General features: G+C 50.2%; 1 protein-coding gene and 1 long non-coding RNA gene across 4 annotated transcripts; one reads left to right on the plus strand and one right to left on the minus strand.

The window, feature by feature from the left end:
* Window positions 1-16647: 16647 nt before the first annotated feature.
* On the minus strand, window positions 16648-53810 carry ZBED4 (zinc finger BED-type containing 4). Of its 3 annotated transcripts, none has more exons than XM_045363404.3 (2): window positions 53699-53810; window positions 16648-21757 (listed from the first exon to the last, which is right to left on the minus strand). In XM_045363404.3, the coding sequence occupies exon 2, from the start codon at window positions 21426-21428 to the stop codon at window positions 17913-17915; it is 3516 nt and encodes a 1171-aa protein (XP_045219339.1). In that variant the 5' UTR covers window positions 21429-21757; window positions 53699-53810; the 3' UTR covers window positions 16648-17912. The 3 variants fall into 3 exon arrangements, with proteins under 3 accessions (XP_045219339.1, XP_045219338.1, XP_045219340.1); XM_045363403.3 differs by lacking the exon at window positions 53699-53810 and adding an exon at window positions 53127-53268; XM_045363405.3 differs by lacking the exon at window positions 53699-53810 and adding an exon at window positions 52634-52836.
* LOC123567175 (uncharacterized) lies at window positions 53512-54212 on the plus strand. Its single transcript, XR_006689984.3, has 2 exons — window positions 53512-53722; window positions 53988-54212. It is a non-coding gene; the product is annotated as an uncharacterized lncRNA (long non-coding RNA).
* Window positions 54213-71232: the final 17020 nt, after the last annotated feature.

Here is a 71232-nt window from a genome sequence, read left to right on the forward strand (position 1 = left end):
ACATGCACACACAATGCACATGTGCACACACCATGTGTACACACTACACACGCACACATACAGTGCACAGGTGCATGCCATGTGTACACACTACACTCACATGCACACATACAGTGCACATGCACACACCATGCGTACACACCACACATGCACACACAATGCACATGTGCACACACCATGTGTACACACTACACACACGCACACATACAGTGCACAGGTGCACACCATGCATACACACCACACATGCACACACAATGCACACGTGCACACACCATGCATACACCACACACGCACACGTACCATGCATACACACATGCACACACCATGCATATACACCACACACATGCACACCCCATACATACACACCACACATGCATGCACACACCACACATGTGTGTACACACACGTGCATAAAGACATTTCTTCCTGAGCTCTGAGAACTTGCGGCTGTTGGCCCAGGTACCCTGGGGCTGCCTGTCCACCTGATGCCTCCTGGTTTTCCCATTGCATCTGGCGAACATCTATGCAGACACTTCCTGACTCCCACAGAGGCCAGATGGTGAGGACTGGAGAGCAGGCTTCCCGGCCCCAGCATCCCACAGACATGGGCTCCCTCCCCCATCCATTCATCTCTGTGTCTCAGGTATTCAGTGGTTATCCATGCTCGTTCTCTTTTATCACTGGCCACATGGGGATTGCCTCCCGACTTCAGTGGTCTGTGAGTTGCTCCTGTCTTTAATTATCCTGGTGTTCAAAGTGTACGAGATTTGCTGGTGGGAACCCTACCACGCTCTGCCTGTGCGCCGCGCCTCTCCTTCAAGCACCTCCTCATGACCAGGCATGGCAGGGCATTGCTCTTTGGGGCTTGGCTCCCTTTGGTGGGGAACAGCATTAGAGACCAGGATCTAGACACGAGGTGTGCTTGATGCCACAGGGTGCCTGAACTTTAGGCCCTTTCTGTGGACAGCTAGGGAGAACAGACGTGCCGACATGCAGATATACACGTACATATGTAATATGCGTGTACAGATCTGAAACAGCTCAGAGCCGTGCGCGGATTCTGTCCCACCTTGCACGGTTCTCCCCCGCCCCCATCTCCACCCTGAGGACCCTGGCTCCCAGCAGCAGCAGCATGCTCAGGCATCTGCTGGGGGGTCCGGCGTCCTCAGGCATCTGCTGGGGGGTCCGGTGTCCTCAGGTATCTGCTGGGGTGTCCGGCGTCCTCAGGCCTCTTCTGGGGGGTCCAGCGCACGCCTGCTCGAGAGCTCCAGCGCAGCTTTGCCACAGGATTGCAAAAACAAACCCACCATGAAGAGGTCGGGATTGTGTGGAGTTCACTCCCTGCCCACAACTGCAGGTGCCGTAAGTGCTGTGCTCATGAGTTCCTTGGATAGGCTTCTCCACCATCAGTGTTGTGGTGCCTTCATTGGAAATACAGCTGGGTTCATTCTTCCCGTTTGCTTTCAGTCTTGTGCCTCCCACCACACCCCACGCCCTGTCCTGTTAGGTTTGTAGAGTGTGACCATCCTTCTAGATGTCAAAACTGCCCCTAAAGACAGATGCAGGGAGCCCTCCCGTACCTCCTCCTCACTGTTTGGTATTGAGCATAGTTGTCTCCTGGTTTTCTCGTGTGTTTTATTTTGTAAAGATGAACGTATACACATGTATTCCTCTTTCTTAGATGGAGCATTCTTTTTTTTTTTTTTTTTTTTGAGATGGAGTCTCGCTCTGTCGCCAAGGCTGGAGTGCAGTGACCGGATCTCAGCTCACTGCAAGCTCCGCCCCCCGGGTTCACGCCATTCTCCTGCCTCAGCCTCCCGAGTAGCTGGGACTACAGGCGCCCGCCACCTCGCCCAGCTAGTTTTTTTGTATTTTTTTAGTAGAGACGGGTGTTTCACTGTGTTAGCCAGGATGGTCTCGATCTCCTGACCTTGTGATCTGCCTGTCTCGGCCTCCCAAAGTGCTGGGATTACAGGCTTGAGCCACCGCGCCCGGCCCAGACGGAGCATTCTTTATATGCTCTTCTGCACTCTGGCTTTTTGGTTTGGTTTCAGAGACAGGGTCTTGCTCTGTTACCCAGGCTAGAGTGCAGTGGTGCAATCGTAGCTCACTGTGGCCTCCATCTCCTGGGCTCAAGCCATCCTCCCACCTCAGCCTCCCGAGTAGCTGGGACTACAGGTGTGTGCCACCAAGCCCAGCTAATTTTTTAAAAGTTTTTGTTGTAGAGATGGGGTCTCGCTATGTTGCCCAGGATGGTCTTGAACTCCAAGCTTCCAGCAATCCCCCTGCCTTGGCTTCCTAAAGTGCTGGGCTGACAGGCGTGAGCTTCCAGCCACACATTGTTTTTTTCACATAACACTCTTTCCTGGAAACCATGGTGTCGACTCAAGGATTTCCCTCACTGTCTTTTAGAACCACGTGGCTGGCGCTCTGCCATGTGACGGGCTGCAGTTCCCTCAGCTGCTGTCCTCTCTATAGTCGGTCAGGTTATTCCCGATATTTTGTAAATTCAGATAATGCTGCCATGAATAACCGAGTGCCTTTGTACTTTCAGATTGTTCGAGGTGTGTCTTTAGGGTGAATTCCCGCGTGTGGCAGCGCTGGGCCGCGGGGTGACTGTGCGTTGGTTGCATTGGGTATTGCCACGTTCCCTCCACAGGGTGGTCCCATTTTGCAACCCCACAGGGCCAAGTTTTTTTAATTGGCCAGTCTGAGGGGTGAGTGGTGGTTCAGTGTCGTTTCAATCATTTTTCTTTTTTTCTTTTTGTTTGAGACGGAGTCTTGCTTTGTCACCCAGGCTGGAGTGCAGTAGTGCGATCCTGGCTCACTGCAACCTCCGCCTCCCAGGCTCAAGTGATTCCTCTGCCTTAACCTCCCAAGTAGCTGGGACTACAGGGGCGCACCACCACGTCCAGCTCATTTTTTTGTATTTTTAGTAGAGACAGGATTTCACCATATTGGTCAGGCGGTCTCAAACTCCTGACCATGTGATCCACCCACCTCGGCCTCCCAAAGTGCTGGGATTACAGGTGTGAGCCACCACGCCCAGCCTTGATCATTTTTCTTATGAGTGAAGTTGAATGTCTTTTCATAGACTAATTTTTTGGTGTTTTTTTTTTTTAGAGATGGGGTCTCACTGTGTTGCCCAGGCTAGTCTCCAACTCCTGGGCTCAAGTAATCCACCTGCCTTGGCCTTCCAAAGTGCTGGGATTACAGGTGTGAGCCACCGTGCCTGGCTGGGGTTAATTTTTTAATATGATGTGAGGTATGGATCAATTTTTTTTTTTTTTTTTTGTCTATGGATATCCAGTTGTTCTAGCCCCATTTGTTGAAAACGTTATCCTCAGTGGTGCACGCCTGTAGTTCCAGCTACTAGAGAGGCTGAGGCAGGAGGATCCCTTGAGCCCAGGAGGTTGAGACTGCAGTGAGCTGTGATTGCACCACTGTGCTCCAGCCTGGGTTACAGAGAGAGACCCCTATCTCTTAAGAAAAGAAAGAAAATACTATCTTTTCACCACTGAATTGCCTTTGCACTTTTCTCAAAAATCAATTCACTCGGCCAGGCGCGGTGGTTCACGCCTGTAATCCCAGCACTTTGGGAGGCTGAGCTGGGCGGATCACGAGGTCAGGAGTTCAAGACCAGCCTGGCCAATATGGTGAAACCTCATCTCTACTAAAAATACAAAAATTAGCTGGGCGTGGTGGCAGGCCTCTGTAATCCCAGGTGCTTGGGAGTCTGAGGCAAGAGAATCGCTTAAACCTGGGAGGCGGAGGTTGCAGCGAGCCGAGATCGTGTCATTGCACTTCAGCCTAGGTGACAAGAGCAAAACTCCATCTCAAAAAAAAAAAAAAAAAAAAAAAAATCAATTGACTCAAGAGAATAAGAAGACAAACCACAAACTGGGAGGAAATGTTTGATATTTGTGAAAGACATATCTGATAAAGAACTGGGTCGGGTGCGGTGGTTCACGCCTGCAATCCCAGCACTTTGGGAGGCTGAGGAAGGAAGATCGCTTGAGCCTAGGAGTTCTAAAATCAGCCTGGGCAATATAGTGATACTCCGTCTCTACAAAGAACAACAACAAAAAATTTATTCAGGTGGGATGGTGCATGCCTGTAGTCCCGGCTACTTGGGAGGCAGAGGCAGGAGGGATTGCTTGAGCCCAGGAGGTGAAGGCTGGGCAACAGAGTGAGACCCTGTCACACAAAAGAAAGAAAGAAAGAACTGGTATCCAATATATACAAAGGACTCTTAAAACTCAAAAAATAAGAAAACAATGTGATTGAGGCTGGGCGCAGTGGCTCACATCTGTAATCCCAGCACTTTGGGAGGCCAAGGCAGGCAGATCACGAGGTCAAGAGATTGAGACCATCCTGGCTAACATGGTGAAACCATGTCTGCACTAAAAAAATTACAAAGAATTATCCGGGCATGGTGGCATGCACCTGTCGTCTCAGCTAGTTGGGAGGCTGAGGCAAGAGAATAGTGTGAACCCGGGAGGCAGAGCTTGCAGTGAGCTGAGATCGCGCCATGGCACTCCAGCCTTGGCGACAGAGCAAGACTCCGTCTCAAAAAAAAGAGAAAAAAAAAGAAAACATGGGCAAAAGATCTGAACAGACCCCTCACTAAAGATACGCAGATGGCAACTGAGCATATACAAAAATGCTCCTCATTATATGGTCATTAGGGAATTGCAAATTAAAACAAAAATGAGACACCACTATGCACTTGTTAGGACAGACAAAATCCAAAATGGATAATGCCAAGTGCTGGTGGGGATGTGGAGCAACAGGAACTCATTCATTGCTGGTGTGAATGCTAACCGGTGTGGCTGCTTTGGAAGACAGTTCAGCAACTTCGTACAGAACTAAGCATAGTCTTACCCTGTGATCCAGCAATCAAGCTCCTCAGTATCTATGCAAAGGAGTTGAAAACTATGTCCACACAAAAGCTTGTACAGGGATGTTTATAGCAGCTGTATTCATAATTGCCAAACCTTGACAGCAGCCAAGATGCCCTTCAGTAGGTGAATGGGTAAACCGTGGCATATCTGTTATTCAGTACTGAAAAGAAGTGAATGACTAGCCCATGGAAAGACATGAGGGAATCTTAAATGCATATTACTGAGTGAAGCCAGTCTGAAAAGGCTACATACTATATGATTCCAACTATTTGACATCCTGGAAAAGGAAAAATTACGGAGACATAAAAGACTGGGGTTGGCAGGGAGGATAGGATGAGTAGGTGGAGCATTGAGGAATTTGTGTGTGTGTGTGTGTGACGGAGTCTCACTCTGTCACCCACAGTCGAGTGCCGTGGTGCGATCTCGGCTCACTGCAAGTTCCACCTCCCAGGTTCACGCCATTCTCCTGCCTCAGCCTCCCGAGTAGCTGGGACTACAGGCGCCCGCCACCACGCCTGGCTAATTTTTTGTATTTTTGGTAGAGACGGGGTTTCACCGTGTTAGCCAGGATGGTCTCCATCTCCTGACCTCGTGATCTGCCCGCCTTAGCCTCCCAAAGTGCTGGGATTACAGGTGTGAGCCACCGCGCCTGGCAGAGGATTTTAAGAGCAGAGAAACTCCTCTGCAAGATACCGTTAATGGGCTAGGTGCGGTGGTTCACACCTGTAATCTCAGCACTTCAGGAGGCTGAAGCAGGCAGATCACCTGAGGTTAAGAGTTTGAGACTATCCTGGCCAACATGACAAGACCTTGTCTCTACTAAAAATACAAAAATTAGCCAGGCATGGTGGCATGTCTGTAATCCCAGCTACTCGGGAGGCTGAGGCAAAAGAATTGCTTGAACCCAGGAAGCGGAGATTGCAGTGAGCCGAGATCAAGCCACTGCACTCCAGCCTGGGCAACAAGAGCCAAACTCCATCTCAAAAAATAATAATAATAATAATAAATAATAATATTACTATAATGGTGGATACATGTCATTGAACATTTGTTAAAAACCATAGGCCGGGCGTGGTAGCTCATGCCTATAATCCCAGCACTTTGGGAGGCCAAGGTGGGCAGATCACCTGCAGTTGGGAGTTTGAGTCCAGCCTGACCAACATGGAGAAACCTCGTCTCTACTAAAAATACAAAACCAGCTGGGCGTGGTGGTGGATGCCTGTAATCCCAGCTACTCAGGAGGCTGAGGCAGGAGAATCGCTTGAACCCAGGAGGCAGAGGTTGTGGTGAGCCGAGATTGCAGCACGGCACTCCAGCCTAGGCAACAAGAGCGAGACTCCCTCTCAAAAAAAAAAAAAAGAAAAAGAAAAAAAAAAAAAGAAATACGGAGACACGTGTGTGTGTACCAAGAGTCCTGAGGGGCAGCAACAGTTATACCAGCACCCAGAGCTCGGCCTCTGGACACCATGCTTCAGGGAAGGGAAGGAGGGCTCCTTGGAGAAAGGAAGATTCTGCAATTCCAGGGCAAGGGCAGAGAAGACGGAGGATGAGCGTGGGGGATCTTTTCCCCCAGAAAAGAAGGAAATGTTACGAATGATGACGACCTATCGAAATGACACGGAAGGCAGACGGAGGCCTCCCCCGCCCAAATCTGGAGGACCAGGCAAAACGACAGAACTGTTCATTCATAAGTAATACAGGAAGCCCTGAGACCATACCGATAGGAATCAGTAAATACGAAGTCTCTGGAGGGATGATGTGTACACTGCCTCAGAGCCTCCACACACAGTTTTTAGTGGAAAATAACTTCCCAGTGAGAAGCCTGGCAGACGCGGCCTTCACCAAGGGAACACGGTGGTTACAGCAGACGGCAACCCTGGCATAACACAGAGGAGAATGCAGCCCCTTTGGTGACGTTCTGCCAACACGCATGCCCCAGTCTAACTGTGAGGTGACTCCCCTCTTCTCAGCATGAGCGCCAAGCTCACGGAAACCAGGGGGGCGCTGGAAACCAAGGACACATGTCCACTAATGAGACACAAGCTTCAGAACTGAGGCTGTGCTAGAAGCCTGTGGCCAGGGCAGCCCATGCCATAGGCTCTGTGGACCAGGGCCTGGGACGGTCGGGATGTGCCGGCCTGGCCCTCTGCTGGGGGAGGTAGAAGTGCCCACATCCCGCAGCGGCGCCCCCTGGGTCCAGGGCCTGGGTGTTTCTGCCCCTTGGGCGTCTGAGGCTCCCCCACCCCTCCTCCTTCCTCTCCAAACTCCTCTCGCCCTCCTAACTCTGCCCCGGCGTCCGCTGGCATAACGCAGGTGCGGAGGACTCGGGCCGTGGGCATCAGGTTGGCTACTTTCCAATGGCTCCAGGGAAAAAGGTGATTTGTATTGTGCTTTCAACGTTCCTACAAGATAGAGATAAATATAAAATTATTTTTAAAAGCTAGTTTGAATATATATTTTATTAAAACTAGCTGCAGATGGGCATTTCCATTAAAATAGCCTGAACACAATGGCTCTTTTAAAATGAAAAGATGGCGATCAGGGGTCCTGGCGGCAGCGCTCACCCTCCTGGTGCGCTCACCCTCCTGGCGCTGCACCGTTCTTAACTCCTTGCTGTCTGGTCGGTTTCTGATGCTTTTGAGCTGCCTCCTCCTGGGGACAGGTCCTAATGACTTGCTCCCGCGAGTGCCACTTTGTGGAGCTTGGTATTAAAACTGGACAGTGCATTACTGAAGCATCCATATGCTCATAAAACTGCCCCAAACTGAGCTATAAATTCAGTGCCGTTTCCATCAAAATACTGTCAGGGTTTCTCATGGATCCTGATTTTAGAAATTTAAGAGAACAGGTGGGACACGGTGGCTCACGCCTGTAATCCCAGCACTTTGGGAGGCCAAGGAGGGAGGATCACCTGAGGTCAACAGTTCAAGACCAGTCTGGCAAACATGGCGAAACCCCGCCTCTACTAAAAATACAAAAATTAGACAGGCGTGGTGGCAGGTACCTGTAATCCCAGCTACTGGGGAGGCTGAGGCAGGAGAATTGCTTGAACCCGGGAGGCGGATGTTGCAGTGAGCTGAGATCATGCCATTGTACTCCAGCCTGGTCAACAAAGCGAGACTTCGTCTCAAAATAAATAAATAATAAAAATTAAGAGGACAAAGTACCAGGTAAATGTTGACAGGAAAAGAGGAAAGATATTAAGACTTCACTGATGCTGTGAGACCGAGGGCACTGTGGTGGAGACACAATGGGCTGGACCATGCCAGAGAGGAGCAGGGGACCAGGACAGGCCTGCACGAGGGCTCATGTGGCCTTGGGACCATGGACCTGGCAGAGGTTGGGGGTAGGTGGCCATGTGGCCCCTCCTCCCTCGCCAACCTCCTTAGGAGGATACTGGAGAGGTCCCCCAGGACCCGCTCTAGCCAAACGAGGTCTGCTGGGATGTTTCTGGAAAAATCTTTATTTCCTGAAGAAAAAGAGCCTCTCACGGGGAGAGCTTTAGCCACAGACGTTCCTGAGCATGAGGATGACGCCTGGGTGACAACTGAGGCCCAGGGCCCTGTCATCAGCGCCCCAGAACTCTCATGCAAGAGACAAGTGCATATTTAAGAATTGTTGAGCCACACCAGTGGGTTTCCTCTGGTCTGTTAACAGACTGTGCAGGAAGGTGCAGCAAGTCACTGAAAGGCTGACATGGACATCAGGACCAGCTCACTGGGAAGAGACGGCGGGTGGAGACCCAGCAGGGACACGGGCCCTTCCCTGGGGCACAATGCCGAGCAGAGGAGCTGCTCACAGGAGACCCCAGGAGACCCAGTGTTTGCCCTTCCCAGAACTCAACCAAGACTGCCAAGTGGACTGATGGCAGTTAAATGATGGCCCATTTAACTGCAGCTGATCAAATATTAATCAAGACTCCTTTAGAGTGTTTGGTCCTATTCAATTAAAATCCACTACATTTATAAATAGAGGACATTTCTTTAAATGCTTAAAGAAAACCTGGTATTTTAATTAGTAGCCTCAATAAACTAAATGTTAATTGTAAAGCCCTAAGTAACCATAAATGGTTTTCCCTCAAGGATACAAACTCTCCTCACACCACTTTATTTATTTATTTATTTGTTTGTTTATTTTTGAGATGGAGTCTTGCTCTGTTGTCCAGGCTGGAGTGTAGTGGTGTGATCTCAGCTCACTGCAACCTCTGCCTCCCAGGTTCAAGCGATTCTCCCGCCTCAGCCTCCTGAGTAGCTGGGACTACAGGTGCCCACTACCACGCCCGGCTAATTTTTGTATTTTTAGTAGAACTGGGGTTTCGCCGTGGGCCAGGCTAGTCTCAAACTCCTGACTTCAGATGATCCGCCCACCTTGGCCTCCCAAAGTGCTGGGATTACAGGCGTGAGCCACCACACCTGGCCCACTTTTAAAATGAAGCAGAGGCCGGGCGCGGTGGCTCAAGCCTGTAATCCCAGCACTTTGGGAGGCCGAGGCGGGCGGATCACAAGGTCAGGAGATCGAGACCACAGTGAAACCCCGTCTCTACTAAAAATACAAAAAAAAAAAATTAGCCGGGCGCGGTGGCGGGCGCCTGTAGTCCTAGCTACTCAGGAGGCTGAGGCAGGAGAATGGCGTGAACCCAGGAGGCGGAGCTTGCAGTGAGCCGAGATCGCGCCACTGCACTCCAGCCTGGGCAACAGCGTGAGACTCCGTCTCAAAAAAAAAAAAAAAAAAAAAAAAAAAAAGAAGCAGAATAAAACTCCCAGTCACAAATTCAACCAAAATTACAAAATCCCTACAAAGGACCCTAACGAGAAACGAGGACCAGAATGAAGCGAATGGATGTCAGAGCAGGAGGATGGGAAGACTCACCCCTGCAAATGCCTCTGCCTCTTAAAAGCTCCAATGAGAATTTTTATGGTGATAAAATACTGAATACAGCCACAGAGCCCTATACAATAATGAAGTGGTTTTACTAACATAGAAAGATGGGCTGTAAAACAATGTATACAGCACGGTGTCACCTGGGGCTCAGTCTCCCCTCTCCCTCCATCAGCCTGTCTTGTCTGTGTCTGCCCCCAGCAGCAATGCTCCTGCCCCTCCTCCTCCTCCTGCGTTTCACTCCCACACGTGACTCCCTCCAACTCTCTCCTCCCTGCCTCAAGGGTGTCTCCCTCTCTCAGCTGTCCCCCAGGGCAGTGCCTTTGGGGCGGGTGGACATGAGAGGCCTCTGGCCTCCACACTCTGCCCACTGCTACCCTTGCTCAAGACTGCTCCACCAGGGAGGAGACGGCCGTCTGGCAGGATGGTCACTGGGGCCAGAGGGAGTGGTCAGTCAGGACACATTCTGGAACAACACTCGCTTTATTTGCTGCCGAGGCAAGTGTTCAGATTTCTCACTGTGACTGTCTATTTCTCCTCTTAGTTCTTTCTGTTCCAGCAGCATTTTGGAGCTGTGTTCTTTGGTGCTTTTATGTATAGCATTGTTGTGTCATCCTGTTAACCTCACCATTTGGTCACTGAGCTGTCCCTCCATCTCTAATGAATCCTTCTGCCTGAGGCTGTGCTGTCTGATGTGAACAGCTGTAGCACACATGTGGATGGTGCCCTGGCTTGTGGCCTCTCCATTCACTCCGCATCCTTGGACTTGATGTGTGAATCCTGTGAATGAACACAGCTGGGTTTTGTCACTGTATCCCATCTCACACACTTAATCAGAGTTCGCAATCCACTTACGTTTAACATGCTTGCTGACACATTTGGTTTAAGGCTACCATTTGCCTCTCGGTTGCCTATGTGTCCCATCTGGTTATTTTTCCTTTCTTATCTTCTTTGGGATTAGTGAAAGTAGTTATTAATCCAATTTCCTCAACATGTTTATTGCTTTTAGTGGTTACCCTAAAGATCATGTCTGATGTCAGAATCTACTTTATTTTTTTGAGATGAAGTCTTGCTCTGTCACCCAGGCTGGAATGCAGTGGTGCCATCTCAGCTCACTGCAACCTCTGCCTCCAGGGTTCAAGCAATTCTCATGCCTCAACCTCCCGAGTAGCTGGGATTACAGGCATCACCAGGCCCAGTTAATTTTTTTTTTTTTTTTTTTTTTTTTAGTAAAGACGGGGTTTCATCATGTTGACCAGGGTGGTCTCAAATTCCTGGCCTCAGGTGATCCACCTGCCTTGGCCTCCCAAGGTGCTGGGATTACAGGCACGAGCCACTGTGCCCGGCCCAGAATCTACTTTAAATCCATACTTTCACCCCTTGCAGGATGGTGCAAGCCCTTATTTCCCTCCCACCTTTTGCACTTACTGTCCATGTATCTTAAGTCTACCTGTATTTTAAACTCAGAGTTTTAGGCAGAGTCTATTATTTAACTTTCCCATTTCCGCTCCTTTCAGGAGCATTCCTCATTCCTTCCCACATCAAGTGTCCACCTGGAGAATTCCCTCCAGGATATGTTTTAGGGCTGGTTGGCTGGTGACAAATTTCTGCAATTTTCTGTTTTGTCCAAAAAATTAAGATCACCCTCACTTTTGAGAAATCTTCTCACAGAATATATAAATCTAGATTGGTAATTATTTCCTCTCAGCATTTAAAAAAAGCCACTCCAGCCGGGCGCGGTGGCTCAACCCTGTAATCTCAGCACTTTGGGAGGCCGAGGCAGGCGGATCACGAGGTCAGGAGATCGAGACCATCCTGGCTAATACGGTGAAACCCCGTCTCTACTAAAAAAAAAAATACAAAAAACTAGCCGGGCGAGGTGGCGGGCGCCTGTAGTCCCAGCTACTCGGGAGGCTGAGGCAGGAGAATGGCGTGAACTCGGGAGGCGGAGTTTGCAGTGAGCCGAGATCTGGCCACTGCACTCTGGCCTGGGCGGCAGAGCGAGACTCCGTCTCAAAAAAAAAAAAAAAAAAAAAAAAAAAAAAGCCACTCCACCATTCCAGCTATTTGTTTTAGAGAGTCAGCTGCCAGCTTTATTGCTCCTCTGAAGATAAAAGTGTCTCTTCTCCCTCCCTCTGCTTAAGATTCTCTTTCTCCCCAGGTTTCAGTACTTTGCCATGATGTGCCTAGGTGCAGGTTATTACTTTCAATGTATCCACATTGGGGTTCAAAGATATTGACATCTATGGCTGATATCCCAACAGTTCTGGAAAGTCCTTAGCTGTGATCTCATCCAAATGGCGCTCCACCCTTTCTCTCTCCTCTTGTGGGACTCCCATCAGCTGTGTGCTAGTCCTTTCCCTTGCACTGTCTCTCTCAGGCACTTTTCATCTCTCTGTAATCTGTTTTCTACCAGCTTGTCTTCCAATTCAGTAATCCCTTCATCTATATGTCTAATTTGGTATTAACTACATCTAGGGAACTCTTCATTCATTGTTGTGTTTTTCAGCATTAGCATGTTTATAGATTCTCTCTGGTGCCATTCTCCACCTTCTCATCCATATTACTGAATGGATAAATCATAAAGCCCATGTCTGAAAACCCAGTATTTGGATCACGTGTGAGACTATTTTCTTATGATTCTCTTACTTTTCAGTCACTTGGTCTATTTTTTCAGTGCGTCTCAATTTTTTATGAGAGTCAAACTGTTTATCTGTAAAGTTATAGGAGCTCTGATCTTTTCACTGAAAGAAAATTTAGTTTTCCTCTGGCAGAAAGGTGAAGCAGATCGCCTGGATGCAATCAAGGCTGAGATGGCTCAAGCCATGTCCAGACTTGGTGAGGGCTGGTCCCTCTCCAGTTTGCCCTTCAGGAGTCTCACCTGGAAACCTGAGTTTTCTCAATGGCAGGCACTGAAGTCCCAAGTTTTGTCTCCCTTGCCCAAAGATGTCTCAGCTTTCCAGGCTTTTGCTGCTGTATTTGGGTTTCCAAGCCTCTTGCCTTGAGCACAAGCAACAACCAGGAATAGGCACCTGCTGCAGGGGAAGATGGACACAGGAAATTGGACCACTTCTCTGAGGCTCCTGGCATCCCGGCCAACACGACAGCTTGTGTGTTGCTGCTCGTCTCCCAGCCCAGTGACACCGCACCAGCTCTGGTTGCCACCTTCTGTCAGGCCTTAGAGCAGGACACCAGCAAATGGCTCAACAGGAAAAAATGTTGTGAATGCAGGACTCACCTTTATGCAAGTCTCATCTCGCTAGAATTTTGTTTCCTCAAATCCTGGCTGTCTTAATTGCTCTCTGATGTCTTCAAAAAGCTCTTTTTAAAAACATATTTTATATGGCCTTGATGGTTCTTGGGAAAGGTTTGGTCTGATACCAGTTGCTGCCTCATAGTCAGAAGTGGAAGGGAAGGGAATTTTAGCTTTAAATGAAGTTCAATGTTTTATTATTGCAGGAATGGTCTTCAAAAAGTTCATGGAAAATGCATACTATGACAAAACTATGCATGGATTTCAAAATTATTTTGCACCAAAATAAACTCATACCAACGTGTTATAACATGCCTGAATAGATCTGGTTTGAGGCAGTAAGAATAAGACATCAGTTTGAAAAGGGCTCCTATCAGAACAACAAGAATTCTGCAAAAACTGAAGCATCAAATCTATAGTGAACCTTGGGTGGAAGAATGGTGAAAATCACTGATGCTTTACAAAAAGTGTATGAGGACAGTGCCCTAAAGAAATCAGCAGGGTATATACATAGATACCTCATTTTAAGAAGTGACAAGATAACGCTGAAGATGACGACCACAGTGGCAACCATCCACATCAATTTGCAAGGAAAAAATCCATCTTGTTCATGCTCTGATTAAATAGGACTGATAATGAACAGAACAAACAATAGCCAAGACCATAGACATCTCAACTGGTTCAAAATTGAAGTCGAGCAAGCTTTCCATTACATGGGCACCAAAACCGTTGTGCCCAGATCAGCTGCAGACAAGAGCAGAACTTTCAATGGAAATTTTAGACGAGCAGCATCAAGACCCTGAAGCATTTCCTTGAATTATAACAGGAGATGGAACAGGGCTTTACCAGTACCATCCTGAAGACAAACCACAATCAAAGCAATGGCTACCAAGAGGTAGAAATGGCCCAGTCAAGGCAAATGTGGACAAGTCAAAGTAAGGTCATGGCAACAGTTTCTTAGGATGCTCAATGCATTTTGCTTGTTGACTTTCTGGAGGGCCAAAGAACAGTAACATCTTTTTTTTTCTTTTTTTTTTTTGAGATGGAGTCTCGCTCTGTTACCCAGGCTGGAGTGCAGTGGCGCAATCTCAGCTCACTGCAAGCTCTGCCTCCCAGGTTCACGTCATTCTCCTGCCTCAGCCTCCCGAGTAGCTGGGACTACAGGCGCTCGCCACCACGCCTGGCTAATTTTTTGTATTTTTAGTGGAGATGGGGTTTCACCGTGTTAGCCAGGATGTCTTGATCTCCTGACCTCATGATCCGCCCACCTCGGCCTCCCAAAGTGCTGGGATTACGGGCATGAGCCACCACGCTCGGCCACAGTAACATCTTATTATGAGAGTGTTTTGAGAAAGTTAGCCAAAGCTTTAGCAAAAAAACACCCAGGAAAGCGTCACCAGAGTCTTTCTCCACGATGACAATGCTCCTGGCTTATTCTTCTCATCAAATAAGGGCAATTCTTCAAGAGTTTTGTTGGGAAATCATGAGGCATCCACCTTACAGTCCCGATTTCGCTCCTTCTGACTCTGTTTCCTCGTTTTAAAAAATCTTTAAAGGCACTCATTTTTTTTTCAGTTAATAATGTTAAACAGGCTGCATTGACATGTTTAAATTCCTAGTGCCCTCAGTTCTTCAGGGATGGACTAAATGGCTGGTGTCACAGCTTACAAAAGTATCTTGACCTTGATGGAGCTTACATTGAGAAATAAAAATGTTGCTTTGTTGTTGTTGTTGTCGTTGTTGGTGGTTTTAAGAGACAGGATCTTGCTCTGTTGCCCAGGCTGGAGTGCAGTGGTGTGATCACAGCTCATTGCAACCTCGAACTCCTGGGCTCAAGTGATCCTCCTGCCTCTGCCTCCCAAGTAGCTGGGACTACAGGCATGCACTACTATACCTGGCTAATTTCTTGAACTCCTGGTCTCAAGCAGTCCTCCCACTTCAGCCTCCCAAAGTACTGGGATTACAAACATAAGCCACTGTGCCCAACCAAGAAATAAAGTTTTTATTTTTTATGTTTTACTTCAATATTTCCACAAATCTTTTGAAGTCCCTTCATATAATGACTGGTAATTTCATTCACTGAAGAGACAGTTCTGAGGCTCATATGAAGAGCTTTTTATTATCTGAGACAGACCTGAGAAATTAAGAACCTGCCTAAAACAACATTTCCAGGCAGGGAAACAAACAGCTCGCAGCTGGGGTTTTGAATGGAGAGGCAAAGTGGGAATGGCTAAGAATTAACATATTTTCTAGTTGCACCCACAGTCCCCTCATTCAAGTACAGTGAGAGTCGTGTGACTGTCAGCACTGGGCCTCTTGTCCATCTTCCTGCAGGACTGTCAGCAACTGGAGGGCACAGACGGTTTGACCATTGAGTGCCTAGTTTCAACAAACGTCCACCAACCAAATAAAGGGAATGTACAAGATAAAACGACTCTCCCAGTGTCACTCAAGAAGGGCCATATTTTCTGTTGAGTAAAGCAAGCCCTCATTTTTTCCTGCAATCCCCTTTTATACACTCACTGTTACTCAGAACACTTCAACTAAAAACACAGCAGCATGAAGATGAAAGCTTAAAACAAAACAAAACATAAAGGCAGGCTAGCTCAAGGACCAGCAAACTTGCTGTTCTGGAAAGGGCCAAACAGTGAGTGTTTTCAGCCCTGTTTGGCCCTTTCAGTGGGCCTGTGGCCTCTATCACAACTACTCAATTATCCTGTCGCAGCCTGAAAGTAGCCAAGACAACATGTTAAAAAACAGCTGTGACTGTATTCCAAGAAAGTTTCACTTAGAAAATCGGGCAGAGTGCCGGACTGGGTCCGTGGCTGCAGCTTGCCAATCCTGGATTAGACTATATGCTCTATGAGACCAGAGACTGTGTCCACGGAAATCTCTGTTACATCCCAGGAACTAGCCCAACCCCTGGAGAAGGGAGAACACTTTGTCCCAGTCCAGTGAACGAGTGGGTACAATTCTGCTACAGTTAGTTGTGCTGGCTTGTTTTGGAGAGAAAATCCATGAAGCTCAATATCCCAAAATTCTAAGGATATTACCATTCCAAATACAATCTTAAGAAACACAGGACTGCAAGCTGGCCGTGGGCACAACTGAGCAAGAACTGTGGCTCCCTCCTATCCTGTCTTTGCACAACCCTTTCTACACCAGGATGACACTGTCCAGAGCTGCTGGCTACGGAGAGATGGGTGGGCCATGGACCCCACCTCCTCTGCAGCCTCATGGGCACTGTCCCTGAACAGCACTCCTGGGCATTCTGGAAGCAGGCTGTTCTCATAGGAACGAGTGCACAGCTACCAGGTGAGAGGGCACCAGGAAGGGCATGCACAGAGGCTGCGGCCAAGGCAACCCCTCGGAGTGCCTACTGGCTCCTGCATTCTGGCACCACTTGAACAGGAGACCTGGAAAGTCATCACCATGACCGTGATCAGAACTGCTGTTGTAAGAATTACATCTCCACTTCCCCGGAGCCCTGTCTGGGGTTAAGGTGAAATTTCAAATGCTGCCCAAGTATGGGCTCTAGATGATGGACCACAAAGAATATGCCTATTTTCTTATCCTAAAAATAAAAAGCCAGTGTCTGCCAGCACTAGAAAATTGCAAATAAAAAGTTTAATTTCAGAAACTGAGTTCACCATTTATAAATACACTAAAACATAGTCAATGCAAATTTAGATTAAGCGTAGGTACAGTATTTCAACAAAACAACTTTTCTAAAAGGTCGTAGGCAAATGAGTGATCTGTCTCACCCAGAATATTTAATTGGTTTAAAATGAGAAAATGAATCTTTTTTTCTCTGAAGACATAATTGTTAAAAGAATCTGACAACTGATACTTCATTCTGATGTCCTTGGGATTCTAAAATATCCCAGTGATGGCTGCATCTTCCCTATCGTAAAAAAAAAAAAATCTAAACACCTAAGGCTATTCTTACAACTGTAATATAACAAGCTTCTTCCCTGTTAATAAGCCATCGCTTCTAAAAAAACTTTACACAAATGTGATCAAACAAGGGGCTCAGTGCACACATTTCGAAAGACAGCTTCAGAGTGTGGAGATGCTAAAGCGGAGGCGTGGGGGTTTCAGCAGGGACCACCTGCCGTCAGCGTGTCATCGAACGCACTGGCGAAGTGATGAGCACAGTTACAAACGGATCACATTTCAGAGGAGCTGATGATAAACAGTTGGGGTATCTCTGAGTTAACTGACCATGTAAAGCCTGAATGCAGAAACCTGAAATGGGAAAGTTCTCAAAATAAGCTCCATGAAACATCTAAGTTTCGTTTCCAAATGCCACGTCTCTGTCGTAGTAAACAGTTACCTTCCAGAATATTATCTGTACTCCGCGGGACACTTTAGAACCTGCGGTTAAAAACTGCTCAGTCAGGATGGCTTGCCCTCCACCTCCTATTTACAGATTTCATTTGATAGCCACAAAAGCTATTCTGTTGCAATTAAAGCAATACTTAACTAAAATACAGTACCTGATTCGTGGTTTGTACATAATTGAGTAAAAAGCCTACAGAATAAAATTGTTTACATCTTCTTTGTCATTCTAGTAAAACAAATTACTAGCCCAAAATTTTAAAAAACTTTACAGTTATGAATTAAAATCTAGTCACCATATTTCATAGTTGACAGGACAAGCTATTTCTAGTGGATGTCTTAATAGAACACCCCGCAAAACCTGGCCTGAAGGAAAAGGGGTAAGGCACGTGGAGACACTGGTGAGCTGGAGGGCGGCCCTGAGAGTGCCTGGTCTGATGTCGTGCACGGCCCTGGGCGGAGCGGGTCACAGACCCGGTACAGGCTGCTAACGCTGGGGCAGCCACGCCTCTGGCCTGGTGGTGCCGTTGTGAGTTTCAATACTGAAAGTATATTAAGGGAAGATTCACTTTCAAAAAGATAAGTTTTTCAAAATGTTCCATCATGAGCCTGGATTGGCCAAGGCTGCCGTTCTCAGTGGGCGTGTTGAACAGCTTTTCTGAAGGGACGATGCTTGGGGGGCAGCCCAAAAATCTGACGGCCAGCGCGGACAGCCCAGGCCAGGACGCCTTCTTCAGGTTCCAGTAGGTGAGCGGGTCACAGCTGTGTTCAAGCACTTCCTCCTCCAGATACGCGAGCACCATGTCTTCAGGCAGCTTTTCTCTTGGGTCTTTCTTCTTCACCTTGGCCACAAGCGACCACAGGCTCTCCTCTGCGGCAGAGTCTTTCGACGGGGAGCCAGCATCACACCTGTGGGAGGCAGCCGCGTCCTCTGAGGTAGAATTCATGAGTTCGAGTTCCCTGATTAAATCCTGCTTGTACTGCTCCGTCTCCTCCTCCGTAAACAGGGAGGCCTTGTAGCGAGGGTCCAGCAGCGTGGCGAAGACGTACCGCGGGTCGTGGAGGGTGGCAGACAGGCGGCTCACCATGGCCTCTTTCAGAGAGCGCAGCATGGTGTCAATGCCCATCGTCTCCTCGAAGAGCATCTCCACCTTCCTGTTGAGGATGTGCACCATGGGGATGACCTGGCTGAGGGTGGACATCTGCGTGCTCATCTCCCGGCTCGCGGCCTCGAAGGGCTTCAGCGCACAGCACACAGACTGCATGACCTCCCACTGGTCACAGCTGATCAGCTCTCGGAAGTTACACTCGACGGACATCTCGTTAATGGCCCTTTTCTGCTCGATGAGCCGCTCGAGCATGTGGAAGGACGTGCTCCACTTGGACGGGACGTCCTGGATGAGGTGGTGCTGGGGCAGTGCATACTCCCTCTGCAGCTCGGCCAGTTTCTCCTTCGCCTTGGGCGACCGGTGCACCCGCTCGCAGATCTTCCGGGCGAGGCTCAGCAGGTTCTGCACCATCCGCTGGCTCTTAATGGCCTCGCTGACGATCAGGTTCACCGTGTGGCTGAAGCACTGCACGCTCGAGTGCTCCCCCTCGCTCAGCGTCTTCCCGATGCTGGGGTTGTCGGTGACGGTGATGCCCACCTGAAGGCCAGTGGAGGTCACCCACGCTTCCCACCAGCACTCCAGCTGCTTCTGAATGCTGTTGCCACTGTAGTCACAGTCCACCTGCGACACGTCCAAGAGCGCCGAGCAGTGGTGGTCGTCGCAGCGCGGCCGGGCCGATGACTCGAAGGAAACCCAGTGGGCCGTGAGGGTCAGGTACTCACGGGTCTGGTTACTCATCCATATTCCAGACGTGAAGTGGATCACACCACTCTCAGCTTCCTTCAGGTGGGACATAATTATCTGCTTCACATTATCATACATACCTGGGATAGCTGTCCTGGAGAAGTAGGAAGGGGCAGGGAGGGAGTACTGAGGTTTCAAGTATTCAAGCAGCCTGTTAAAGCCAACATTGTCTACAAAAGAATATGGCTGGAGGTCAAGTGCAATCATTTCAGCTATGAGACTTGTGATTTTTTTGGCAACTGGGTGAGAATCATAAAACTTCTCATTGGTGTCATCGAAGGAGGAAGCGCCTGATAATTCTGTGCCCCGCGGCACCCGGATGTCCGGAGAGGAAGGCCGCGCCGTCTCTGAGACCTCGGTTTTCAGCACGTTGCTATGGAACCGCTGTAAATGTCTCAGAAGACAGCTGGTGCCCAAGTTAGTCGGCTTCTTCCCCCGGCTGATGGTCCGGCCACAGTGCAAGCACACGACTTTTGTGGAGTCTGCGGAGCAAATAGAAAAATGATTCCACAGTTTTGAGGTCTTTTTACTATTAACAGGAAACATAACTTGATTGTTTTTTGTGACCACTGTTGGCAAGTCAGTCAGTTTGGAAGAGGAACTTTCTGCAGAGGCCAAAGTGGCATACGGAGAGTTTGCCAGACTGGCACCCAGAAAGCCCTTCTGGCTCCCGACAACTTCTGGGTGGCGTCGGTAGAGATGTCTCATCAGGCAACTGGTGCCCACGTCACCCTTCTTCCCCCGGCTGATGGCGCAGCCGCAGTACCGACACTCGGCCTTGAGGCTGTCCGTGGGCGCCAGGGAGAAGTGATGCCAGACCTCCGACTTCAGTCTCTTCATGACCTTTTTATTCTGCTGGAAGACGGCACCAGATTCAAACAATCTAGGACTCAGCCCGTCAGCCTGCTGCTTCTCGGGAGAGGACGCCGAGGCCTCCCCCACGTCATCGGAAGACGAGAGGGCCGCCGCGTCTTCCATCAGCCCATCTCCAGGGTTCAAGTGAGACTGCAGGTCCTCAGTCAGCCTGTCAGGGGAGGAGGAGGCCGAAGGGGACTCTCTGACCAGCTTTACCGGAGACGAGGACACAGAGCTGAGCTCCCCCTCTGGCGGCAGCAAGGAAGGCAGCAGGGTGGGAGGCGTGGAGTACAGAGGCGGGATGCCCGTGCCCCCGTTCTCCTGCAGCACGATGGCGCGGTGTGCTCTCCACATGTGCCTGATGAGGCAGCTTGTGCCCAGGTCCTTCCCGTTCTTCCCCCGGCTGAACTCGTTCATGCAGTGAATGCAGACGGCTTTGGAGTTGTCCAGTGGTGACAGGTAGAAGTGCTTCCAGACAGCGGACCTTCTCCTAGACCCGGAGGTGCTCTTTGGAAGTGGAAGGCTCTTCTCCGCTAAGTTCTCTGCAGTTTCATCGTAATGGAGAGCAGGGAGGTGGGGAGACGCCCCTACCAGGGCTTCTTCTCTGCCGCACTTCTCTGAAACGGACATGTCAGAGGAGATTTCTTCAGAAGAAACTACAGACACAGACTCCTCTGTTATTCGATCGGGGGACGGGATCTTAGATGTCACTTTCTGGACAAGTTTGATGGGTGAGAGGATGGTGCTGAGGTCGCCCGTGTCCGCAGGCTGCGGTGGAAGCAGGAGGGAGGGAGAGGGGAACGAGGACACGGCAGACACGCTGCCGTTTTCCTGAATGAGCACGGTCGGGTGTGCGCGCCTCACGTGCCTCATGAGACAACTGGTACTCAAGTCTTTCTCGTTTTTGCCTCTGCTGAACTCTTTCACGCAGTACATGCATATTGCTTTAGTGCTGTCTCGGGGAGAGATAAAAAAATGCTTCCAGGCTGGAGACTTCTTCCTGGAGCTCATGTTCCGGCTGGAAAGGAGGCTCTGGGTCACGGCCTCCATGGCCACGTCGTAGAGGGTGCTGCTGTACTGGGAGAACAGCGCGCCATAGTCGTCCTCACTCTCTGCAGACAAGTACTTCCCTGGGGGCTTGCAGCTGCAGCCCGTCCCGCCGAGGCCCGCTCGCTCCCCACCGCTGTCCGTCTGCTTCATGTCCTGCTGCTCACTTTTAAAGTCCATTCTTTCCAAACTATCAGGAGGAATTCCATCATCATCTTCCTCTTCTATTTTAAACTTTATTTTGTCAGAAACGAAATCACCGTCCTCTTTGGGACAAGTTTTCAAGTTATTCTCCATGACTGACCATAACTACTCTGGCTGTGTCTTAGGTTCGTAAAAAACTGATCCAAATGCTCATTTGTGCCCCCGAATGTAGATTATCTTCACTTTTTCATCATAATTCCATCTTTCAGGATGTTCCTATAAATATGGCTAATCATAAATAGTACTGAAAAAAAGAATCTGTGACTCATGGTCTTTGAGCATAGATCACTGCTTTCCAGGAGTCCTGCTACTAAATCCTCATGGTGTAGACGACGATGTGTGCAGCAGAGACGGGCTTCTGGTCCTGAGGACAGGATCTGCCTGGTCATCTTGAGAGCATACACGTGACCCTTGTGCATTACCTGTAAGAGATGAAATCAACTTAAGCACGGAACTAAATCACACATTTTAATCTCTATTATCATGGCTACATCAGCCTAAATATGTGTAGAAGAAAAATGTACAATGGAAAACTGGAATAGAAAAACTTGTTCCTTGACTTCCTGCAATCCATTTACGCAGTGAAAATACTCCCAAATTGTAAAATAAGCAAAAAATAGAGACATGAAAAATATGCGGCCGGGCGCGGTGGCTCAAGCCTGTAATCCCAGCACTTTGGGAGGCCGAGGTGGGTGGATCACGAGGTCAGGAGATCGAGACTATCCTGGCTAACATGGTGAAACCCCGTCTCTACTAAAAATACAAAAAACTAGCCGGGCGAGGTGGCAGGCGCCTGTAGTCTCAGCTACTTGGGAGGCTGAGGCAGGAGAATGGCGTGAACCCGGGAGGCGGAGCTTGCAGTGAGCCGAGATCACGCCACTGCACTCCAGCCTGGGAGACACAGCGAGACTCCGTCTCAAAAAAATAAAAAAAAAAAAAAAAATGCAAGTGGCCTATTAATAAAGGATTGGGGAACATGAACTAAAACCTAGAATGGTATAAAAAGGTTGCTTCATCTAGAATTTATACCCTCATCCTTCAAACAGTTCACGAGAGGTACTCACAGCTGTTACAATCAGCAAAGCTGAATTCCTTGAAAGCAATTCATCCTACCTTGCTAGAAGACCTGATACATGAAATACGAATTAGAAAAACTCCAGCTAACGTATGAAATCATCAACCTGGACGAAAAGCTGAATATAAAATGGACTATGGTGGTTCCTGCATCTAAGAATGGAAAGATGTCCTGTGGGTATAAACCGCTTCCAGCCTGTCCTTCTGTCACCCATTCAATGCCCCGTCCCCAAGTGACGCTGCGTCGTGCTGGAAACCGCGGCTGAGAGGAGACAGTCACGGGACCCGACAGCCAAGAACCACAAGATTCCAGCTATGGTAAATGCTGGAAGTGAAGGAACATGGTGTTACAAAGACAGGAGAGAACAGGGGCCGGAGCTGTAAGGGTGTAACTGAGCTGAAGCTCAGAGGACGATGGAGTCACCTTGGGTAGGAGAACCCAGTTTAATAAGGAACTAAAACCAAGTAGCAACAAAAACATGTTTTCAGTAATATGGCAGCATAAATATCCTGTAATAAAGCCAGACTCTAGAAAACCTCCAACAAACTTTTTTTGAAGAGACGGAGTCTCACTGTCACCCAGGTTGGACTTCCTGGGCATGAGCCCTCCTCCCGACTCAGCCTCCCAAAGTGCTGGAGTTACAGGCGTGAGCCAATGCGCCCACCACAAACTTACTTTATAAGGTATTACTGGGCATGCCAGAAAGTGGGAGAATTCTTCAAGGGAGTGGCAAATGGGCAGGAGAGGTGCGCCATCCCCAGCCTGGCCAGCATGGGTCACCCCCACAGGGAGGAGCTGAACCTGACATTCCTCCACCATGCAGGAACCAAGAACTGAAGTCACCACATCATGTATTTTCTAAACCAGGGCATTTCTGAGAGTGAAAGGGAGCTATTAATAATACTGCTGGGGGCCGGGCGCGGTGGCTCATGCCTGTAATCCCAGCACTTTGGGAGGCCGAGGTGGGTGGATCATGAGGTCAGGAGATTGAGACCATCCTGGCTAACACGGTGAAACCCCATCTCTACTAAAAATGCAAAAAGTTAGCCAGGTGTGGCGGTGGGCACCTGTAGTCCCAGCTGCTCAGGAGGCTGAGGCAGGAGAATGGCGTGAACCCGGGAGGCGGAGCTTGCAGTGAACGGAGATCGCACCACTGCACTCCAGCCTGGGTGACTGAGCGAGACTCCGTCTCAAAAAAAAAAAAATAATAATAATACTGCTGGGGAAACAGGCTTAAGCCAAACCTATCTGTGGCAAAGCAAGATGTATGGTTGCCCTAAAAAGTGTTCCAAGGTTAATAAAAACTGCTAGCTTCCACCAGAAATAAATGCAGGTTCTTTCTGAAAAGCATTCCCAATAATAAGTTCTACAAAGTATAGCCAGATAGAAAAGAAAAATAAAAGATTAACACAGGCCAGGCATGGTGGCTCATGCCTGTAACCCTAGTACTTGGGAGGCTGAGGTGGGAAGATCGCTTGAAATCACGAGTTTGAGATCCGCCTGGGCAAAAACACAAGACCCTCTTCTCTACAAAAAAAAAAAAAAAAAAAGCCGAGTATGGTGAGCCTGTAGTCCCAAGCTACTCCAGAACTCAGGAGGCTGAGGTCGGAGGATCACTTGAGGGCAGGAGTTTGAAGACTAGCCTGAGTAATAGTGAAACTCTGTCTTTACAAACAAAACAAAATTAGCCAGGTGCAGTGGTGTGTGCCTGTATCTCAGCTACTTCGAAAACTGAGGAGGCATGATGATTTCAACCCCAAAATTTGACACTATGGTGAGCTATGATTGTGCCACTGCACTCCAGCCTGGCCAACAGTGAGATCCTGTCTCAAAAAAAACAGCAACTGTCTTTTTTTTTGAGACAGAGTCTCGCTGTGTCCCCCAGGCTGGAGTGCAGTGGCGCGATCTCGGCTCACTGCAAGCTCCACCTCCCAGGTTCACGCCATTCTCCTGCCTCAGCCTCCCGAGTAGCTGGGACTACAGGCGCCGCCACCTCGCCCGGCTAATTTTTTGTATTTTTAGTAGAGACGGGGTTTCACCGTGTTAGCCAGGATGGTCTCGATCTCCTGACCTCATGATCTGCCCACCTCGGCCTCCCAAAGTGCTGAGATTACAGGCGTGAGCCACTGCGCCCAGCCAACAGCAACTGTATTTCTATAGATTAATTAGAAAATGACAAAAAAAAATTTGTTTGAGATGGATCACTCTGTCGCCCAGGCTGCAGTGTGCAGCAGCACAATCTCAGCTCACCGCGATCTCCGCTTCCTGGGTTCGAGTGATTCTCCTGCCTCAGCCTCCCACGTATGTGTGTGCCATGACACCCGGCTAATTCCTTTTGTATTTTTAGTAGAGACGGGGTTTCCCCATGTTGGCCAGGCTAGTCTTGAACTCCTGACCTCAAGTGATCCACCCACTTCAGCCTCCCAAAGTGTTGGGTTTACAGGCGTGAGCCACTGTGCCTGGCCAGAAAATGAAACATTTTTAAATTCCACATATAATGTCCAAAAGCATGAAAGCATGAAATAAGAGGTGAATTTTTAAAAATATGTACAAGACCTGTATACTGAAAGCTGCAAAACACTGCCGAGAGAAATTAAAGGCTTAAATAGATGGGAAAATATACCAAGTTCATGGATTAGAAAACTCAATGTTGATATCAGTATTTTCCCAAATTGACCTATAAATTCAGTATGCTCCCAGTCAAAATTCCCAAATGCTTTTTGCAGTAGCTGATAAACAGAAGTCTAAAATTGACACGGAAATACGAAGAGTCGGGAATAAATAAAATTATTTTGGAAAGAAAGAACAAAGCTGGACTCACAGTCACTTCCACTTCTAGCCATGATGAATAAAACAAGGAAACCAGGTTTACCTCAGACAACTCATAAGCCAGGCGCCGTGCACGAAGCGACGTTTTCAGACACTGGAGAAGAGAACGCACAGGACGGCGATCACAGAAGTGCGAAAGCTGAAGAGGGAGCCGCCGGCCCTCGCTCGCGGCGGGGCCTCCTGGCTTCCAGGCTGCGGGGCGGGGAGTGGAGCTCCGCAGAGCCCGCGGTCTGGAGCACGTCCCGAGCGCCGGGAGGAGGGAGCCCCGCAGACCTGCGGAGGATCCTCGTGTCTTTGGCTCAATACTGATCTGCATCGGCATTCGAGGAAACCACCTCAGAGAACCAACGGGAAAAAGAACCACCAGGGCTCCCTGGAGGCTGGGAACAGCCGGCGTTTCCACCACCGGGAGTGGACGACAGCAGGCTCAGAAGGGTCCGGACTGAACAGGGGTTCACAACAACGGCCCCTCTTTTTTAGGAGCCACCCGAACACGGCTTAAACGCCAGCCTCAAGAGGAGGAAATGGTCTATGACCAACTTTACTGCAACCTAAAACAAGTCTCAACAGCATTTAAAGGGATATAACAAAATCCTGCATCCAGTAAAGTAAAATCCAACATGGCTGACAAACAAAACCAACTAGACATGCAATGAAGCGGGAAACACAACCTCTGACCAGAAGAAAAACCAACCAATAGAAACAGGCCCAGACACTGTGCCGCAGAAAAACCAACCAATAGAAACAGGCCCAGACACTGAGCCAGAGAAAAACCAACCAATAGAAACAGGCCAGACACTGACCAGGAGAAAAACCAACCAATAGAAACAGGCCCAGACACTGACCAGGAGAAAAACCAACCAATAGAAACAGGCCCAGACATAAGACATTAAAACAGCTATTGTAAGAGTGGATATAGTGGTATGTGCCTGGGCAATATGGCAAAACACTGTCTCTGCAAAAAAAAAAAAAAAATACAAAAATTAGGCTGGGTTTGCTGGCTCACGCCTGTAATCCCAGCACTTTGGGAGGCTGAGGCAGACGGATCAACTGAGTTCAGGAGTTTGAGACCAGCCTGGCCAATATGGCGAAACTGGTCTCTACTAAAAATACAAAAATTAGCTGGGCGTGATGGTGGGTGCCTGTAATCCCAGGTACTTGGGAGGCTGAGGCAGGAGAATCACTTGAACTCAGAAGGTGGAGGCTGCAGTGAGCCGAGATCGCTCCACTGCACTCCCGTTTTTTTTTTTTTTTTTTTTTTTTTTGAGATGGAGTCTCCCTCTGTGGCCAGGCTGGAGTGCAGTGGCACAATCTCCGCTCACTGCAACCTCCACCTCCCGAGTTCAAGTGATTCTCCTGCCTCAGCCTTCCAAGTAGCTGGGAGTACAGGCACCCACCACCATGCTCAGCTAATTTTTTTGTATTATGAGTAGAGATGGGGTTTTACAATGTTGGCCATGATGGTCTCGATCTCTTGACCTCGTGATCTGCCCGCCTCCCAAAGTGCTGGGATTACAGGTGTGAGCCACCATGCCCAGCCCACTCCGGGCTCATTTTTGTTTTGTTTTGTTTTGAGACAGAGTCTCGCTCTGTCGCCCAGGCTGGAGTGCAGTGGCCGGATCTCGGCTCACTGCAAGCTCCGCCTCCCGGGTTCACGCCATTCTCCTGCCTCAGCCTCCCGAGTAGCTGGGACTACAGGCGCCCGCCACCTCGCCTGGCTGATTTTTTGTATTTTTAGTAGAGACGGGGTTTCACCGCGTTAGCCAAGATGGTCTCGATCTCCTGACCTCGTGATCCGCCCATCTCGGCCTCCCAAAGTGCTGGGATTACAGGTGTGAGCCACCGCACCCGGCCCATTTTTGTATTTTTAGTAGAGATAGGGTTTCAGCATGTTTGCCAGGCTGGTCTCAAACTCCTGACCTCAGGTGATCCACCCACCTCGTCTTCTAATTCTCTTACTAGTGTATTTTGAAGAGCACAAGTTTTTACTTTTCATGAAGTCCACTTCACTCATTTTTTTTATGGATTGTGCTGTTGCGCTTGTACCCAAAGAAATCTTTGCCTAATTCAAAGATTATCTTCTGTGTTGTCTTTTAGAAGTTTTACAGTTTTATATTTAGATCTTTGAGGGATTCAAGTTCATTTTTTTGCACACGGATGTCTAACTGTTCCAACACAATTTGTTGAAAGAACAATCCTTTCACCATTAAGTGCCCATGTAACTCTGTTAAGAATTGGTTGCTTGCATATGTATGGATCTATTTCTGGATTCTCTATTCGTTCCTCCAATCTCTTCTTCAGTGATTATACTGACCACATAATCCAGCTGTTCCACCCCTAGTTATTATTACTCCTAGAGAAATGAAAACCTATCTCTGTATGAAGAAATTTTTTTTTCTTTTGAGACAGAGGCTCACTCTGTCACCCAGGCTGGAGTGCAGTGGTGCGTTGGCTCACTGCAACCTCCGCCTCCCGGGTTCAAATGATTCTCCTGCGTCAGCCTCCCGAGTAGCTGGAATTACAGATGCCTGTCACCACACCCGCTAATTTTTGTATTTTTAGTAGAGACAGTGTTTCACCATGTTGGTCAGGCTGGTCTTGAATTCCTGACCTCAGGTGATCTGCCCATCTCGGCCTCCCAAAGTGCTGGGATTACAGGCATGAGCCAACACGCCCAGCCTCTGTATGAAGACTTACATATAAAATTCACAGCAGCTTTATATGTAATATCTAAAAACTAGAAGACAAATTGTGATATATCCCTACAATGGATCATTACGCAGCAACAACAAAAGAATGAATGGATACATGCAACATGGATGAATCTGGAAACAATCATGCAAAGTGCGGAAAGCGAACGGGCAAATCTGTGATTGGGGGAGGAGGGGCCCCGAGGGGCACAAGACACAGTCAGTGTGTCCATGCTGCATGCAGGATGGGTTTATGGATGAGCAAGCATAACGTTCACAGCAGCTGTTTATGCATAATATATGGATATGGATATATATTTATCAGATTATGCACTGTAAATATGTGTGGTTTATTGTATATCAATTCTATCCAAATAAAGCTGTTTTTTAGGCCAGGAGCGGTGGCTCACACCTGTAATCCCAGCACTTTGGGAGGCCAAGGCGGGGTGGGGATCATATGAGGTCAGGAGTTCAAGACCAGCCTGGCCAACATGGTGAAACCCCGTCTCTACTAAAAATACAAAAATTAGCCAGGCGTGGTGGTACATATCTGTAATACTAGCTACCTGGGAGGCTGAGGCAGGAGAATCATTTGAGCCTGGGAGGTGGAGGTTGCAGTGAGCTGAGATCGAGCCACTGCACTCCAGCCTGGGCGACAGAGCAAGACTCCGTTTCAAAATAAATAAATAAATAAATAATAAAGCTGTGTTTTTAGAGAGACAGGGATTGTCAGACTGAATAAAAAAGCAAGACTTCCTATATGCTGCCTACAAGAAACACGCTTTAAACATAAAGACACATAGCTTAATCCTTCTCTCGTTTAGGAAAAAAAATTGCAGCTCACTGCCAGCGCTCATTTACTTTTACATAAACACACTCTTTGAGGCTGAAGTAAATCTGACTGATTTTCAATGTGAAAATAAAACATAAAAACTGTTCTTGGAATTATTTCTAAACAGAACTAACATCAGAGTCATCTGAATCATCAGAATCATCTATTTTGGAAAAACTGGATTCATCAAAGGAATCTTTGGCCAGCAACTGAGAATGATGTTAACACCATGCGTGGGAACACTGTGTCTTCTGGGATTTGACGCTTTCAGCAACTGAGAATCCCTATATTTTGTAAATGGAAATACCACGACTAAAAACAGAATGCCGTAAATAGAATGAGGTCTTTTGTTTCCAAAGTCGACATACTTGAGCAACGCAGAAGTCATCAGGAAAACGAGAGATTTCGTGGCAAACTTATCTCGGGGTAAACGCTGCAGCTGCAAGCACTCCCAGTGAGTGTTCTCGGGGCAAACAGGAGAAGAGTTTAAAACAAATGGATGGGAAAAGGTACACCACGTTAATACAAACCGAGAGAAAGCTGGAGTGGCGATATTAACACCGGGCAAAGATTCAAGAATAACATACTAAATACAATAAACAACATCACAAAATTACAAGGGGGTCAATTCATTCAGAGCGCATTCTCCCAAAGGGGCATCTACCTGCAAAGAGACCTTCAAAACACATGAAGCAAAGCTGACGGAACTAAAGGGAGACAAGATAAGTCACCATCACAGATGGAAATTTCCACAGAACTATTCAGTAAGTAACTGAACAAGTACATAAAAATCAGTAAAGACACGGAAGATTCAAATCAACACTATTATCCAAGTTAACCTAACGGACGTTTATTGAGCAGACCAACAACAACGGAATACACATTATTTACAAGTGTACACAAAACCTCCACCAAGACAGACTCTTCTCTGGACAATAAAGCAAACCTCAATACATTTAAAAGAACCAAAATCAGAGAACGGTTTCTGACAAGGGAACTGAATAAAAACTCAGCAATAGAATAACATCTGAAAAAACCCAAAATATTTTCAAATAAATAACACATTATGCACAGTATCAAAGAAAAAAAATCACAAAAGTAAAGCAAATTTAATCCCACAGTCAGCAGCAAGAAAAAAATAATAAAGATGTGAAATCAATGAAATTTTAAAAAAAGAAAAAAAATCAATGAAACCAAACTCTGGTTCTTGGGAAAGAGCAATAAAATGGGTAAGCTTCTACAAATATTGATTAGGGAAAAAATGGAGAAGATAGAATTTACCACTACTAGGAATAAGAGAGGGGGTATCATTACAGATCCTACAGGTATAAAAGGATAGTAAGGAAACATATAAAAAATTTTATAAAAATAAATTATGCAACTCAGATGAAATGGACAAGCCGGGCGTGGTGGCTCACGCCTGTAATCCCAGCTCTTTGGGAGGCCGAGGTGGGCAGATCACCTGAGGTCAGGAGTTCGAGACCAGCCTGGCCAACATGGTGAAACCCTGTCTATACTAAAAATACAAAAATTAGCTGGGGTGCACCTGTAATCCCACCTACCTGAAAGGCTGAGGCAGGAGAATCCCTGCAACCTGGGAGGCGGAGGTTGCAATGGGCCGAGATTGTGCCACTGCACTCCAGCCTGGGCGACAAGAGTGAAATCTGTCTCAAAAAAAAAAAAAAGAAAAAAAAGAAAGAAAGAATTGATGACACAAACAAATAAAAAACACATCCAGGTTGGTGTGGATGCAGTGAAAAGGGAAAACTTTTACACTGCTGGTGGGAATGTAAACTAGTACAACCACTATAAAAAACAGTATGGAGGCCAGGCACAGTGGCTCACGCCTGTAATCACAGTACTTTGGGAGGCCGAGGTGGGTAGATTGAGACCAGCCTGGCCAACATGGTGAAGTTCGAGACGAGCCTGGCCAACATGGTGAAACCCTGTCTATACTAAAAATACAAAAATTAGCTGGGGTGCACCTGTAATCCCAGCTACCTGAAAGGCTGAGGCAGGAGAATCCCTGGAACCTGGGAGGCGGAGGCTGCAGTGAGCCTAGAAGGCGCCACTGCACTCCAGCCTGGGTGAGAGAGCAAGACTCTGTCCCAAAACAAAAAAAGAAAAGAAATTCTGCGACTCAGATGAAATGGACAAATTACTTGAAAGACAAAAACCACAGAAACTCAAGAATAAGCTGATTAGCCTTTTATTTACAAATTGAACTTATAGTTGAAAAACCTTCGGCCGGGCACAGTGGCTCAAGCCTGTAATCCCAGCACTTTGGGAGGCCGAGACGGGCGGATCATGAGGTCAGGAGATCGAGACCATCCTGGCTAACCCGGTGAAACCCCGTCTCTACTAAAAAAAAATACAAAAGATGGCCGGGCGCGGTGGCTCAAGCCTGTAATCCCAGCACTTTGGGAGGCCGAGACGGGCGGATCATGAGGTCAGGAGATCGAGACCATCCTGGCTAACACGGTGAAACCCCATCTCTACTAAAAATACAAGAAAATTAGCCGGGCGAGGTGGCGGGCGCCTGTAGTCCCAGCTACTCGGGAGGCTGAGGCAGGAGAATGGCGTGAATCCGGGGGAGCAGAGCTTGCAGTGAGCCGAGATTGCGCCACTGCACTCCAGCCTGGGGCACAGAGCAAGACTCCGCGTCAAAAAAAAAAAAAAAAAAAAATACAAAAGACTAGCCAGGCGAGGTGGCGGGTGCCTGTAGTCCCAGCTACTCGGGAGGCTCACGCAGGAGAATGGCGTGAACCCGGGAGGCGGAGCTTGCAGTGAGCTGAGATCCGGCCACTGCACTCCAGCCTGGGCGACAGAGCGAGACTCCGTCTCAAAAAAAAAAAAAAAAAGAAAAGAAAAACCTTCCCACAGAGAAACTTCCAGGCCCAGATGGCTTCAGTGGTGAATTCTACCAAACATTACAGAAAGAAAACATACAAATTCTTCCAGAAAATAAAGGAAGAAACATCTCCCAATTCTTTATATAAGCAGCATTACTGATACCAAAACCAGCAGACATTACAATAAAAGAAACAGCTTGATATCCCCATGAACATAGAAAAAAAATCCTTAACAAAAATGTAACAAATTAAATTAAGCACTGTTTATCAAAGATAATATGTCATGATTTATCACAGGAATAAAAGGTGGGTTTAATAATCAAAAAATTAAAACAGGCCGGGCGCGGTGGCTCACACCTGTAATCCCAGCACTTTGGGAGGCCGAGGCGGGCAGATGTCCTGAGGTCTGGCGTTCAAGACCAGCCTGGCCAACATGGTGAAACCCCATCTCTACTAAAAATACAAAAATGAACTGGGCATGGTGGTGCACGCCTGTTTTCCCAGCAACTCAGGAGGCTGAGGCAGGAGAATCGCTTGAACCTGGGAGGTGGAGGGTGCAGTGAGCTGAGATCCAGCCATTGCCCTCCAGCCTGGCGACAGAGTGAGACTCTATCTCAAAAAAAAAAAAAAAAAAAAAAAAAAGGCTGGGCGTGGTGGTTCATGCCTGTAATCCCAGTACTTTGGGAGGCCGAGGCAGCTGGATCACGAGGTCAGGAGATCGAGACCATCCTGGCCAGAATGGTGAAATCCCGTCTCTACTAAAAATACAAAAATTGTGGTGGGCACCTGTAGTCCCAGCTACTTGGGAGGCTGAGGCAGGAGAATCGCTTGAACCTGGGAGGCAGAGGTTACAGTGAGCCGAGATTGCACCACTGTACTCCAGCCTGGGAGACAGAGCAAGACTCCATCTCAGAGGAAAAAAAAAAAAAATTAAAACAATACATTAGCGAAAGGAGGAAAACCATATGGTCATGTCATTCGACATAGAAAAACATTTGCCAACACTTCCACCTCTATTCACAGCAAAAACTCTGAGCAAACCAGGAATAGAAGGAAACGTCTTCAGCCTTATAAGAGGCATCCAGGAAACAGTGCGGCTCCCATCATCCTCATCAGGGAAAGAGTGAGTGCTTCCCCTCAGCATATTCTACCCAGCACTGGATGGGAGCCTGCCCAGGCAGGAGGCGGCTGTCAGAAAATCACAACTGCCTTGATGGGCAGACGACAGGGCCATCGATGCCCTAAAGGTTGTAAGGCCTCCACAAAACAGTACTAGAGCTAAACAGTAAGAGAGTTCAGAGGGTCACAAGACTCAAGCTCATTCTTGCTCTCGGCACGGGCCAACTCCCCCGGGATGTCCTTTCTAATTTCAGGCACCTCTCCTCCCTGGCGGCAGCGCTGCCCCGTTCACCAGCCCTTATTTTCTCATTCCAGGATGACCTTGTCCTCCACGCTCCCTGCTCCAACCTACAAGGTGGGCCGTGCACCTCTGCGGGTCGAAAAGAACCCAGCCTTGGCCGGGCGCGGTGGCTCAAGCCTGTAATCCCAGCACTTTGGGAGGCCGAGACGGGCGGATCACGAGGTCAGGAGTTCGAGACCATCCTGGCTAACACGGTGAAACCCCGTCTCTACTAAAAAATACGAAAAACTAGCCGGGCGAGGTGGCGGGCGCCTGTAGTCCCGGCTACTCGGGAGGCTGAGGCAGGAGAATGGCGTAAAAACCCGGGAGGCGGAGCTTGCAGTGAGCTGAGATCCGGCCACTGCACTCCAGCCTGGGCGACACAGCGAGACTCCGTCTCAAAAAAAAAAAAAAAAAAAGAAAAGAAAAGAACCCAGCCGTTCTCTCTTCAAAACAGACATCTCGTTCTAGGTTGGTCTTGACTCTCTCTGAGCCTTTCTTGGGGCTGCAGGGTGGGGGTGAGGAGGTGGGAAGACCCGAGGCAGCACACCTCCTATCACCGCGCCTGGCTCTACTGCAACCTCCACCTCCCACGTTCAAGCAATTCTGCTGCCTCAGCCTCCCGAGTAGCTGAGACTACAGGTGCACGCCACCATGCCTGGCTAATTTTTGTATTTTTAGTAGAAACGGGGTTTCACCGTGTTAGCCAGGATGGTCTTGATCTCCTGAACTCATGATCCGCCTGCTGCGGCCTCCCAAAGTGCTGGGATTACAGGCGTGAGCCACCACGCCCAGCCAACTATATACTTTTTTTTTTTTGAGATGGAGTCTCTCTCTGTCGCCCAGGCTGGAGTGCAGTGGTGCAATCTTGCCTCACTGCAAGCGCCACCTCCCAGGTTCATGCCATTCTCCTGCCTCAGCTTCCCAAGTAGCTGGGACTACAGGCGCCCGCCACCACACCCAGCTAATTTTTGGTATTTTTAGTAAACATGGGGTTTCACCATGTTAGCCAGGATGGTCCCGATCTCCTGACCTCATGATCCGCCTGCCTTGGCCTCCCAAAGTGCTGATGAATATAAAAGAATTCTAAGCCAGGCACGGTGACTCACGCCTGTAGTCCTAGCACTTTGGGAGGCTGAGGCAGATGGATTATTTGAGCCCAGGAGCTTGAGACCAGCCTCCTGGCCAACATGGTGAAACCCTATCTCTACTAAAAAAATATATATATATGCGCCAGGCATCGTGGCACACACCTGTAATCCCAGCTGCTTGAGAGGCTGAGGCAGGAGAATTGCTTGGACCCTAGAGGTGGAGGTTGCAGTCAACCAAGCTTGCACCACTGCACTCCAGCCTGGATGACAGAGTGAGACTCCGTCTCAAAAAAAAAAAAAAAAAAAAAAAATCTATCTTTTAAAAATACTTACTGAAATGTAGCTACGTGAATTATGATTTCAGGTATTTGCTTCCAAATAATTGAGTGGATTGTAACAGAAACCAAAATTGACAAGCGGGAGCTAACTAAAGAGCCTCTGCATAGCTGAACCTATCACGGCAAAGAAGACTATGGACAGAATAAACAGAAAACCCACTGAATAAGAGAAGATATCTGCAAACTATGCATCTGACAAAGGTCTGAAATTCACAATCTATAAGAAGCTTAAAAAGAAATAAAATAACCCCATTAAAAAGCGAGCAAAGGACATGAACAGATTCTTCTCAAAAGGAGACATAAAAGTGGCCAACAGACGTGAAAAAAGGCTCGACATCAACAGTCATCAGAGAAGTGCAAATCAAAACCACAACAAGATACCATCTCACACCTGTCACAATGGCTTTCATTTAAAAGAGAAAAAAATAACAGATGCTGGAGAGGCTACAGAGAAAAGGGAAACTCAAGCACTGCTGGCAGGGATGCCCATGAGTTCAGCCACTGTGGAGAGCAGTGTGGAGTTTTCTCGAAGAACTAAGAACAGAGCTACCATCTGACCCAGTGATGCCACTACCAGGTGTGTACCCAAAGAAATAAATCATTCTACAAAAAAACCCCACGTACACATGTAGGTTCATCACGGCACTATTTACAATAGCAAAGACATGGAATCAACCTACGGGCCTGGCAGTGGACTGGATAAGGAAAATGCGGTATATCCACGCCATGGAGTATTATACAGCCACAGAAAAGAACAAAATAACGTCCCTTGCAGCAACATGCATGGAGCTGGCGACCATCGTCCTAAGTGAACGAACACAGAAACAGAAAACCAGATACCACATGTTCTCACCCATCAGTGGGAGCTAAGCACATGGTACACAGGGACATAAAGACGAGAACCACAGGCGCTGGGACTGAGAGTGAGGAGCGAGGGAGCGGAGAGGAGGGGCACGGCTGAAAAACAACCTATTGAGTGCCACGCTCACTATCTGGGTGATAGGATCATTCTTATCCCAAACTCAGCGTCACGCAATACACCATGTCGTGAACCTGCACATGTGCCTGATGAATCTAAAACCAAAGTTGAAATTATTTTTAAAAATAAATTTTTTTAAGAAGGGAGTGGAGGACACAGATGAAATGGGAATGGCTGTGAACTGGTAACTTCTGAAGCCAGGGATGCGTGCACAGGGTTTGTTATGCTACTCCTTCCACATTTCTGTATATCAGATTATTTCCATGAGAGCTATTTTAAGAAAAAAACCAATTAGATACACTGCTTACTTTTCAAGAGAAACAACGTAAACCAGGAAACAAAGGAACGACATCTTCAAAGCTGTGAAAAATGAGAACCAAACCAGAATTCAGTAAGCAGCACAAATATCCCCTGAGGAATAAACAGGAACTAAAAACACCGTCAGATAAACCACACACAGACCGTGTCTCCAAGTGACCCACATTAAAGGCCACACAAGAGTGTTCTCCAGCAGAGATGAAATAATCTGGTCTGGAGGAAGAGCGCTGCCAAAAAGGCCCGATGCAGATAACCGCCACGCGGGTCCGAGGCAGGCAGCCGTGTACTCACTGTTACGGGTGCCTCTGCCTTTCAGCCCTTCCAGTAGAAGCGGTAGAACCCGGAAACACCGACATGCACACATGTATGTGAATCAAACCCACAAGTTCACACTGATGCCGCCAACTCTGCCCTGAGATCACGAGACCGAGCCTCCCTCTTTCCACAACCGTGATTTTTCCTCTTTTCTTTTTTTTTTTTTCTTTTTTGAGACAGTTTCACTCTTGTTGTCCAGGCTGGAGTGCAGGGGTGCGATCTTGGCTCACTCACCCCAACCTCCACCTTCTGGGTTCAAGTGATTCTCCTGCCTCAGCTTCCCGAGTAGCTGGGATTACAGGCATACACCACCACACCTGGGTTTGTTTGTTTGTTTGTTTGTTTTTGTATTTTTAATAGAGACAGGGTTTCTCCATGTCAGTCAGGCTGGTCTCAAACTCCTAACCTCAGGTGATCCGCTCGCCTTGGCCTCCCAAAGTGCTGGGATTACAGGTGTGAGTCACCGCACCCGGCCTGCATCCGTGACATTTCAGTCCACCTCTGGGAGGCTGGGCTCCCACTCTCCCAGCAGATTTCCTCATTTGCTTAACCCTACAACACGCGCACGAAGTCGCTGCAGAATTAACCCATGCCACCAAGAACACAAGCCTTCTAGCTGGAGATTACAATTCGTTTATAATTTTTATCTTTATACTTGAAGGTTTATCGTGTCCAGGAGTTTCTTGGGTCAGTTTTCTTTTCATTTTTCTTTTTTGTTGGAGGACACAGTCTCGCTCTGGTGCCCAGGCTGGAGTGCAGTGGCACAATCTTGGCTCACTGCGACCTCTGCCTCATGAACTCAAGTAATCCTCCCACCTCAGCCTCCTGAGTAGCTGGGACGACAGGTGTGTGCCACCACCCAGTTAATTTTTTGCATTTTCTGTAGAGATGGGGTTTCACCACGTTGCCCAGAATGGTCTTGAACTCCTCATCTTGGGTGATCCACCTGCCTCAGCCAGCTTTCTTCCTTAAGTGTACTTATTCATTTGAAATATAGTAAGTTCATTTGTTTGCTTGTAACACCACCTGCATTTTATTTTTTAGTTTCTCCAAATTTCTCAATAAAAGGAAAACTAGAACAGTGAAACCACAATCCTCTGATGTTATCAACAACAACAAAGACGGACACGGTATTTCCGTTAACCACCAAATGTAAGTGGAAGGGACAAACCATGAATATGGGTAAGTGGGTCCCTGACTTAATGATGGTTCAACCTATGAATCTGCAACTTTACGATGGTGTGGAAGCTACTGGCATTCAGCACAAACTGTACTTTGAATTCTGAATGTTGATCTTTTCCTAGGCTAGCAACATATGGTGTGACACTCTTACATGAGATATTCAACACTTTATTACAAAACAGGCTTTGTGTCAGGTGATTCTGCCCAAATCTGGGTTGATGTACGTGTTCCAAGCATATTTAAGGGTAGCAACATACGGTGTGACACTCTTGCATGAGATATTCAACACTTTATTACAAAACAGGCTTTATGTCAGGTGATTCTGTCCAACTCTGGGCTAATACAAGTGTCAGAGCACATTTAAGGGAGGCTAGACGAAGCTATGATGTTTGGCAGATTAGGTGTGTTCAATGCATTTTCAACTGAGGATATTTTTAATTGATGATGGGTAGATCAGGATGGAAGCCCTCAAAATCAGTATTCCAAGGCCTAGATGGTTCTGTTCAGCTGGAAAAGAAAGATGTCACCAAGCGTGTGATACACCGATAATCCCCAAGTAGCTGACAGGTACCACTGGGCGGCCCACAGAACCAAGCTGCTCAAGTGGGTGACTTTCCGCACATCTGCAAAGCAAAGGAGGGTCAGGGTCCGAGGTCCAATCTGGGGCAAAACAAAACAGCCGACACTTCTTTCCGGGGCAAAAATTCGCACAAAGAGAAGCTGCTGGGCCTACCAGGCCACCCAGAACTAGACAGAAAGTCAGCAAGAACAGAGAAGACTTGAGAACACCGTCAGCCAGCTGACCCAGCAGACCCGGCGGGGCACCGCCCCCACAGCCACCGGCACACACGCTTCTTCAGGGGCCCGGGGAATGTCCCCCAGTACAGACCACATGCCGGCCCGTAACGTACGCATTGGGCATTTCAAAAGGACTGAAACTATACAAGTCCTCTAAACACAATGGAGTTAAATTATAAAGCAAAAGAAAGAAATCTGGGAAGTAAGCAATTATTTGGAAATGAAATACAATTCTAAATAACTCATGGGTGAAAAAGAAACTGTGAGGGAAGGCCGGGCGCGGTGGCTCAAGCCTGTAATCCCAGCACTTTGGGAGGCCGAGACGGGCGGATCACGAGGTCAGGAGATCGAGACCATCCTGGCTAACATGGTGAAACCCCGTCTCTACTAAAAATACAAAAAAACTAGCCGGGCGAGGTGGCGGGCGCCTGTAGTCCCAGCTACTCGGGAGGCTGAGGCAGGAGAATGGCACAAACCCGGGAGGCGGAGCTTGCAGTGAGCTGAGATCCGGCCACTGCACCCCAGCCTGGGCAACAGAGCGAGACTCCGTCTCAAAAAAAAAAAAAAAAAAAAAAAAGAAACTGTGAGGGAAACTGGAAAATATTTTCAACTGAATGACAATAAAAATACAACCCACCAAATGTATGAGATGCAGCTAAAGTGGTGGTTGGCAAGAAACTGAAAGCTCTACATACCTGTTAGAAAAGATGACCTCCAGTCAATAAAGTACTCACCTAAAACAAAACACTAGAAAAAACCAGCAACCCAAACTGATGCAAGCCAAGGAACACAGGTGACCTCCTGCAGGCACAAGAGGTAAGAACGTGCATTTGCCCTGAGAGCAGCATTCGGCAGCAGGCCAGCATCTTCATTTAGCCCAGTGAGACCCAGCTCAGATTTCAGACTCCTAATGTCCGTTTGTGTGAAGCCACTTGGTTTGTGGTAATTTGTTAAAGCAGCACTAGAAAACTAATATAATAGGCAGCAGAAAAGAATTCTGTCAAATCTTACAGAAGGGTATGAGAAAAATAAAGAGCAGAAAAACATCACTGCAGATAATGAAATATGCTCACAGAAAAATGTGACCTCAAATTAAATGAAAACAGTAACCTCCTATTACAAAGACACTAAAGAAATTAAGAGGCCGGGCGAGGTGGCTCAAGCCTGTAATCCCAGCACTTTGGGAGGCCGAGGCGGGTGGATCACGAGGTCAGGAGATCGAGACTATCCTGGCTAACATGGTGAAACCCCGTCTCTACTAAAAATACAAAAAACTAGCTGGGCGTGGTGGCGGGCGCCTGTAGTCTCAGCTACTTGGGAGGCTGAGGCGGGAGAATGGCGTGAACCCGGGAGGCGGAGCTTGCAGTGAGCCGAGATCACGCCACTGCACTCCAGCCTGGGAGACACAGCGAGACTCTGTCTCAAAAAAAAAAAAAAGAAATTAAGAAAATGATATAAAGAAACAACATAAATCAAGATAGAAAAATTCTGATGTGAGATTATAGGTCCCACAAAAACATTAAAAATAAAAGTAAAATATGACTTCAAGAATGAAGACCTAAAAAAGAAGAAACATGAGAACAAACTCCACAGATGACAACCTAAGACAAATGAAGGCGAATCACAATTTTTTTAATGAAACAGAAATGAGGGGATTAAAAAAGACTCAAGAGAAACGGACCAATTTAAAAGACGGGTAAAGAAGATCCAACATATGTACAATCAGAACAGCCACCCCAGAAACAGGAGGGGATAGGGCCAGAAAACAGAATACTAAACACTTAAAAACCTTTCCTGAATTAGAAATTGTCAAGCCACACAGTGAAAGGGACTGAGAAAATCCATCCTCAACTAATAACACTAATATATTTTCTAACAAAATTACTAGACTTAAAAGAAATCCTTTGGGCTCTCGGGCAAAGTACAAAGTCACTTGGAAAGAAAAAACTGTCATGATTTTGACAGCAATGCTTTATTCTAGAAGACCATAGAATAACATATTTAAGATATTTAAGGGGCCAGGCGCCATGGCTCATGCCTGTAATCCCAGCACTTTGGGAGGCTGAGGCAGGCAGATCACAAGGTCAGGAGATCAAGACTATCCTGGCTAACACAGTGAAACCCCGTCTCTACCAAAAAATACAAAAAATTAGCCAGGCGTGGTGGTGGGCGCCTGTAGTCCCAGCTACTTGGGAGACTGAGGAAGGAGAATGGCATAAACCCGGCAGGTGCAGCTTGCAATGAGCCAAGATCACATGACTGTACTCCAGCCTGGGCAACAGAGTGAAACTCCATCTCAAAAAAAAAAAAAAAGATATTCAAGAAAAAAGTGAACTAGCCAGGCACAGTGGCCCACGCCTATAATCCCAGCATTGGGAGGTAGAGGCAAGAAGGCTGCTTGAAGCTGGGAGTTTGAGACCAGCCTAGGCAATACAGTGAGACCTACAGCTCTACAAAAATTTAAGAACAACAACAAAAAAAAGGGCGGGGTGCGTGGAAGAAAATGTGAATCAAGGATTTTATACGAAGCCAAACTGACCTTCGAGCACAATGAATGCAGAAAAAAAGATTTCAAGATGCAGGAAGCCGGGAAATCTTGTTCCATGAGTCCCCCCTGAGAAATCTACTGGAGAGCAAACCTCAACCAAAGACAACAGGAACACGAGGACCCAGTGTGAGAATTTATTTTTATTTTTGGAGACAGAGTCTCGCTCAGTTGCCCAGGCTGGAATGAGTGGCACGATCTCTGCTCACTGCAGCCTCCACCTCCCAGGTTCAGATTCTCCTGCCTCAGCCTCCTGAGTAGCTGGGACTACAGGCGCCTGCCACCACGCCTATATTTTAATAGACGAGTTTTTTGGGTTTTTTTTTTTGTATTTTAATAGAGACGGGGTTTCACCACATTGGCCAGGCTGGTCTCCAACTCCTGAGCTCGGGTGATCCACCCGCCTTGGTCCTTGGTCTCCCCCCGTGCTGGGATTAGAAGTGTGAGCCACCACGCCCAGCCCCAGTGTGAGCATTTAACACACAGTCACGCGCTGCACAGCAACGCCTCAATCAGCAAAGAGCAGCACACCCCACGGTGGCTACGCAAGGTAAGAACACCGTCTGTTTACTGTGCCTTTTCTGTTTGGACACACAAATACTTACCATGGTGTTACAAATGCCTACAGGGTTCAGTGCAGTAACTGCTGTGCAGATTTGCAGCCTCGGAGTGACAGGCTATACTATCTGGGTTTGTGCACGTACGTGCACTCTATGAGGTTCACACAACACAACGTCGCTGAGTAACACATTCCTCAGATCACATCCCTGCCCTTAGTGAGACCAGGGCTGCCGTCGCTTGCAGAGCTAGGACTGAACAAGGGTTTGGGGGGAGAAACACAGCACCATAGCTGGACTCCGCGGTTTCTGACTTCACGGGGGCTTTGCTGGGATAGAACCCCACGGTCAGTCAAGGAGCATCTGAACTTAATGATGGTTTGACTCGCAATTTTTCAGCTCCACGACGGTTTAATCAGGGGTTTTTTTTTTTTGAGACAGGGTCTCACTCTGACACGCAGGCTGGAGTGCAGCACACAATCTCAGCTCACTGTAGCCTCAATCTCCTGGGCCCAAGCGATCCTCCTGCCTCAGTCTCCTGAATAGTTGGAACTATACCTGAGTGTCACCACGCCTGGCTAATATTTTTAAACATTTTTTGTAGACAGGGGGTCTCACTCTGTTGCCGAGGCTGGTCTCAAACTCCCAGGCTCATGTGATCCTCCCACCTCAACCTCCCAAAGTGCTGGGACTATAGGCGTGAGCCACCATGCCCAGGCTCCAGTCAGGTATTAAGTGCATTTTCGACTTTGATGGGTTTATCAGACGTGGCCGTGTCCTGAGCTGCGGGGCATCGTAGCACGTAATGGCTGCACGCTCTGCAGCTGAGACAGTGCATAACTACACCGAATGGGAAGACTGGCCGGGCGCGGTGGCTCAAGCCTGTAATCCCAGCACTTTGGGAGGCCGAGGCGGGCGGATCACACGGTCAGGAGATCAAGACCACAGTGAAACCCCGTCTCTACTAAAAATACAAAAAATTAGCCAGGCGCGGAGGCGGGTGCCTGTAGTCCCAGCTACTCGGGAGGCTGGGGCAGGAGAACGGCGTGAACCCAAGGGGGCGGAGCTTGCAGTGAGCCGAGGTTGCGCCACTGCACTCCAGCCTGGGTGACAGAGCAAGACTCCATCTCAAAAAAATAAAAAAAGAATGGGAAGACTGAGGCAAAAACCATCTTCACTGTTTTCGGTAAGGATATAGGTGGTAGTTGTACTGCCATTGTTGAGACTGTGATGTTTGTAGCAAGAGATAAGACAGATGAGACATGATGCAATATTCCAATTCTCTCATCTCCACTGTCCTTGAGACCAAGACTCTCAGTGGAAAAAGAGGACGGAGACATAAGACTAAAGCATGGCCAAGCGAACGCCCTGTCAGAAAGCAGCCCACACACTCCAGCAGAGGCCTAGAACCAGCGGCCAATCCAACAGCAGTAAGCACCTGTCACACTGTCACATGCAGACCGTGGTTTTGAAACATCACTTCCAAGCCATTAAAAGAAACCAAAGCTGAAGAAATGGCTTATTTTGGGTCTGGAGCAGGAAAACTACAAGACAAGCGTAGAACACACCAGACAGCCAGAAACCTCAGAGTTCAGGGATGATGTCAAAAGGATCCAGGAGCCAGCTTGTAAAGGCTCCCAGTGTCCAAAGAGGACAGAATTTAACACCCCAAATATGTTTAAATTCATTAGTTCATCAATATCAACATCAAATCCCTAACTGGTCACCTCTGGAGGCTGATAGGAAAATGATTAATCATTGTGAAAACTGATGAATTTAAAAAAAGAATCAGGCATTTATCTTCAGTTTTCTCCATGAACTATAACACCAGAGAGTATGGATAAGAAAAGGTTTCTCTTTACTAGTTCATCTACTACATAAAGAAGCAATAACTCAGCCAGAACATCACACTTTTTTTTTTTTTCTTTTGAGACGGAGTCTTGGTCTGTCCCCAGACTGGAGTGCAGTGGCGCGATCTCAGCTTACTGCAACCTCCGCCTCCCGGGTTCAAGCGATTCTCCTGCCTCAGACTCCCAAGTAGCTGGGATTACAGGCACCCACCACCACGCCCAGCTAATTTTTGTGTTTTTAGTAGAGGCGTGGTTTCACCATGTTGGCCAGGATGGTCTCAATCTCTTGACCTCGTGATCTGCCCGCCTCAGCCTCCCAAAGTGTTGGGATTACAGGCATAAGCCACCGCACCCGGCCTACAAAAAATTGTTTAAAACTTAGCTGGGGATGGTGATGTGCGCCTGCGGTCCCAGTTATCAGGGAGGCTGAGGTGGGAAAACCACCTGAGCCCAGGAGTGCCACTGCACCGAATTCTGGGCCACGAAGCGAGACCCTGACTCAAAACCAACCACAATCTACAGGAAACCAAAGGATAGAGGAACACACTGGGCTTCTCCAGAAGAATGCAGCAAAATCTAGTCCAACCACCAAGTTACCTCCGAAAATACTTCCACAGGAGGTGGGGTGGATAATGTAACCTGTAGATTCAGACTGAAAGGTCAGCTGGGCATGGACACCTGTAATCCCAGCATTTTGGGAGGTCAAGGCGGGTGGATTACCTGAGGTCAGGAGTTCGAGACCAGCCTGGCAGCAGGTGAAACCCCATCTCTACTAAAACCACAAAAATTAGCCAGGTATGGTGGTGGCACCTGTAATCCCAGCTACGCAGGAGACTGAGGCAGGAGAACTGCTTGACCCCGAGAGGCAGGGGTTCCACTGAGCCAAGATTGCAACACTGCACTCCAGACTGGGCAACAGAGTGAGACTCAGTCTAAAAAAAAAAGGAAAAACTTAACTAATATTTAGAGGTACTCAATTCAGTCAAAACAACAAAGAATAAGGAAGTAGCTGCTGTAACAGTAAGATCGAGGCAGCCTCTGCTGGGAGGGAGGGGCTGGGGCGATACGCACAGGGGCTCTGGAAGCTGGCAAGCACCTCTTGACCCAAGCATCAGTTACAACTGTGTTCATCTCATCATATTACGCTGGACGTTGATTTTATTCCATTTCTGTTTCTGTATCTGTGCCACACTTTAAAATAAAAAAGGTTTAAAAACACACTTATAAAGCTATACCAGGCTGGGTGCAGTGACTCACGCCCGTAGTCCCAGCTACCTGGAGGCCACGGTGAGAGGATCGCTTGAGCACAGGAGCTCAAGTCCAGTCCCAGCAAAAAAGCAAGGCCTCCGCTGTACAAAAAATAAAGAAGAGAAACCACCTTCCAAGTGACTTTGCAGCAGAAACATCCGGGCCGCTGCATACAGGTCCCACGCACAGGGCCAACCGCCCTCAGGGACTTACTAACAAAATGAGCCACGTGCATTCAATGATCTCAAGCGCTCCATGCTACATCCAATTTAGTAAAGCACATTTTCTTCATTTTTCACATTCAGATTGAAGCAAATTAAATGAAAACCAGTTCAAGATACCCCTTCTCACCCTATCATCCTGGCAAAAATCCAAATGCTTAGTAGCGCCCTCTGTGGGTCAGGCCGTCTCCCCCAGTGCTGACGGGGCGCAGGCCTGTGCGGGGGAATCTGGCGTCTCCCCCAGTGCTGACGGGGCGCAGGCCTGTGCAGGGGAATCTGGCGTCTCCCCCAGTGCTGTGCGGGAGAATCTGGCAGCACTCACCAAAATTACACGTATCCTCCTACCCAGCAACCGCACGCTAGGAACAGACCTGAAGACAGCCCTCACCAGACACAATGCAACACACGGCAACGTCTGTCACAGCAGCATCCGACGGCAAAGGATCAGAGTCCGTCAACAGGACCCACACATTCATACATGTGCTCAGCAGAAAAACCAGACACGCAGGGGCCAGCCACGGCGGCTCACGCCTGTAATCCCAGCACTTTGGGAGGCCAAGGCAGGTAAATCTTTTGAGCTCAAGAGTTCAAGACCAGCCTGGGCAACATAGTGAGACCCCATCTCTACAAAAAATTTGAAAAAATCAGCCAGCATGGTGGCATGTGCCTGTAGTCCCAGCTACTCGGGAGGGTGCGGTGGGAAAATCACTTGAGGCCGGAGGTCAAGGCTGTGGGGAGCCAAGATCAGGCCACTGCACGCCAGCCTGGGCAACAGAGCCAGACGGTGTCTCAAAACAAACAGGTTAGGTGCAAGTGGCTCACACCTGTAATCCCAGCACTTTGGGAGGCTGAGGCTGGCAGATCATTTGCGGCCAAGAGCTCGACGCCAGCCTGGCCAACATGGTGAAACCCCATCTCTACTAAAAATATAAACATCAGCCAGGCGTGGCGGCGGGTGCCTGTAGTCCCAGCTACTCAGGAGGCTGAGGCAGGAGAATCGCTTGAATCCAGTGCGAGACTCCATCTCAAAACAAACAAGAAAAACCAGACACACACAGTGTCAACAGCCCATGGTAACTTTTGTGAAAGACAGGTGGGGAAATGAGTTGTGGGTGCGTTTTGCTTATTTTTACAGGACGTAGCAGAAGTAAAAAGGGTTGCCTAGGCCGGGCACGGTGGCTCATGCCTGTTATCCCAGCACTTTGGGAGGCCGAGGCAGGTGGAACGTCTGAGCTCGAGTTCGAGACCAGCCTGGGCGAACGGTGAAACCCCATCTCTACTAAAGTACAAAAAATTAGCTGGGCGTGGTGGTGTGTGCCTGTAGTGCCAGCTACTCGGGAGGCTGAGGCAGGAGAATTGTTTGAACCCGGAAGGCCAAGGTTGCAGTGAGCCGAGACTGAGCCACTGCACTCCAGCCTGGGCAACACAGCAAGACTTTGTCTCTAAAAACAAAAAAAGGCCGGGCGCGGTGGCTCAAGCCTGTAATCCCAGCACTTTGGGAGGCCGAGGCGGGTGGATCACGAGGTCAGGAGATCGAGACTATCCTGGCTAACATGGTGAAACCCCATCTCTACTAAAAATACAAAAAACTAGCCGGGCAAGGTGGCGGGCGCCTGTAGTCTCAGCTACTTGGGAGGCTGAGGTGGGAGAATGGCGTGAACCCGGGAGGCGGAGCTTGCAGTGAGCCGAGATCACGCCACTGCACTCCAGCCTGGGAGACACAGCGAGACTCCGTCTCAGAAAAAAAAAAAAAAAAAAAAAAAGTTGCTTACAAGAGTGGTGGGGATAGGAAAGGTAGCTTTTATGCAGCTCTGACCTTTATAACAGGTAATTATTTTGTACATAAAATTTTTTAACAATCTTAAATCTAAAAATGATCTGAAACAAATGGGCAACATAACCAGAGAAAAGAATATTTGTCTTATTTCTTTCTTGGGAAAAATAAATAAAATAAAAAATAGAACAAGAGTATTTGTCAAGGAACTTTAAAACACAGCACTTTATTCATCCAAAGTGGAAGATAACTAAGGACAAAAAGAACTCAACAAAAAACCTACAAACTTAACGAAGCAGTTTTCTTCGTAGTAGTAGTATTGTAATTCCACAACCTATTTTATGTACATTTTAGCAAAAAACAAGTAATTATACAAATGGTATTAAGATTTTTCAGAATATATAATTTAAGATTCAAAGAAATTATGTAAAACTATATATATATATATATATTTTTTTTTTTTTTTTTTGAGACAGGGTGTCACTCTGTCACCCCGGCTGCAGTGCAGTGACATGATTGCGGCTTCACACAGCCTCAACCTCCCAGGCTCAAGTGATCCTCCCACCTCAGCCTCCTGAGCAGCTGGAACTACAGGCACATTGTCATCTTGCCCAGCTGATTTCTGTATGTTTTTGTGAAGATGGGGTTTTTGCCATGTTGCCCAGACTGGTCTGGAACTCCTGAGCTCAAGTGGTCTCCCCACTTCAGTCTCCTGAAGTGCTGGAATTACAGGTGTGAGCCACCACACCCAGCAAAACTACCTCCCAAAGTGCTGGGATTACAGGTGTGAGCCACCACACCCAGCAAAACTACACAATTTTAATGAAAATTAATTGTAATTGTAATTCATATTGAGAATACCAGAATGAACTCACAACATTTTAAATATGTATTTTCTAGCTGTGTCCATGAAGAGGGCATTAAGCAATAACAAACACAGTGACCACGTCTACGGCCCGGACGTTGATGTCCAGATGCCTTTCTGCACGAAAAGAAGCCCAGACACTCCGGAGAAGCAGCTGACGCAGGCCAGGGAAAGCCGTCACCGTGGGCCTGGGACGCTGGGCCAGAAAGGATGCACTCCCAGGACCATGTGCTGAGTGAAAAGGACACAGGGGCCAGCCTGGAAGGCGCTCCCAACTGGTCACATTTATAGCCATTTGAGCATCACAAAACAAAAGGCTTTACTAGATTATGACATGTGAATAAATAAATAAAAGTCCACTAGTCCACCTTGATACTCAAAGACGACAAAGGAAAAGTAAAAACATTTGCCCCCACGGAGGTGTCTACTAGACCACCTTCCGCTAAACATTGGTAATAAAGGGAAAGAACTCAGCATTTTCTAAGAGGCAGCAAAGAAGGAAAACATAGATAAAGATAAAGAAAAAAAGGAACAACAGCATACGAAAGTCAAGGTGTTGCTGCCCACGGGTTCTGGGGAGACCAGCAAACAGTATGTGGAAGTCTGATGGGGGGAGGGCGTCCACACACCCTGAGATACCCCCTCATCTAACTTGCCAACTGCGGGGGGCGGGCACACAATTTAAAGGGCCAGCGAGCAAAGATGCATCCGTCCTCATGGGACAGCCTCCACCCACAGTGCAGCACACAGCATTACCTGCGCCCCAAACATGCCCCCTGCATCAAATCAAGTCTCCCATTGCCAGATCACAGGGGGTGCTCCGGGGGCTCCACACGAAGACAGACATCACAGTCACTGTGACGTGTGGCCCTGCACTCGATTCTGGTTGCGAAAAACAGCTAGTAAGGACGCTGGGGGACAACTGGGGAAGTCGGACCATGGACTGGCTACTGGATGATGCCAAGGGACACAGTTTCGTAGATGCCATCGATCGCGACTGTCGTTAGACAGGAGAATGTCCTTTTCCCTTTCTCAGGAGAAAGAACACTTAGAGAAGTGTCCTGATATCTCCAATTTCCTTCCAGACAGTCCAGCAAGTGCCAGGTGGCAGTGGGTGGCAGTCACAGTAGCTCCAGCTGGGGGCAAGGGACACAGGAGTGCCAACTCCGTAAGTTAGAAACTTTACAATAACCTTCAAACAACGGAAGTATATTCGTTTTCAGCTCAGAGCACACGCGCTCTCAACAGGCTGTCGAGTACACCGAGGGAGTCAAAGAGCTACGTATCAGACTCCGGGCCTGGTTCAGACGGGCATATGGCAGTTCCTCCTCCTGAGGACATAAATTACCATCCGGGCTACACCTGAGAGTAGCCTTCACCTATTCTGAGGGTGCACAGCAGCATCACTGCCACAGATTCCAGCAGGAGCCACGGGCTCACAACAGCTGCTCACACAGAAGCCAACATCCAGGTCTGGGCTAAACTGAGAAGGGGGCTAGGTGCAGTGGCTCATGCCTGTAATCCCAGCACTCTGAGAGGCCAAGGCGGGTGGGTCACCTAAGGTCAGGAGTTTGAGACCAGCCTGGCCAACATGGTGACACTACTAAAAATCCAAACACTGGCTGAGCGCGGTGGCTCACGCCTGTAGTCCTGGCACTTTGAGAGGCCGAGGTGGGCAGACCACGAGATCTAGAGTTCAAGACCAGCCTGGCCAACATGGTAAAACCCCGTCTCTACTAAAAATACAAAAAAAAAAAAAATTAACCAGGCATGGTGGCACATGCCTGTAATCCCAGGAGACTGAGGCAGAAGAACTGCTTTAACCTAGGAGGCAGAGGTTGCAGGGAGCTGAGATTGCGCCATTGCACTCCAGCCTGGGTGACAGAGCAAGATTCCATCTCAAAACACAAACAAACAAAAATTAGCTGAGTGTGTGCGGTGGCTGGAGCCTGTAATTCCAGCTACTCGGGGGGCTGAGGCAGGAGAATCACTTGAACCCAGGAGGCAGAGGCTGCAGTGAGCCGAGACTGCACCACTGCACTCCAGCCTGGGCGACAGAGTGAGAAGAAATAAACAAACAAACAGAGAAGGGGAACCCAAAGCTAAAGGTCAAAGACAGTGGCAAGGGGTCTGACTCCAGAAGTCCGGAGTCAGAGCTGCTCTGTCAGACGTGCTCAGGAACCCAGGCGAGGCCGTCTTGGAAACAGGGCACCTTCCAAAGCAAGCCAGCAACACACTAAGGTCAGCCGGTCTGAGTTCTGTCCCTGAAATGCTCTGGGTCACACGACAGGGTCATGTGGATTGTTCTGCTGGTAGTTTTGTGGGTCCCCTGTATTTAACACCAGCACCCTCGCCGTGTACCCGTACCATGGGGGTCCGGGCAGTCCCACTAGTGACAGGCCTGACATCGCAACTGTGGCTGAACACTGCTTGGGAGCCTCTCACTTACAGGATGTGGAGCGTGGCTTCTGTGACGGAGTAACCAGAGCTCTCCCAAATGCACATGCTCCCGACCCTGCTCTCTGCAGCAAACACGTAGAGCAGACACCACCAGGTGGGCCTCGATGAGGGGCAGCTTTGGAGGAACTCAGCCCCTCAGGGTTTGTCTGTGGAGGTGGCGAGGTGGGTGGTGAGGCAGGAAGGGCTGGGGGCCAGGTCCTCCTGACCCTTATCAGGGAGGGGGCTGCATCAGTCACAGCCCCACCCCCAGGGCCAGGCCAGCATCAGCTGTTTCTATTGCACACAGACTTTGCTGGGAAAGACCTGGGCCATGGCTGCTGAAAAGGCTTCATGAGAGGTGGGAAGCTGGCTGGGATTCCAGCGCGGCCTTCACCTAGAATGAGGGATGGGAAGCTGGTCGGGATTCCAGCGCGGCCTTCACCTAGAATGAGGGATGGGAAGCTGGTCGGGATTCCAGCGCCGCCTTCACCTAGAATGAGAGGAGGGAAGCTGGCCGGGATTCCAGCGCGGCCTTCACAGAATGAGGAATGGGAAGCTGGCCGGGATTCCAGCGCGGCCTTCACAGAATGAGGGATGGGAAGCTGGCCGGGATTCCAGCGCGGCCTTCACCTCGAATGAGGGATGGGAAGCTGGCCGGGATTCCAGCGCGGGTCATTTAGACTGCATGTCCCCTGAATCCCCAAACAACCTGGGGGAGCTGGGAGGTGGCTTCAGCAGCAGGCTCGTGGGCCAGGCAGGAGGCGCGCACTGGGATGCTGCAAGGCTGCCTCTGCACCTCATGGATGATGCTTTCCTGGGGCTTCTGCCATCGCCCCCAGACCCTTCAGGGCTGGACTCTAACCTCCTCTCCCCATGAGGTCTCCGGAGCACACTTTCCCGAGAAACCAGGATTACCCCTGCTCTCACCTGCCGGTGTTTCTCCTTGAAGCACCTACTGAGCCTTTTTCTCTGGTTTATGCTGCTCCTCACCACCACCATGTTCCCTGAGGCCAGGGCCTTCTTTTAAAACCACCATGGCCCCAGCAGGCAGAGAGGCAAGCACCTCTGTCTCTCCTGCTCCCCTCCGCCTCAGAAACGGCAAAGAGCTTATTTTATTCCCAACGATACCTCCCAGAATTTGAACTACCAAAAGCACATATCCAATGATTAGCAAGGAAGCGATCTGAGGTACTGCAGAAGGAGGACAAACCTAGATGCTGAAAAGTGGGGAGCAGGAGAAGGGCCTGGAAGGCCCTACAGAGAGGGCCGAACCCCCGAAAGGGGCTGAAGCCACAGAGCAGCTGGTATCCACAGACACTGAAACGGAAAGACAAAACCAAAACGCTAAGGGGTGTCACGAGCTAAACCCACACTGACTTTCTTACACAGCCAAATGTAAATAAGAGGGATTCCTACAGGTACATTCTCAGGTCCTGAGTTTTAAACAGTGAAGGAAACAACGTTGGTAAGGAAGGGTCAGCTTGGCCTCTACCCCAGGGCTGGGCAGAGCCACACCCAGCAGTTTCACCTGCTCCCTCCTCTCAAAAGACAACCACCACACCAAAGAGAACCAGACCAGAAGCTAAAGCCAGGCAAAGAAAAAATGCAAAACAAAGCGAAGGGCGGCACTGACCATGGTCACTTACTGCCCGTCATGCCCCCAGCGTTCCACTCCCCAGGGATCCTCACCAGGAATCTGAGACACACACACACCTTTCACTAAAAAAGCTGCTTCTCAGCTCCTTTGCACACACAGAAGTCAGTCCGCTCCCCTAGTCATTTTCTTAGTCTTTCTCCAAGGTGTTATGGGCATACTTTGCACAGCTGAGTCACTCACTGTGTGGGGGGGAGGGGGGAGGAGGCGACCTTAAAGAGCAGCAGTTTTACACCCGAAACATCGACCACCTTATTCAGGAATTAACTGGATGAGGGTGTGTTGGGGGAGACTGTAACCACCTGTCAAGTGGACCAAAAGTCTTAGGTTTCTTTCCATATAGATTAACTGTGTCCTCACCTCAAAAACTGGGCCCCGTGAAGCTTTGTCAAGATTCACAGAATCTCTCTTAACCTGTGCTAGATCTTTTCTTGAAAAAAAGCCAGTCATGACAAGCAGATATAATCCGTTTAAGGACTACGGGAAGTGTGCATCCTTGTATGGACGTCCCATTGGAAACCCTATGGAATCGAACTCCTGTAAACTTTCCTCTTGCAAGATAACTTTGGTTTTGTTTTTTGTTGTTTTTGAGATGGAGTCTCGCTCTGTCCCCCAGGCTGGAGTGCGGTGGCGCGATCTTGGCTCACTGCAAGCTCCTCCTTCCGGGTCACGCCATTCTCCTGCCTCTGCCTCCCAAGTAGCTGGGACTACAGGCGCCCGACACCACGCCTGGCTAATTTTTTGTATTTTTAGGAGAGACGGGGGTTTCACCGTGTTAGCCAGGATGGTCTCGATCTCCTGACCTCGTGATCCGCCCGCCTCAGCCTCCCAAAGTGCTGGGATTACAGGCGTGAGCCACCGCACCCGGCCAAGATAACTTTGTTTAGTAACTGAAATTAATTGATAATCAAAATGTGGCTTATTCATGGCAGTTAAAAAAAAATCCCAACCAAATCCTTCCTAGTCTCAATTTTGTCACCATGACATACACAGAAAAAAATAAAAAATATTTCTATGTAAAAAGTCGCAGGGTGCCCTTGCTTTACCAAACTGGCCTCATTATAAGGTCTGAATGGATTTCTAAAAACTATGCACATAATCTGATCAGGGCTAACTTCAAAACAAATAACTTCCCTTTTGACCAACACCAGAACAACAGAAGCTTCTGACGGCTCAGCTTGGCCGGGACGTTTCCACAGCGGTGCCCGGGTCTGCCAGGGCCACCCGGAATACGAAGGCGCAGAAGGGAGCCCGAGGGGCTGCGATTCTCTTAGCAATGAAGACCGTGTGGGTCACACAACGGGACAAAAGAAGAAACAAAACTGACTGCGAGCTCATTTGGGTGTAGGAAAACCACTGCAGTCGAAAAACATTTGAAATTATGGTTCGCAAGGCAAGTTATGTTTTTATTCATTCAATGTGAACGGTCATCCCCAGAACCACGTACAATAACCTGCCTCGGGGAGCGTCGCAAGGACCCATCTGGGCTGAGACATGAAGCAGGGCCCGGGTGGCCCTTCCTGGAGGTGGGACGGGAATGACACATCCAGAGAAGTCCCAGGGACCGGGCTCGCGGGGCAACTCGACGTGGCCGGGACAGCGCGCTCCCGGCGGACCCGGGCGGCGCCCCGAGCCCCGTCCCGTCCGCCCGGAAGCAGCGGCGCGGGCACGTGGGCCAGGCCGGGCGCCGACCCCGGGCACTCGGCCGCTCAGTCGGCGCCGCCCCCGCGCCAGCTGTCAGGGCCGGGGTCCGCGCGGGGGCGGGTCCGGGGCGGCGCCAGGCGGGGACCCCGAGGCCACGGAGCCGCGCCCCCGCCCGCCTGGCCCCGGCCCCGGCCCGGCGCGGCGCAGACAATGGCGCGGCCCGGCCCGGCCCCGGCGCGGTCCGCGGGGGACGGGGCTCGCGGCGGGCGGCGGGGCGGCGGCGCCCGCGCACTCACCTCGGCCCGGCCTCTGGGGCGGCTCCCGGCCGGCTGCGGACGACGGCGGCGCGGGCGGACGCTCCATTCATTACCGCGGCTTTGTCTGCCCCCCGCGCCCCTCCCGCGGCCCCGCCGCCCGCCGCCCGCGACGCCGCCGGACGCTGCGCCCCTCCCAGGGCCCCGCGCGGCGCGGGGCGGGGCTGGCCGGGGGCGGGGCCGACTTGGGGGCGGGGTCTACGCGCGCAGGCGCAATGTCCGCGTACCCGCCCCGCCTCGTCCCTGGCCGGGTGGGAGGACGAAGCGGCTGGGGCACTGCCGCTGGGGCGGGGCCGGGCGGAAGACGCAGACACAGTGCGCGCTGCGGCTCCGCCTCGGGGTCTGGGTGGGCAAACTACGCAGGCGCAGTGCGAGCTCTGGCGCGGGGGGGCGACGGGCAGGGCCCAGGCGCCTTGGCGGGGCGGGGTGCGGCCGCCGCGGTTTGTTCCCGTGGCTTGGCCGTTGGCGGCGGCTCGGCGCGCACTCAACGGCCCACCGCGGGTTTCCGGGATGGCCGGCAGCGCGGGTCCCGGTCCCGCCCCGAATCCCCTTACCTGGCGCGGAGGCCGCTCAGTGCGGTGCGGTTGGGCCCCGTGGGCTGAGACCTAAGCCCTTGAGCCTAAGGCGATCGGGCTCCCGGCGCGGCCCCCCGGGGGCGGGATTAACGCCTAAGCCCCGAGCCGGGTCGGCGGGAGGAGGGCGGCCCTCTGGGCGGGCGCGGGACCGGGACTGGCGGTGCGGAGCGCGCGGGACTCGTCCGCTCTCAGGGTCTGAAGAAAATGTGTACTTTTAATGTGTTATTTCCTAACACAAATGTCTGAGCCGACCATATAAACTCTGCAGGCTGAATGTGGCCCCGAGGTCCTCCGTTGGTGACACGGCTTTCGGCGTTTTCTCGGCCTGAGTGTGAGAGTGAGACGAGCCCGCGTGGCGGTCACCGGCTAGAGCGGGAGCGTGGAGTTAGCCCGGCCGCCTCTGCCCGGAGCCTGCCCCTGCCCCGGGATGTCCCCCTTCACCCACACGCCGACTGTTCCAAAGTCCATGTCCAGCCTGCAGCCGGGTTCTGTATGGTGCCTGAGCTAAGAATGCTTTTCTCGTTTTTAAGAAGTTGGGGGAGAATTAAAACAGTATTTCAGGATATATGAAAAGTATATGAAATTCAAATATCGGCCGGGCACAGTGGCTTACGCCTGTCATCCCAGCACTTTGGGAGGCCGATGCGAGTGTATCACCTGAGATCAGGAGTTCGAGACCAGCCTGGCCAACATGGAGAAACCCTGTCTCTACTGAAAATTAAAAAAATAATAATAATTAGCCAGACGTGGTGGTGGGCGCCTGTAATCGCAGATACTCGGGAGGCTGAGGCAGAAGAATTACTTGAACCCAGGAGGCAGAGGTTGCAGTGAGCCGAGATTGCGCCATTGTACTCCAGTCTGGGTGACAGCCAGACTCCGTCTCAAAAAAATAAAATAAAATGTCAGCTTCCTAAGGAGTTCAATTGGAACACCGCCATGCCTGTTCATATAGTTAAAAGGTAAACTGCTTTTACCTTCCACCATAGCTGAGGAACTGAGACAGGGCACTGACACCCAAAAGGGGCTCCCTGTTTCTTTTTGTTTTTGTTTTTGTTTTTGTTTTTTTGAGACGGAGTCTTGCTCTGCCGCCCAGGTTGGAGTACAGTGGCCGGATCTCAGCTCACTGCAAGCTCCGCCTCCCAGGTTTATGCCATTCTCCTGCCTCAGTCTCCCGAGTAGCTGGGACTACAGGCGCCCGCCACCTCGCCCGGCTAGTTTTTTGTATTTTTAGTAGAGACGGGGTTTCACCGTGTTAGCCAGGATGGTCTCGATCTCCTGACCTCGTGATCCGCCCATCTCGGCCTCCCAAAGTGCTGGGATTACAGGCTTGAGCCACCGCGCCCGGCCTTCTTTTTGTTTTTTTTTTTTTACTTTTTCTTTCTTTTTTTTTTTTTTCTGAGACGGAGTCTTGCTCTGTCCCCAGGTTGGAGTGCAATGGGGCAATCTCGGCTCACTGCAACCTCCGCCTCCCGGGTTCAAGCGATTGTCCTGCCTCAGCCTCCCGAGTAGCTGGGACTACAGGCGTGCACCACCACGCCCAACTAATTTGTGTATTTTTAGTAGAGATGGAGCTTCACCATGTTGGCCAGGATGGTCTCCATCTCCTGACCTCGTGATCCGCTTGCCTCGGCCTCCCCCAAAGCGCTGGGATTACAGGCGTGAGCCACTGTGCCTGGCCCGGGGATCATCCCTGTTTCATTCAGAGTGGAGGCCAGTGTTCTCAGGCCTGCTCTGCCCCTGCCATCCCCTCATCAGCTCTGCAGCAGCCCCCGGCCTCCTTGGTGCTTGCTTTGGGGTATTTGCACTGAGTCTTGTCTGCCTGGAATGCTCTTCCCGTCTGCCAGTGTCAAACTCCCAGACGGCTGCCCATATGTCAGCATAGTGGGAGGCTCTCCGGGGCCATGCTCTATGAAGTAACACTTTGCTGTCCTCATCCCCTCTCCGGGCTCTGACACACTATATATGCCTGTGTCATGACTGCCCCTGACAGCCTCCTGCTAGAATCAGAGGGAAGGGGGACTTCTTTGTTGTATGTGCTGAGGGAGTCTGGCCAGTGCGGAGAGCAAGCCCTCCTACGCTTTGTGGAGTAGGTTAATGGGGCCCCACAATTGCCTGGCACTCAGGTGCAGAATTAGAAGATTCCTGGGGCCAAAGAGCAACAGCTCTTCCCAGAGGGACCCGCCAGTGAGTGACTGAGTGCAGGTTGACAGGTCCCTCCTAGTGCCTTCCAACTTGTGCAGGGCAGCTGGTGTGGCCTATTCTCTGGCCCCTCACAGGAAGATACTGTTTTGTGTGTTGGGTGGTCCTTGGACTAAGTGCCCACATGGGACACCCTGGAGCACGGAAGGGCACACTACACGTCATGGGACCAGGACCCAGCATCAACTGGGACTGTTCCAGCAAGCCAGGACCCCACACCCCCACCAGCTGCAGTCCATTCATTTAATCTTTGATGGGCACTTTCTGTGTGCCCAAGATACAGTATCTTATTTTTTCTTTTCTTTTTTTTTTTTTTAAGTCTGCAAGTGCTTGGTACATGCACAGATGGTATTTATTTGCTGTTTGTCTTAAATTGCATTCTTATGCATCTTATAGAGAGATAAGGAGAAAAAAAATATTTTCTACAGGACCATCCAAACATGTAAGTGGCTTTTCATGGGACAGTTTCCCATTATGGGAAAGACATAAGTCGATTCTCAGTCATCCAGAGTGTCAGTATCTTACTTTTTCATTCATCTGAACCAAAGTGTGACATCCCAGGACCAGGTGTTTTATCTGAGTTCTGTGCACAGACTCTGAGCCCTACCTGTACAGGGCAGTGCGAGTCAGGGGTGCTCAGCACTGAGACAGAAGAGCAGCTGGTGCCCTGGTCCTCTGTCCACTAAGGCTGCAGGTGGACCCACAGCATCTTCTGAAGGCAGGGAGCCCTCCGTACTTGGAGCACTGTGGCCCTGGGGGGTTCGCCCTCATGTGATGTGACCTTGGTTGAGTTTCTTAGCTGTGAATTAAGGTTATGAGCCCAGCTTGGGGGTAAGGCATGGAGCTGATGGTGTCGCATGTGGAAGCAGCTGGGTGACCCCGAGCCCGGTGACCATTGGTCACTGGGGAGGCACAGACCTCGTTGTGGCAGGGTCCTGAGGGCCAGGGCCTCAAAGGAGGGTAGCTGTGTCCCTGGGCCCCACAGGAGTGAGGGTGTACACCTGCCAGTCCCCTGCCTACAGTGGTGGTGGAGTGGAGCCCCATGGTCCCTTCTGTCTGGAATCTCAGACCTGGCACCCCTCTGCCTTCCTGTGCCTCCCGTCTGCCTTTCAGGGCAGCAAGAATGCTGTGTGCCCCACTGGGGAGGGAGGTGGGGAGGACTCCAGAGCGACCAGGCGGGGGCTGCTGCAGAGGGGATGGCTGCTCTTGGGTGCAGACAAGGGTCGGGTCCTGGGCACCTACTGGTCACTCTCCACCATGATGGGGACCTCACCACGTTGTCCCTCATCCATCTCACCCGACCAACCCAGGCGGAGTGTCCTGAGGGCTTCACCACGCAGCCTGGAAGGGGCAGAGCTGAGGTCACACAGGTCTCGGAAGCCCACGCTGTGGTCCCAGGAGAAGGTTCTGGATGTGGCTCCGGTAAGTGAAAGGTGGACTCACAGCGCTGCGGGAATAAAGGGAAACCACAGGCAGGAGGGAGGCGCATCCAGGATCCGCGGCCACCGGCCTCTCAGACTGTCCTCTGGGGCTGGGTCAGGAGGCTCATCTGAACCCGCGCGTTCATTGGGCCACACCGACCCCAAACCCCTGCATGCCGGCAGGACCCCTGGCTCTCCTGCGCCCACCCCAGCCCTGCTGGCCGCTGGGGCATTTGAGGGATGGTTGCGGGGGTTCGGAGGGTGGAAGGGGCGTTGGGCAACCTCGGTGGGGAGGGGAAGAGGCTTCCCGAGCTCCGTGGACTCCCGCATTAGGGTGGGGAGGCGCTCCGGGTTGGGGAGGGAGGAAAGGAGCCGGGCGCAGGGGCGGCTGTGATCGGGGAGGGGGCAGCTAGACCCCGCTCGGGCTACAGGTTGCGGGATGGAGCGGACGGAAGGAAGGAGCCCTGAGGATGCCGCGGACCCCACGCCTGCCGACCGTCCCCTTCCTTCCTTCCTTCCTTCCTTCCTTCCTTCCTTCCTTCCTTCCTTCCTTCCTTCCTTCCTTCCTCCCTCCCTCCCTCCCTCCCTCCCTCCCTCCCTCCCTCCCTCCCTCTCTACAGAGGCAGCGCGGGGACCCGGCCGGGGTGGGGCTAGGGCGGTGCGCCCGGGGGCCTCCAACCTGGACCCCACCCCGGAGGCGCCGCGACCGCGCTCCCGCCGCCTCCAGTAAGCTGCCCGGATCGCGCCTGCGGCCCGAGGACTCTGTGCCCCGCCGCCTCCCGCCCTGTCCCGCCCCACCGCCTCCCGCCCTGTCCCGCCCTGCAGCTGTCCGCGACCCCGCGGCGCCCGTCCCCGTCTCCACCTGCAGTCCCGGACACGCCGCCCATGAGGGAAGCGGGGAGCTGGGATCCCCGAGCCCGGGCGCGGGACACCTCATGGCCCGCACGAACTTTGGTGGTCCGGGCCCCGGCTCCCCCAGAACAACGCCCAGGGCTCGGAGAAACCCCCTGAAGCCGTGGACCCAGACGCTCCCGGGGGACCTCGGTGGGACGGGCAGGGCGGGCGCAGTGGGCTGGGGGACGCGCACTGACCCCGGGCGAACCAGAAACACCCCCCACCGGGCACCTCCCCCAGGAATCGCCTACCCACCCCCATTGTTCCCCACCAGGTTTCACCCTCTCACCCTCCCCCCAGGCATCTCCCCCGCTGCATCGCCCCGACATAGGCATCGCTCCCGACCGGGCATCTCGGCTCTGTCCTGCCCTGGGGGGCCGCAGTCCGCGGGGAAGAAGCGCAGCGAGGCGCCCACACCGGGAAAGTGTTTCCGTGACTCTGCGCGGTTACACTCCGGATGCGTCGCTGCGGGCTCGTGGGCTCGTGGGCTGCAGCCCCCAGCTCCTGTCGGGTGGACTAGCCCCGGGCCCGCGTGGAGCCGCTCGGGCAAGCCCGGCCCGGGAGGGGCGCGGCGCAAGGCGGGGCGGGGCAGGGTCCTAGGTCAGCGCCCAGCCCCAGGCCTAGCCCCCACCGTGCCTCTGTTTCCCCATTCCTGAGAAATCGGAACGCCGGCGGCACCCCCTTCTCCCGGCCGGAGCGTGCGCCCTCCGGATTTCGCCCCTCCGTCCAGGCGGAGGCCCGGGGGTGGGAGCGCGCCGCGGGCCAACTTCCCTAAAGGGGACGGTCTGGAGGGCGCCCAGAAGGGAAGGACCAGGAAGCGCTGGGCTGGAGTCTGGCCCCTTCCTGCGGGGTCGGGGAGGGGGCTGAAGGTGGGGAGAAGACCGGCGGGGCTGCTGGGGGACACCGAGGGAGCGTCTAAGAGGAGAACTCAGGGTGGGCGACGCCGCAGGGGAGTTGCCTGGCAGGGGCGACGGCCTCGGGGAAGTGGAGCTTCTGGCCGAGATCTGCATCTATGGCCGGGGAGGGAAAGGGTCACAAGGGCAGTGCGCGCCGGGAGGGAAACTCAGACCGGGGGGAAGGGGCTGCGCGGCGGGGCCAGGTGCGTCGGGTGCTGGACAGTGAGCTCCAGGAGCCCGCCGGTGCTCAGGTCAGGCCTTAAGGTTCTGGAGCCGGGGGAGCCGGAACGCGAGGGGGCTAAGGGAACGCGCTGGGAGGGGTGGGGCGGCAGCGGCTCCGGGCTGCGGTGGCCTTGGTTCTGTCTGGGCGCCCACAGGTGGAAAGGGATTTGGAGCTTGTAATCATAGCTGGGACTGCCAGATTTCGTGGATAAAAATACAAAATTGCATGGGACGGGCGCGGTGGCTCACGCCTGTAATTCCAACACTTTGGGAGGCCGAGGTGGGCGGATCACTTGAGGTCGGGAGTTCGAGACCAGCCTAACCAGCACGGTGAAACCCCCGTCTCTACTAAAAATACAGAATTAGCGGGGTGTGGTGGTGAGCGCCTGTAATCCCAGCTACTTGGGAGGCTGAGGCAGGAGAATCGCTTGAACCCGGGAGGCGGAGGTTGCAGTGAGTCAAGATTGAGCCATCCAGGCTGGATGATGAAAGCGAATCTCTGTCTAAAAAAAAAAAAAAGGCCGGGCGCGGTGGCTCAAGCCTGTAATCCCAGCACTTTGAGAGGCCGAGACGGGCGGATCACGAGGTCAGGAAATCGAGACCATCTTGGCTAAGCCGGTGAAACACCGTCTCTACTAAAAAATACAAAAAACTAGCCGGGCAAGGTGGCGGGCGCCTGTAGTCTCAGCTACTCGGGAGGCTGAGGCAGGAGAATGGCGTAAACCCGGGAGGCGGAGCTTGCAGTGAGCTGAGATGGGGCCACTGCACCCCAGCCTGGGTGACAGAGCCAGACTCCGTCTCAAAAAAAAAAAAAAAAAAAAAAAAATTGCCCAGCACATACTATAGTAAAAAATTATTATCTGGAATTAAAATGTACCTGATTGTACTGTATTTTATCTGGCAACCCTAATCATAACAGGAATGTTGTTCTCTGTACATAGTCCAGTCAACAGCAAAAGTATTTAAAAAGGTGAAAAAACTATTTATGACCACATCCCTAGAAGAATAACTTTAAGAACAATTAGGTGTATATTGCCCAGGGTTTGTGTTTTTTGTTTGTTGTCTTGAGTCAGGGTATTGCTCTGTTGTCCACCCTGGAATGCAGTGGTGTAATCATAGCTCACTGCAGCCTCCACTTCCCAGGCTCAAGCAGTCCTCCCACCTCAGCCTCCTGAGTAGCTGGGAGTACAGGCACCTGGCTAATTTTTGTATTTTTAGTAGAGATGGGGTTTCACCGTGTTGCCCAGGCTGGTCTTGAACTTATAGGCTCAAACAGCCTGCCTGCCTTGGGCTCCCAAAGTGCTGGGATTACAGGCATGAGACACTGCACCTGGCATTGCCTAGTCGTTTTTGTTTGTTTGTTTGTTTGTTTGTTTGTTTTGAGACGGATTCTTGCTCTGTTGCCCAGCCTGGAGCACAGTGGCACTATCTCTGCTCACTGCAAGCTCTGCCTCCCGGGTTCATGTCATTCTCCTGCCTCGGCCTCCCGAGTAGCTGGGACTACAGGCACCCGCCACTACACCCAGCTAATTTTTATATTTTCAGTAGAGATGGGGCTTCACCATATTGGCCAGGCTGGTTTCAAACTCCTGATCTCATGATCCACTCACCTTGGCCTTCCAAAGTGCTGGGATTACAGGCGTGAGTCACCGCGCCCAGCCGCCTAGGTGTTTTGTTTTGTTTTGTTTTGTTTTCTGATGGAGTCTTGCTCTATCGTCCAGGCTGGAGTGCAGTGGTGCTGTCTCAGCTCCCTGCAAGCTCCCAGGTTCACACCATCTTCCTTCTTCAGCCTCCTGAGTAGCTGGGACTACAGGCGCCTGCCACCACGCCCAGCTAATTTTTTGTATTTTTAGTAGAAACAGGGTTTCACCGTGTTAGCCAAGATGGTCTCAATCGCCTGATCTCGTGATCCACCCACCTCGGCCTCCCAAAGTGCTGGAATGACAGGCATGAGCCACTGTACCCGCCCGACATTGCCTAGGTTTTATATATGACCATAGATTTAAAAAAGAAGGCCAACATGGTGGCTCACACCTGTACTTCCAACACTAGGAGACTGAGATGGGAAGATCACTTGAACCCAGGAGTTTGAGGCTACAGTGTCCATGTCGGCTGTAGTGAGCCAAGATCGTGCCACTGCACTCCAGCCTGGGCAAAAGAATAGTGTACATATATATATATATATGTATATATTTTTTTTTTTAGAGACAGAGTCTTGCTGTGTCCTCCAGGCTGGAGTGCAGTGGCTCAGCGTGGGCTCACTACAGCCTGAATCTCCTAGGCTCAAGGGGTCCTCCCACCTCGGCCTCTGGAGTAGCTGGGATTATAGGTTCAAGCCACTGTGCCTGGCCTAAATGTGTGTCATCTGTATTTCAAACACTTGTTAAAATGCCATTGCTATTATTCAGGACAACAGCAAAATTCACACCCTGCAGAATCTTAGGAACTACTTACAGAACTTCACAGAGCAGAGGCAGCACCATGGCTGAGGCCTGACTGCTGACCAGGGCGTGGAGTTCTGAGTGCACTCAAGGAATGCAAGGAAGCCAGGCAGGGAGGAAGGGGCCGGCGGAGTCCGACTTCAGCTGCCATCTTGTCTGGTGGCACATCTCGTGATCACAGGTTGTAGGCTCTGTTTCTGGAAGGTTCAGGTACAGCACGAGATTCCACTTGTCTACTTGGCTACGTCCGTGCCTACGGTGCCATGAGGCCAACGGGCGTCACTCAAATTCATGGTCAGCCAAACTCCCACAGCAAAGAATCCTGAACTGAGAATCGAGTTCCTATCCATGGCAAAGCTGCGGACACCCTGAAACTAATCTCTGACCTCATCTGGAATTTCGGGGGCTTCGTTTGCTGAGCCAGTGCACTCGTGGACACCCTGCAGAAAGCCGTGTGGCACCTCTGGGCTTTGCGCCGTGTCTGTTCTCTTCTCTAAACTGCTGATTTTGCTTAGCAAAGAGCCTCGCCTGCCACTGGTGATGGTGGTGTGGGGTCATTTTGAATGGCTGCCTGACACTGCACAGCACATTCACGCACACAGTCCTGTGGGATTGTGACATAATAAGAAATCGATATTTCGTCTTTGCCCCTGGCTCCTGACACAGAGCTCCTGAAACCAATGCAATTTCCTGGATAATAGGAGCTTCTTCTGTTCTAATGGGGTGACTCTTGGTGGGTTCCTGGATGGGGGCTGGTCACCAGCGAGACCATACCATGATGAGAAGCCTGGAGCTTCAGCCCCACCCCCACCTCTGAGCAGGGGAGAGGGGCTAGCTAGAGGCACCATTTCTAATGCGTCATGCCTTTGCGATGACGTCTCCATGGAAGTCCCTCAACAGTGGGGGTTTGGAGAGCTCCCAGGCTGGTGAACGCATCTCTTTGTGGGGGGAGTGGAGCACCCCAGCTCCCTGGGGCTGGCAGCTCCTGCGCTGAGAACCCTTCTGGACTTCGCCTATGGACCCTTCATCTGACTCCTCATCCCTATCCTTTATCATATCTTTTATAATAAACATGTTTCTCTGAGTTCCATGAACCATTCTATTCATAGCAAAGTGTCCAACCCAAAGAAGGGGTTGTAGGAACCCCTGAATCGCACTTGCCTGATCAGAAGTACCAGCGACACAGACCTTCCACCAGCACCTGAAGTGGGGGCAGGCTGTGGGACGGAGCCCCTAACCTGTGGGACGGAGCCCCTAACCTGTGGGACAGAGCCCCTAACCTGTGGGATGGAGCCCCTAACCTGTGGGATCTGCCTCGAACTGCAGGTGGAGAGCGTCAGAGAGAATCGTTGGACTCGCAGTTGGTGTCCAGGGAATAGAAGTTGCTGATGTGGGAACCCTCTGCCCCCGTTTGGCGTTGGAAGCGGTGTTCTATGTGAGAGAGGAGAGGAAAACAGTTTTTTTCCTTTCAGCAAGGATCTGAAGTGTGTTCCTTCCCCTATCAAAAACAATTCCTAGAGGACCATGATCATTTTTGTTCCTTTGTGGATCCTCTGGGTATTTTCTTAGAAAACGTTCCTGGCGGCCGGGCGCGGTGGCTCACGCCTGTAATCCCAGCACTCTGGGAGGCCGAAGTGGGCGGATCACGAGGTCAGGAGATGGAGACCATCCTGGCTAACATAGTGAAACCCCATCTCTACTAAAAATATAAAAAATTAGCCAGACGTGGTGGCGGGTGCCTGTAGTCCCAGCTACTCGGGAGGCCAAGGCAGGAGAATGGCGGGAACCCTGGAGGCGGAGCTGGTAGTGAGCTGAGATGGCGCCACTGCACTCCAGCGTGGGGGATAGAGCAAGACTCCGTCTCAAAAAAAAAAAAAAAAAAAAAGAAAAGAAAACGTTCCTGGCAGGGAAACATTAAATATTTATTTTAAAATCTTTATATTTTTTTTGAGACAGGGTTTTGCCCTGTCCCCCAGGCTGGAGTGCAGTGGCATCATCCTAGCTCACTGCAGCTTTGAACTCCTGGGCTCAAGTGATCCTCTCTCCTTGGCCTTCCAAATGGCTGGGATTATGAGTGTGAGCTGCAGTGCTTGGCTGCAGTGCAAAATTGTATTGAGATAATTGTAGATTCACATGAAGTTGTAAGAAATAATAGCATAGAGAGATCTCTTGCATGGTTTGCTCAGTGTTTCCCAAGGGTACCATTTTACAAAACTAGAGTGGAACGTCACAACCAGGGTATGGATGTCAATACGACCCACGGATCTTATTCAGAGTCCCTCAGTTCTACATTTACTCATTTCTATGTGTATATTAAATTATGCATGATTTTATCAGCAGGCGAGGCTTGTGCATCCACAGTCACGATGCGGAAGGGCTCCAGAACCATGGGATTACTCATGTCGTCCATTTATAGTCACACCCACCTCCCTCCTGTCCCCAGCCTGACACGAATCTCTGGCAAACACAAATCTGTTCTTTTCTAAAACTGTGTCATTTAAAAATCACATAGTAGGCTGGGTGCGGTGGCTCACGCCTGTAATCCCAGCACTTTGGGAGGCTGAGGCAGGTGGATCACCTGAGGTCAGGAGTTTGTGACCAGCCTGGCCAACATGGTGAAACCCCATCACTACTAAAAATACAAAAAATTAGCCAGGCGTGGTGGTGGGTGCCTGTAATCCCAGCTACTTGGGAGGCTGAGGCAGGAGAATCACTTGAACCTGGGAGGCGGAGGTTGCAATGAGCTGACATTGCACCACTGCACTCCAGCCTAGGCAACAAGAACAAAACTCTGTCTCAAAAAAAAAAATCACATAGTAAGTAACATTTTTGGATGGGATATTTTTGCTCAGTATAATTCCTTGGCGATGCTTCATCCCAGTTGCATGTGTCAATGGCCTGTTCCTTTTCCATGCTGAGTAGAACTGCGTGGACTGGGAGCACCATGGTGTGTTTAGCCATTCACCTGCTGGAGGACATCTGGGCTGATTCCAGTTCTGGTCTGTTACAAATATAGCTGCTATGAACATTTGTGTACAAGTTTTGGTGTGAACAAAAGCCTTTATTTCTTGGGCACGGTGGCTCACGTCTGTAATCCCAGCACTTTGGAAGGCCGAGGTGAGCAGATCACGAGGTCAGGAGTTTGAGACCAGCTTGGCCAACACGGTGAAACCCCACCTCTACTAAAAATACAAAAAATTTAGCCAGGTGTGGTGGTGGGCGCCTGTAATCCCAGCTACTCTGGAGGCTAAGCCAGGAGAATCGCTTAAACCTGGGAGGCAGAGGTTGCAGTGAGCTGAGATCGCGCCACTGCACTCCAGCCTGGGCAACAAGAGCGAAACTCCGTCTCAAAAAAAAAAAAAAGTCTTTATTTCTCGGGGATGAATGCCCAGGAGCACAACTGCTGGGTCCCATGGTAGTTGGATGGTTAGTTCTTGAAGGAACTGCCAAGCTGTTTTCCAGAATGGCTGTACCATGTTACATTCCCACTAGCAATGCACGAGTGGCCCAGCTTCTCCAGGTCTTTGGCAGCGTTTGGTGGTGGTACTGCTCTTCATATGAGTCATTTTCACAGGTGTGATGTCTCGTTGCACTTTTAGTTTGCACCTGCATGATGGCTAAGGATGACGGACATCTTTGTGTGTGTTTATTCTGTATATCCCCTTCATGGAAATGTCTCTTCATATCTTTTGCTGACTTTCCTATTGGATTGCTTTTTTATTTTTATTTTTTACTGTTGAGTTTTGAGAGCTTTTCTACATTATACACGCCAGTTCTTTGTCAGACAGGGGGTGTGCAAATGCTTTTTCTCAGGCTGTAGCTTGTCTTTTCATCCTCTGAGCAGGGTGTTTCACAGAGCAAAAGTTTTTCATTTCAATGAGGTCCCATTTATCAATATTTTATTTTATGGCTCATGCTTTTGTTATCAAATCTAAGAACTTTTTGCCTAGCCCAAGATCCCAAAGATTTTCTCCTATGTTTTTCCTAAAAGTTTTATAGTTTCACGTTTAGATCTATGGTCAATTTTTGGTGATTTTTTTTTTTAGACAGAGTCGTGTTCCATCGCCCAGGCTGGAGTGCAGTGGCATGATCTCGGCTCACTCAACCTCTGCCTCCTGGGATCAAGGGATTCTCCTGCCTCAGCCTCCTGAATAGCTGATTTTACAGGCGCCTGCCACCATGCTCAGCTCATTTTTGTGTTTTTAGTAGAGACGGGGTTTCACCATGTTGGCCAGGCTAGTCTCGAACTCCTGACCTCAGGTGATCCACCCGCCTCAGCTTCCCAAAGTGCTGGGATTACAGGCGCGAGCCACCGCGCCTGGCCTAGATTTTTAAACATAGTCCCGCAGGTCTCTGAGGCTGTGTTCCATCAGTTTTTTTCAGTCTATTTTCCGTCTTTTATTCAGATTGGGTCACTTTTATTGCTCTGTCTTCCAGTTCACGGATTCTTTCCCCGTGGTATTCATGCTGCTATCGAGCCCATTCAGTGAGCTTTTTTTTTTTTTTTTTTTTTTTTTTTTTTTTGAGACGGAGTCTTGCTCTGTCGCCCAGGCTGGAGCGCAGTGACCAGATCTCGGCTCACTGCAAGCTCCGCCTCCCGGGTTCCCGCCATTCTCCTGCCTCAGCCTCCCGAGTAGCTGGGACTACAGGCGCCCGCCATCTCGCCCGGCTAGTTTTTTGTATTTTTTAGTGGAGACGGGGTTTCACCGTGTTAGCCAGGATGGTCTCGATCTCCTGACCTCGTGATCCACCCGTCTCGGCCTCCCAAAGTGCTGGGATTACAGGCTTGAGCCACCGCGCCCGGCTTCAGTGAGCTTTTTATTTTGGCTTACTGTGCTTTTCAACTCTATAATTTCCATCTGGTTCTTTTTTCTTTTCTTTTATTTATTTATTATTATTATTATTTTTTGAGACGGAGTCTCTCGCTGTCACCCAGGCTGGAGTGCAGTGGTGCGATCATGACTCACTGCAGCGTCAGCCTCCCAGGCTCAAGCGATCCTCTTGCCTCAGCCGCCTACCCGCCCCCATTCCCCACACCCCGGTTTTATTAAAAAAAAAAAAAAGAAGCTTTTTTTTCTCTATTTTTTCAGTTGTTTCAGGATAGTTTGTAATTGCTTGTTGAAGCATTTTTGTGATGGCTGCTTTACAATCATTTTCGGATAATCCAATATCTGATTGATCTCAATGTTGGCATGTGTTTGTCTTTTCTTAGTCAAGTTATGAGTTTCCTGGCTCTTGGTGTGATGCGTGATTGTTGAATTGTAATCCGGACAGTTTGCGTATTAGCAGACTCTGAATCCTACTTAAACCTGCTATTTTGGCCGGGCGCGGTGGCTCACGCCTGTAATCCCAGCACTTTGGGAGGCCGAGGCGGGCGGATCACAAGGTCAGGAGATCGAGACCACGGTGAAACCCTGTCTCTACTAAAAATACAAAAAATTAGCCGGGCGCGGTTGTGGGCGCCTGTAGTCCCAGCTACTCGGGAGGCTGAGGCAGGAGAATGGCGTGAACCCGGGAGGCGGAGCTTGCAGTGAGCCGAGATCGCGCCACTGCACTCCAGCCAGGGCGACAGAGCCAGACTCCGTCTCAAAAAAAAAAAAAAAAAAAAAATCCTGCTATTTTAGCAGACAGTCACCCTGTGGAGGTGCAGCACGTCCTGGCTTACTTTTGTGGGTTGTGGTTCCTACCATAATTTAGTTTATCTACTAAATCTGCTATTTAGGCGTCTACGTGATTAGGCTGGTGCTGCCGGTGGGGACAGAGGCGCCTCTCCAGGCTTCTCCGAGCTGTTAGGCGGGGAGTAGGCGGACCTGGTGCCAGCAGGTTCCGGCTCCGCCTCTGCTGATTCCCCCATGGGAGGGCTGTGGGGCTTCCCCCAGCTGTTGGGGAGGCGTGGTGGGAGGCGAGGAGGCCCTAGGCCTGGACCCCCTTACGCCACTTTGGGTCAGGAGATGCTGGGCCTGGACTGCCTTCCACTGCCGGGCGGGGATGGGAGGCTCCAGGCGGCCGCGCTTTTCCCAGTCCGCGGTCCCCACCGGCCGACTCCCCTCTTCCCACCACTTCGAGGCCTGCAATTGTCTCCTGTACTGGCTCCCAGTGCTGAAAGGTGTACGTAGCTGGAGGAGCACGGATAGATGAGTCCCTTCCATCTCCTCTTTTTTTTTTTTTTTTTTTTGAGACAGAGTCTCACTCTGTCGCCCAGGCTGGAGTGCAGTGGCCGGATCTCAGCTCACTGCAAGCTCCGCCTCCCGGGTTCACGCCATTCTCCTGCCTCAGCCTCCCGAGTAGCTGGGACTACAGGCGCCGCCACCTCGCCCGGCTAGTTTTTTGTATTTTTTTAGTAGAGACGGGGTTTCACCCTGTTAGCCAGGATGGTCTCGATCTCCTGACCTCGTGATCCGCCCGTCTCGGCCTCCCAAAGTGCTGGGATTACAGGCTTGAGCCACCGCACCCGGCCTCCTCTTTTTTTTTTTTTTTTTGAGACGGGGTCTCGCTCTGTCGCCCAGGCTGGAGTGTAGTGGTCTGATCTCAGCTCACTGCAAGCTCCGCCTCCCGGGTTCCCGCCATTCTCCTGCCTCAGCCTCCTGAGTAGCTGGGACTACAGGCGCCGCCACCGCGCTCGGCTAATTTTTTCTGTTTTTTTAGTAGAGACGGGGTTTCACTGTATTAGCCAGGATGGTCTCGATCTTCTGACCTCGTGATCCGCCGGCCTCAGCCTCCCAAAGTGCTGGGATTACAGGCGTGAGCCACCACGCGCGGCCTATTTATGTAATTATTTATTCTATGGATTTTAAAATAGCTTCACTGATACAGAAGTCACAGACATACCATGTGGTTTACTGTGTATTTAAAACGGACAAGCCAGGTGCAGTGGCCTGAGCCTATAATCTCAGCACTTTGGGAGGCTGAGGAGACAGAAGTGCTTGAGTCCAGGAGTTTCAGACCAGCCTGGGCAGCACAGCGATTTTTTTTTTTAATTAAAAAAAAACACAATTTTTTTTTTAAATTTAGCCGGGTGTGGTGTGCGCATCTTTAGTCCCAGCTACTCAGGAGGCTGATGTGGGAGAGTCCCTCGAGCCCAGGATTTCAAGCTTTCAGTGAGCTGTGATTGCACCAGCTGTGATTTACTCCAGCCTGGGTAACAGAGCGAGTCCCTGTCTCGAAAACAAGTTCAGTGAAATGTTTTTAGTATATTCACAGGGCTGTGCAATCCTAACCATAGTCAATTTTAGAACATTTTCATCATCCCCCAAAGGAACCTCATACCCGTTAGCACTCACTCCCTATTTCCCCTCCCCGAGACCCCTGACGGCCTATTTGCTCATTCCCAACTTTTCATGTAAGTGGAATCAATACGATATGTGATCTTTTGTGTCTGCATCATGTTTTCTTTTTTTTTTTTTTTGTTGAGACTGAGTCTGGCTCTGTCCCCCAGGCTGGAGTGTAGTGGCCGGATCTCAGCTCACTGCAAGCTCCGCCTCCCGGGTTTACGCCATTCTCCTGCCTCAGCCTCCCGAGTAGCTGGGACCACAGGCGCCCGCCACTTCGCCCGGCTAGTTTTTTGTATTTTTTAGTAGAGATGGGGTTTCACGGTGTTAGCCAGGATGGTCTCGATCTCCTGACCTCGTGATCCGCCTGTCTCGGCCTCCCAAAGTGCTGGGATTACAGGCTTGAGCCACCGCGCCCCGCCTGCATCATGTTTTCTTTTCTTTTTTTTTTTTTTTTTCTTTTTTTTTTTTGAGACGGAGTCTTGCTGTGTCACCCAGGCTGGAGTGCAATGGCCAGATCTCGGCTCACTGCAAGCTCCGCCTCCCGGGTTCACGCCATTCTCCTGCCTCAGCCTCCCGAGTAGCTGGGACTACAGGCACCCGCCACCTCGCCCGGCTAGTTTTTTTTTGTATTTTTTAGTAGAGACGGGGTTTCACCGTGTTAGCCAGGATGGTCTCGATCTCCTGACCTCGTGATCCGCCCGTCTCGGCCTCCCAAAGTGCTGGGATTACAGGCTTGAGCCACCGCGCCCGGCCCCTGCATCATGTTTTCAAGGGTTCTTCATGATGCAGCGTGTGTCAATACTTGGTTTCTACTGCCAAATTATATACCATTTATGTATATGCCAGATTTATCCGTTCACGACCTGTTTTCACTTTTTAGCTATTATGAAAAATACCACTGTGACAAACCTTCACATACAAGTTTCTATGTGGACACATATTTTCATTTCTTGGGGATACGACTCGGAGTGGACTTGCTGGGACCTATGGCTGCTCTGTGTTCAGCATTTTGAGGAACTGCGCGACCATTTTCTTTTTTTTTTTTTTTGAGACGGAGTCTCGCTGTGTCTCCCAGGCTGGAGTGCAGTGGCCGGATCTCGGCTCACTGCAAACTCCGCCTCCCGGGTTCACGCCATTCTCCCGCCTCAGCCTCCCAAGTAGCTGGGACTACAGGCGCCCGCCACCACGCCCGGCTAGTTTTTTTTTTTTTTTGTATTTTTAGTAGAGACGGGGTTTCACCATGTTAGCCAGGATAGTCTCCATCTCCTGACCTCGTGATCCACCCGCCTCGGCCTCCCAAAGTGCTGGGATTACAGGCTTGAGCCACCGCTCCCGGCCTGCGCGACCATTTTCTAAAGCAGGTGCACCGTTTGACATTCCCACCAGCAGCATGAGAGAGTTCTGGCGTCTCCACATCCTCGTCAACACTCACTACCTGACTTTTTGGGTCTAGCTCTCCGGGTGGGTGCACAGTAGGATGTCATTGTGGTTTTGATTGGCAGTTCCCTGAGAGCTAATGATGATCATTTTCGATGTGCTTATTGGCTATTTGTAGTTGTCTGTTCAAGTCCTTTGTCCATTTTAAAATCAGGTTCTAGCTGAGCGCGGTGGCTCACACCTGTAATACTAGCACTTTGGGAGGCCGAGGCAGGCGGATCATCTGAGGTCAGAGGTTCGAGACCAGCCTGGCCAACATGGTGAAACCCCATCTCTACTAAAAATACAGAAATTAACCAGGCGTGATGGTGTGTGCCTGTAATCCCAGCTACTTGGGAGGCTGAGGCAGGAGAATCACTTGAAGCCAGGAGGCAGAGGTTGCAGTGAGCCAAGATCGCACCACTGCACTCCAGCCTGGGCGACAGAGCAAGACTCTGTCTCAGAAAAAAAAAAAAAAAAAAAAAAAAATCAGGTTCTGTGTTTTTTGTTGTGGAGTTGAGGACTGTGGCTTTTCTTCCGAGGGAGATGGGAAGTCAGCAGAAGGCATTAAACACAGGAGATGCTGTCACTTGGGCTGCTGTAGAGAGGAAGAAGCAGAAGGGTACAAGGGTGAAGCAGAGAGGTGGGTCAGGCTACTGGGATAATCCAGGTGAGAGGCGTTGGCCACTGTCCCTGGGAGGGAACAGAGGAGGCGGTGACACAGGGCTGCCTCTGGACTTATTTTGAAAGGGA

The sequence above is a fragment of the Macaca fascicularis genome, chromosome 10 (assembly GCF_037993035.2).
Source record: "Macaca fascicularis isolate 582-1 chromosome 10, T2T-MFA8v1.1".
Classification (NCBI taxonomy): domain Eukaryota; kingdom Metazoa; phylum Chordata; class Mammalia; order Primates; family Cercopithecidae; genus Macaca; species Macaca fascicularis.

Excerpts from the sequence above, each read along its gene's own strand:
- ZBED4 (XM_045363404.3), bottom strand. The coding sequence starts at position 21,428 with ATGGAGAATAACTTGAAAACTTGTCCCAAAGAGGACGGTGATTTCGTT.